General features: G+C 44.8%; 5 protein-coding genes and 2 non-coding genes across 11 annotated transcripts; 4 read left to right on the forward strand and 3 right to left on the reverse strand.

Moving 5' to 3' along the window:
* The first annotated feature begins 6931 nt into the window (after window positions 1–6931).
* On the forward strand, window positions 6932–16584 carry CCT6A (chaperonin containing TCP1 subunit 6A). The gene is made up of 14 exons (XM_036824449.1): window positions 6932–7191; window positions 7649–7712; window positions 9139–9273; window positions 10135–10308; window positions 10853–10956; window positions 11575–11685; window positions 11917–12076; window positions 12164–12246; window positions 12912–13008; window positions 13324–13471; window positions 13894–14027; window positions 14582–14684; window positions 15863–15935; window positions 16189–16584. The coding sequence occupies exons 1-14, from the start codon at window positions 7055–7057 to the stop codon at window positions 16259–16261; spliced, it is 1596 nt and encodes a 531-aa protein (XP_036680344.1). The 5' UTR covers window positions 6932–7054; the 3' UTR covers window positions 16262–16584.
* Window positions 9869–10002, forward strand: LOC118882113. Its single transcript, XR_005016668.1, has one exon. It is a non-coding gene; the product is annotated as a small nucleolar RNA SNORA22 (small nucleolar RNA).
* Window positions 13520–13659, forward strand: LOC118882109. The gene has a single exon (XR_005016664.1). It is a non-coding gene; the product is annotated as a small nucleolar RNA SNORA15 (small nucleolar RNA).
* Window positions 16585–16713: 129 nt separating the features above from the next.
* Window positions 16714–30974, forward strand: SUMF2 (sulfatase modifying factor 2). 4 transcript variants are annotated; one of them, XM_036824454.1, is made up of 10 exons: window positions 16714–17801; window positions 20629–20785; window positions 23928–24042; window positions 24476–24520; window positions 24763–24795; window positions 24886–25036; window positions 25898–25953; window positions 28461–28545; window positions 28726–28870; window positions 30129–30974. In XM_036824454.1, the coding sequence occupies exons 1-10, from the start codon at window positions 17657–17659 to the stop codon at window positions 30211–30213; spliced, it is 1017 nt and encodes a 338-aa protein (XP_036680349.1). In that variant the 5' UTR covers window positions 16714–17656; the 3' UTR covers window positions 30214–30974. The 4 variants fall into 4 exon arrangements, with proteins under 4 accessions (XP_036680349.1, XP_036680347.1, XP_036680348.1 ...); XM_036824452.1 differs by having other exon boundaries at window positions 24763–25036; XM_036824453.1 differs by having other exon boundaries at window positions 24763–25036; window positions 28536–28545.
* PHKG1 (phosphorylase kinase catalytic subunit gamma 1) lies at window positions 30845–39563 on the reverse strand. 2 transcript variants are annotated; one of them, XM_036824451.1, is made up of 11 exons: window positions 39408–39548; window positions 38494–38742; window positions 37127–37218; window positions 36413–36591; window positions 35925–35979; window positions 33421–33486; window positions 32980–33143; window positions 32507–32597; window positions 32217–32370; window positions 31946–32071; window positions 30845–31583 (listed from the first exon to the last, which is right to left on the reverse strand). In XM_036824451.1, the coding sequence occupies exons 3-11, from the start codon at window positions 37207–37209 to the stop codon at window positions 31338–31340; spliced, it is 1164 nt and encodes a 387-aa protein (XP_036680346.1). In that variant the 5' UTR covers window positions 37210–37218; window positions 38494–38742; window positions 39408–39548; the 3' UTR covers window positions 30845–31337. The 2 variants fall into 2 exon arrangements, with proteins under 2 accessions (XP_036680346.1, XP_036680345.1); XM_036824450.1 differs by lacking the exon at window positions 38494–38742 and having other exon boundaries at window positions 39408–39563.
* A 2310-nt stretch (window positions 39564–41873) lies between these two features.
* CHCHD2 (coiled-coil-helix-coiled-coil-helix domain containing 2) lies at window positions 41874–47617 on the reverse strand. Its single transcript, XM_036827043.1, has 4 exons — window positions 47460–47617; window positions 44992–45241; window positions 43425–43575; window positions 41874–42171 (listed from the first exon to the last, which is right to left on the reverse strand). Exons 1-4 carry the CDS (start codon window positions 47507–47509, stop codon window positions 42161–42163), a joined length of 462 nt encoding a protein of 153 aa, XP_036682938.1. The 5' UTR covers window positions 47510–47617; the 3' UTR covers window positions 41874–42160.
* Window positions 47618–53002: 5385 nt separating this feature from the next.
* NUPR2 (nuclear protein 2, transcriptional regulator) lies at window positions 53003–54797 on the reverse strand. Its single transcript, XM_036826786.1, has 4 exons — window positions 54758–54797; window positions 54641–54699; window positions 53485–54103; window positions 53003–53218 (listed from the first exon to the last, which is right to left on the reverse strand). The coding sequence occupies exons 1-3, from the start codon at window positions 54795–54797 to the stop codon at window positions 53555–53557; spliced, it is 648 nt and encodes a 215-aa protein (XP_036682681.1). The 3' UTR covers window positions 53003–53218; window positions 53485–53554.
* Window positions 54798–67524: the final 12727 nt, after the last annotated feature.

Raw genomic sequence — 67524 nt, forward strand, 5'->3', positions numbered from 1 at the left:
AAAGCAAATCCATATCCAGAGTGTCTATTCCAATAACAAAATGTTGCCCCTTCCATGACAGACGTATGGTGCAGTGTAATCAACCTACCACCACGTAGCCGGCTGATCACCCCAGGGAATGGTGTCGTATCAGGGATTGAGTGTCATATCACTCAACCTCAGTGCTCAGATTGAGCACTCAGCGGTGGGGGTAGTCAAGTTAGCCTCGGTGAATGGAAGTCCATGTTGCTGATCCCATGCATAACCTCCATCCCTGCCCCCAGGGCCACTTTTTTCATAACTTCACTGGGCAATGACAGGGGTGGCTGGGAAAAGAGGCCAACTGGTATCCACAGAATACGTTATACTAGCCACTTACGAAAATCTTCCTCTGCTGAGGTCACCCTTTGGTGAGCATTCACATGGGACACAAATATCTTCACGTTGTTCACCCATTCAGAGAGGTCAATCCATGTATCTCTTTCCAAGACTTCCTTGTCATCAATTTTCTAATCATGTTTCTTTCAAGTCCCTGACCATCCAAAGCATTGGCCATAGCCCATGAACTGGCATATAATCACTCATCAGGCCTTTTCTCTTTCTAAGCAAAATGAAAAACCAGTTGCATTGCTTGAAGTTCTGCCCACTGGGAGGATTTCCCTTTACCATTATCCTTCAGGAATGTCCCAGAAAGGAGCTATAGTACTACAGCTGTCCACTTTTAGGTGGAGCCTGCATGTCCTGCAGAACCATCAGTAAACCAGGCCCAAGTTTTCTCATCCTCCGTCAACTGATCACAGGGAACTTCCTATGAGGCCACAGGTGCAGGCTGAGAGAGAGAAGGTAAGATAGCATGAGTTGGGATCATGGACATTTAGGCCACTTCTTCATGTAACTTACTTGTGCCTCCAGGGCCTACTGAGACTTTAGTTACAGTTTCAGAAGCAAAAAGGGGTGAGTCCTGAAGAGAATCACCAGTATTTTGCAAGGCAACCGCCTCAGGGGAGGCCATAACAGTTTCATAGCGCAACGTAGCATAAATCTCCACAGACAGGGTTAGAGAGGCTGCTTCTACTGGCAAAGACGATTCAACAGAATGTAGGGGCTCAATCTCCCCAGCTTCATCAGGGTATTCTCACACATCCCACTCCAAATTTCAGATCCCATTCCTTCCTCATAATGCCCTCACTTCTCAATTTGCATTGTAATTCAGCCACTCACATGATAAGATTTCAGCAATCTCAGCCCTGTGGCTATAGGAGCTAAAAGTCTCTTTCAGGATAGACAGAGAAGCTTTCAGGTGATTTATATATTGCTTAAGCTGGGAATTTGAATCCCTGATCTCATCCTTTTCTTCCCCCACTTTGTCCAGTGACATCAGAAGCAACCAGCCAACCTCATTATATTCATTAGTTTGACAAAGATGTTCGAAGGCATCATATATATGGTTACCCAGGTCCTTGCCTCTTGTGTTTGATTAGGAGCATCCAATTGGGATATTTTGCATATTTCTATTTTCATAACATGCCATGAACTATACCATTACTACTACTCTCTTTATTATTAGAAACAGAATCATTAGTCTTTAAATCTAATATTAGAGAGCCAATTCCAAAAACCCCAGAACCAATTCAGAAAATTCATCCTTAATATTCTGCCCCTTTAGAAGCCTTATCAGCACCATAATCTGTATTAGTCAAGATTCTCCTGAGAAACAGAACCAACAGAATGTGTATCTAGATATCTATCTATACATATCAATCTAGATATATAGATATACAGCCTCACAGCGTATCTACTGTTAAAGTGAAGACATGTAGGGCATCATCCACGTTAAAATGAGAGACAGATTGATTTACCTTAAGGAATTGGCTCACATGATCATAAAGGGTTGGTAACCCAAAGGCTGTCTGTAGCAGAATTTATTCTTGCTAGGGGGAGATATGCCTTTGCTCTATTAAGGCCTTTGGCTGGTTGGAGGAGGCCCACCCGTTATTGTAGGATACTCTACTTTACAATAGAGTAAATTTAATGTTTAAATTTTAAATCCACCAATTTAAATGTTAATCTTATCCAAAAAAAAACACCTTCACAGAAATGTCCAGAGTAATGTTTGACCTAGTATCTGGGCACCATGGCCCAGCCACATTGACACATAAAATTAACTATCACAAATGGTCACCTCTGAGCGATGAGATTATGAATTTATTTTAAATTTATTTGCTTCTGCTACTTTTTCCAAAATGATTATGTATTATTTTTGTAATAAGAAAATCAAATATATTTTTTCAATAGTTAAGAAAAAGATTTGCTTTAGGAAGTCTTCTCTAAATAGCATGCACTGAGATTATACATACCATAACAGGCCTTTAGTATATTGTATATATTATGTATGTTATTGTGTGTTTGTCTCTCTACACTGGGAAGTCTTTGAAGGGGCCTTCTCTTTTCATGTGTATATTTACTCCAAGCACAGTACTCGGCAACACAGTAGACACTCAGAGAATGAATGGCCAACAACAGAAGAAACATTATCCAAAATCAATATAGTTACCTCACCTCCCCATACAAAACCTGCCCCTTTTCTGGAATCTCCTTGACCTCTTCAGACTCCTAGACTAGAAATTGTAACTATGTAGCACATGTTTCGAAATTCAGTCAATTTTTTTTTTTACAGTATTGAAAAAATACAGTTTTTTATTGTTTGAACTCAAATCACCACCCAGCACTTTAAGCCTACCCTAAGTCGCACCTACAAATAACAGTTATTGTACAAGCAAACTGCTAATTCAGCAGGTAAGCAAGTTTATGTGAGAAATGCCTCTAGCCCCTGGCCTTTTGCTATCTCCACTTCCACTGCATAAATTTGAATATTCCACCTGTTAAAACATGTATTTTACTTAAAAAGTAATAAAAAAAAGAGATTTTTAAAAACTAGATTAATTCTATTATTTATTTAAAAAGAAAAACAAATATGCAAAATAGCCAGAAATTTTCTGAAAAAAGGTTGATGAAGAGGATCTGGCCTTACCAAATTTTGAAACATACTGTAAAACTATAGTAAATAAAACAATATGGTGTTGAAACTTACAACAGTATGGAACTGAATATAGTTCAAAGTAGATCCAGATACATCTGGGAATGTAGTATATGTTAATAATTACATTACACATTAACGGTGGAAAACATTAACTATTCTGGAAGAAAAATTAAATTGGATTCTGTGTGAGTTTTTCCCAAGCACCAATTCTCAGAAACCAACTATCTGATTCTCTACCACCAACTGGGTGTCCAGCAACTCAATCCTGACACTATCTGGAGTTAGGGCAACCCCCACAGTTAAGGGTTCAGACCCACAGGAATGCCTCCTCAGACACTAGTTGCAAGTCCCAGGTCCCTAAGCTACCCACACTTCTGTCCAACTTGGCTACAGATTCGGGGGTTCCCACAAAATCCCCTCCTTAGGGGAAACTGAAAAATTTTGAGACTGACCCACAACTCAGGAAATCACCTGACTTAGGTTTAATAGCTTATTAGAAAGGATACAACTCAGGCACACCCAAATGGAAGAGGTGCACAGGACAAGGTACTGGGGGAGTGATGCAGAGCTACCATGCCCTCTGGATGTACCACCCTGCCAGGACATCAATGGGTTCACTCACACTGATTGTTCAAGCATTTTTATAACCCATCTCCAGCCCCGCTCCACTCTCCAGAGGTTGGGGGCACGGGGCTGAGACTTCCCATCCTCTAATCACATGTTTGGTCTTCCTAGTGACCAGCCCCCACCCTGAGGCTATCTAGGGTCCCTACCTTGACTCACCTCAATAGCACAGACTCAGGTATATTCTAAAGGGGACTGTAATGGATAACAAAAGACCCTCCTATCTCTCAGAAAACAAATGGTTTTAGTTCTGTTCCAGGAACCACGGACAAAGACCAAATATATATTTTTATTATATCACAGATTATCTCATTCCTTACCAAAATAAAATAAATTCCAAATGAATCAAAGATTAAAATGAAGCACAGAACCTTAAAAATACAAAAGAAAACATGGGAGAAATTTAAAAATATTTTTTGTGTGTAAAGCTTGTTTTACACAGTATAGCACAAAATTCAAACACACATAAAAGAAAAAAGATACAACTGACTACCTGAAAAAAATTTAATGTTAATTGGAAAAAAAGGCATAAGTACGAAATATAAATAACACTGGGACAAATTAATTGCAACACAGAAAACACAAAGAGCTCCTGCAAATCCATAAGAAACCAAATAGGAAAACAGAAGACGTAAATAGTTCACAGAAAAAAACCTACAAATGGCTCTTACATATAAGATATATGCTCAGCCTCACCCTCAACAAACAAAACTATAAGGGAGTTCCCTGGTGGACCAGTGGTTAGGACTCGACGCTTTCACTGGTGGGGGAACTAAGATCCTGCAAGCTGCACGGTGCAGCCAAAAAAAAAAACCTAAAACTTTCAGATACCATTTTTCACCTATAAAACTGGCAAAGATAGAAACAAAATGTTCAACATTTTGAGGATATCCTTCCTGTCCTTTATATATATAAATATTTAATATATATATATATGCATTTTTTTGGCGGTGCCATGCGGGATCTTAGTTCCCCGATCAGGGATCGAACCCGTGCCCCCTGCAATGGAAGTGCAGTCTTAACCACTGGACTGCAAGGGAAGTCCCCTAAATATTTAATATTTTTATGAAATCATATGTGCATATACATGATTTCATAAAAATAAGACACTGGACATACTTTGTATATTTCATATTTTCATGTATATAATTCTGCATCCCGCTTTTATGGATAGATAAATTGGGGGGGCTGCAAAAATTATGAATTTTTTTAATATAGTCAATGTTAATTTTTTTTTAAATATTTATTTGGCTGCGCCAGGTCTTAGTTGCGGCACACAGGATCTTTTAGCTGCAGCACGTTGGATCTAGTTCCCTGACCAGGGATGGAACTCGGGCCCCCTGAACTGGGAGTGCGGAGCCTTAGCCACTGGACCACCAGGGAAGTCCCCAGTGTTAATATTTTGATGCATATCCTCTGTCCTTTTGTGTATAGATGCATGGGGAATGGTTAAAAAACTGAGAACATATTATACATGCTATTTAAAACATTATTTTCCCCCTTATTTATGTTATTAAAAATGTTTCATCACCTTCTGCATGGACTTTTCAACCCCTTTCTTTCTGATTGCCTTATTCTCAGTCTTCTCCCTTAGTTCATCCTCCATTCCACCTCCAGTGGTATCTTCATCACTAGTTCTTTGGGTGGGTTCTCACTGCTGGCAGGCTTAGGCCCAGACTTCTTAATAAGCAAACCAGGCCCTAACAGTCAGGACGAGCTACTTCACCAGATCTGTCTCTTGCAAACTTTATCCACCCACCTTCCGCTGGGCATGCCAGGCCCTTCCACTGTCGCTCTGTCTGATATCACTCTCCTAAGCCCTCTTCTCCTGCAAAGTATCTATGTATCATTCAAAACTTACCTCCTCCAAGAAGCCTTCCCTGATACTCCTTGTTAATACCTTTGTGCTCAGAGCACTGCATTCATCCCTTAAATAAAACATCCTATACTTTACTGTCATTTGTTTACAAGTTTATCTCCCTAACTAGGCTACCTGCTTCTTGAGGATTAAGGATCTCCAGAACTAATCATGCATCTCCTTCTACTGTGTAACTCAAACTTAGATGCTTTTGTGATTCTCAAATACACAAAGCCACTTAAAAGCATTTTATACCACGGTAGTCGCTAGGAGAAGACTGGGAACAACCTAAATGTTAACCAGTAGGTGACTGGCTAATCAGGTCATTCTTATAAAGAATATCATGCAGCTGTTAATAAGAATGAGGAAGACGTATTTGTATTGATATGCGACAATCTCCAAGACACTTTAAGTGTAACACACCCAACAGTGCGTATTATAAATTGCCATTTTGTGGGGGGGAAATTTCTTATATTTATATACGTATTTATTTAGAAATTCAGAGAGCATCTCGGGAATTCACACTATCTGAAGGAAACTTATGTAGCTAAAGGTACATGCCAGGAGGAAATTGAACTAGAGGAGGGAGGAAGACCTTTCACCATATACCCTTTGGCACCTTCTGAATTCTGAACAGTTTTAGTCATTACCTAAAAAATAAAATACAAAACATTAGCGAATACCTGGTATCCAGGCAGGGGGGCGTGAATGGATACTAGAAAACACTTGTGGACATCTTTCAGAATAAAGGAGTCCTCTCAAAGGCTGGACACCACTGCTCAACGAAGTTTGAGTTTTCAAAACTGCCTTGAGGGCCTGAAGCCTCAGCACTTGTGTCGTGTGCCCGAAGGGTGGACTGACTCTTGCTTTCCTCAATTGCCATCGCACCAATCAGGTAGCTTTCTAAAGGCTTCTAGCACTTTCCAACCTCGCATTATATCTCTTCGTCTTCCTTACGCCTAAAACACCTAGGATACTGGGCGAGGGGTCCTTATCAAGATCCACTTTGTAACCCCCACAGCACCTAGAACACCGTCCAGCACACAGTACACAGTCAAGAAAACTAGTGACCGGTATTGAAAGCAGCATGGCGAGAAAAAGGGAAAACGGGCTCGAGTGGGGAGGGAGGAGGCCCACCCTACACCCTGCGGCCGGAGACGTCCGGGAAGAGCAGCCGCCTCTGCCCTCACGCCCTGACGCACGCGGCCAACAAGCCCGCTCCGCCTACGCCCTCAGGTCCGGGGTCAGCAAAACCGGGCGCTGGGCAGTTCACGAGGGCCCCGCGAGCCCTGGTTGCCGGGGGAACACGCTCCTCCCGAGCGCAATGGGCGCCGCGGCCAAAGCGAGGGGCGGGGCTACGTGCGGCCGCGACCCCCAATGAGCGGCACCGGCCGACCCGAGGCCCAATGGCGGCGGCGCGCGGGCACGCTGGAGGCGGGCCCGGCGCACCCGACTTTTCCAGAAAGACCCGGATAGCGCCCTCCCGGCCACGCTGAACCGGCTCTGGGCCTTCCGGACGCCGGGTTCCCCCATTTTCTTTTGCTGGGTCAGCTATGGCGGCCGTGAAGACCCTGAATCCCAAGGCTGAGGTGGCCCGAGCCCAGGCGGCGTTGGCGGTCAACATCAGCGCGGCCCGGGGGCTGCAGGACGTGCTGAGGACCAACTTGGGGCCTAAGGGCACCATGAAGATGTAAGGCGCGGCTGGCGGGGAGGGCTGGGCGGGCACCGCGCACCTCGCGCTGTCGCGGGCCTGCGCCGGCGACCGAGGCCTGGAGCCCGCCGCCTTCGGGCCTCTGCGCTCGCCGCGGTGGCCTTTCTTCCCCGCATTGTCCCGGGTCGGTCCTATTTCTTGCCCTGGCTGTTTCCTTGGTGGTCGATTACGTCTCCGCCGAGAACAAAGCTGCTCGCGTGCGCGGCGCGGCCTCCCCCCCCCCGCCCCCCACGGCGCGCTTGGGACCTAAGAGACCCTGAGGACTGTTCCCCAGACGGGGGGGGGTGGGCATTGCACCATTCCTGTTACCGGAAGCAGAGAACCAACCCTTGGCCCCAGCTCTTGAGGATCTGGGTAAAGCCCAATTTTTATGGGCCTCTTAATTTGGTCTCCATTGAAAAAGTCACACTGTGATTCATTTCTGCCCATTGAACAGGCTTGTTTCTGGTGCTGGAGACATCAAGCTCACTAAAGATGGAAATGTGCTGCTTCATGAAATGGTGAGAGGCTGCTAGACTAGGTCCAAAATGTCTTGGTTTTGCATAGTACATTTGATTTGTAGGAAGACTTTTACTATTCGTTTACAAAGTAGGAGAAAATCATTTTCATTCTTCTCAACAGGTAGTTTTCCAGATAACGGAAGAAGTAGAAAAAATGTAATCAGTACTGTTGTTGACAGTACAGTACAGTGAGGAGCCTTGGAGTCTAATGAACTTCCTTTTGAATCCCCTACCCTTGCCATTTAAGGTCTTCGTTAAAGGGTTTTAATTACTAAAATTCTAATAAAAACTGAGAGCAGTTGACATAATCAGGGAGGCAAAATGCAACAGGATGGTTATACTTTTTCAAACAGCACCTCTTCTGTTGTATCACACTTCACCACCAATTGGAGGAGAAATAAAACTACCATTTTTAAAGTCCCAGTGACTAAGAATCTGAGGTTACTGAGAGGAGCAGTCATTTTACTCATCCCTAAGTTTCCAAAACCTAACAGTTCAAATCTAGAAAAGGAAATGACTTGCCTATGTTTGAGTTTAGAGTGAAATTTAGGGTTTTGATAATAGTGTATCATGCCTTCAACGTTCCAGGTGTTTGTAATATCTTCAGTAAAGAATAGCTAACCTAGAAGGTGTAGTTTTTGTTTGGTGGCTTAAGTGGTGGCCTGTGCTAGCAGAGAACAATAGAGTCATAGTTAGTTTAAACTTGATGTCAGAAAAGCCGTCTCTACATGACTTTTTAAATTTTCCCTAATTGAATGAGATAGTCTGCTTAGATTCTTAAAACTGTGGGTGTCCCCCAAATACATAAAAGACTGGACAACTGTACAGGATTAAAGGAGTATAAGAAGACAAAAGCAGTGCAGGAGCCGTGTTGGAGCCTTTGTAATTAAGAATCTGTGGTGACAAACATAATGAATATTCTGTTCTCCAAAACCTTTCCAGAGTGACTTAGCATCCATGATGATCTTTGCTAAAGAGGCTAAGTTTTTCTTTTCTCTTTTTTTTTTTTTTTCATTTTAATTATTTGTTCAGTGCCAAGTAAACTGGGCAGCTAGGCTTTCATTTAAAAGGCACTTGGTTTATTCTCACAAGAATCTTAAATTTGTCATAAAGAGGCATGCATGGAACATGGATTTGAAATTATTGCTCTTACTTGTTAGTTCTATCACCTTGAGTTAACCTTAACTGGGTCTCACATTTCCTCATCAGTAAAGTGGAGATAATCTGAGAAGGAAACAAATTTATATATGAAGGTGTTTCTGTCATCATAAACTGATAGCTAATGGTGAGTTTTTAATCAGAGTAATATGTAGCTGTACACTTGGGCATTTTGTGCAGATAGATTAGCCCTTCACACATTTTAAGGTATATTTGGACTGTTTTCATTTTTAAGTTGTTCCACAAATTTTTTTTTCTCTACCTGCAGCAAATTCAACACCCAACAGCCTCCTTAATAGCCAAAGTAGCAACAGCCCAGGATGACATAACTGGTGATGGTACCACTTCCAATGTCCTAATTATTGGAGAGCTCCTGAAGCAGGCGGATCTCTACATTTCTGAAGTATACATGATTCTCGTGTTTCTGTGATATTTTATTGTGTATAGGAAATAATCTTAGTTTTACTTATAAAAACTGATATGCTAGTAGTAACTGAGGCCATATAATAGAATGTAAAGAGCATGGGGTTAAATATGGGAACAAGGGTCTGTATCCTACTCTGACACAAATTTACTATGATCCTGGATGAGTTGAAGAATCTTCCTTGGCCTGAAAGGTGTTTTTTATCAAGTTGCATTGCATATACAGTTTTTATATGCCTATAACAGATTAATAATTGTGATCTAGAAATGGAATATTCAGGATTAGGCATATTTTTAAGGAAAAAGCTAACAAAAACCTTGAATTTAAATAAGAATACTACAACTTTTTTAGCCCTCAGTAGTTCCAAGGTTAAAGCAAACCTCAGTGAATACTAATCTGATGTTAGGAAGAATTTCCTGGGAAGAGAGAGAAAGCAGACTCTTAGTCTCCCTGTTTATTTTATTAGTAAATGGTGTGAATTAATTTCATATCACCTATAGGAAAGATATAATGGTCCTACTGACTGCCAATTGTTATGACACAGTTTTGAGTTTTGGGCGTTATCCCTTGTGGTTTGCACAGTGAACACCCAAGTGTGCTTTATAGTTCCCTTGGCTTTGACTCTGTGCTAGAGCAATGTCTGTTCTTTTCCTCTGCATTGAAAGGACTATTTATCCTTTTAAATGTATTCAGAAAGTCAGCACATTATATTAATTGTGTTTAAGGGTATGAATGATCCAGAATATCCCTTCATAAATTTGCTTTATCGTGAACTATAGTTGCATCTAACTGAAGGTCTCTGTTGTTAGTGGCGGTTTTGTAATTGTGTGTTTATTACAGGGTCTTCATCCCAGAATAATTACAGAAGGATTTGAAGCTGCAAAGGAAAAGGCACTTCAGTTTTTGGAACAAGTCAAAGTAAGCAAAGAGATGGACAGGGAAACACTTATAGATGTGGCCAGAACATCTCTACGTACTAAAGTTCATGCTGAACTTGCTGATGTCTTAACAGAGGTATGTGTTAAATTTTGTATGTGTCTGGTACATTACACCTATACTGAAAACCCCTGGCAAGTGGAAACATCAGTATTCTTGCTAATTCCAGTTATAGAATGCCATCTGAAGTCTTCACAGTACCATCCTGTGTGGAGTAAGTAGGTTCATTTTTGTGGCAGTGATAACCTGATCTGTGGCCCTAAAAATAGAAAAATAAGTAAAGTGAGAAAATCGTAATAGCATACCTGGCCAGGTTATGAAGGTATAATCAGAGCTTTCAGTAAATGGAGTTTCTAAAATGGAGATTTCCTTATTAAAAAGCTACTAATAGTAGAGATGTCAGTGATTCTGTAGGTAATTACAAATTGAGGTTTCAGAAATGTAGATGACTTCAGCCCTTTACAAATAATGCATTCTATTAGCGTGTAAAAAAAGACTTAGATCAGTTCAGAGATTTTTAAAGACGAGAAGCTGTCTGCTTTAAACTTTTCTGAAGAATAAACAACATAAGTGTCTCAACTTCTGCTAGTCAAATTCATTGAATGGTTATACTCTGTTGCAGGCTGTAGTGGACTCCATTTTAGCCATTAAAAAACAAGATGAACCTATTGACCTCTTCATGGTTGAGATCATGGAGATGAAACATAAATCTGAAACCGATACAAGGTAGGTGGTAGAATACTATGAAATAAAAAGAGTGTTTACAAACTTGGAGGAGTTTATACAATACATATATTTTGCCTGTTTTTTTTTTTTGTCTTTGAATTAACATATATTGCCTAGATGAGTATTTCATTTACTCAGTAGTATCAGTATTTCCTCTTGAAATGAAGTTAATGGTATAATGTATTTTTACATAGAATGATTCTGGAAAGTCAACTACATCAGTCATTTGGCATTTATTGAACCGAGCATGTGGGAGACTTCAGGGAATTTTAAAGAAAATTATTTCAAAGACCTAGTTTGAAAGCATTTTTTAAAGGAGGTGATCACAGTTTAATAGCCTACCAAACTTGTGACTATTTCTCTGCGGAACCTTCTGCACAAGACAGGGTTGTTACTTTCATTTGAATGGCTTGTTTTTTGTCATGTTCTGGAATTCTGCTTTTTCACAATTGAACCTTCCTTGGTATTACCCAAAAGTCCTGTTCAAATAGCTCAAGAAATAAAGCTGATTGTGTGAAAATTATCAATACTGTCTCAATTCAGTGTTTTAGTTTTGTTAGCATATGTTACACCCCATCTGGAAATCAATAAGAATATATTTTTTATGTGTTGTAACAGCTTGATCAGAGGTCTTGTTTTGGACCATGGGGCACGGCATCCTGATATGAAAAAGAGAGTAGAAGATGCATACATCCTCACATGCAACGTGTCATTAGAATATGAAAAAACGTGAGTTTATATATAGCTCCTTAAAAATGGAAGAGAGGTGGAAGAGCTTGATATTTGGGGCAAGTCACTTTTTTGTGAGACTCAGTTTCCCTGCTGTACGGACAATAATGCCTCAATGGGGTTTCAGAAAATTACAGGAAATAGCCTCTGAAAACGTACCAGGGGTGGAATTGGAGCTCGGTGACTATTTGCTAAATATTTCCTCCCCTTTCTGTAACTTCCTTTTTTTAGAGAAGTGAATTCTGGCTTTTTTTACAAGAGTGCAGAGGAGAGAGAGAAACTAGTGAAAGCTGAAAGAAAATTCATTGAAGACAGAGTTAAGAAAATAATAGACCTGAAAAAGAAGGTCTGTGGTGATTCAGATAAAGGATTTGTTGTTATTAATCAAAAGGTGAGAAATTTTGTTTTATAAACTAGTGTGTATCTATTTTTATTTTAAAGGTAAAATATTGAAACTTATTTTTTGTTGTTGTTACAGGGAATTGACCCCTTTTCCTTAGATGCTCTTGCAAAAGAAGGCATAGTAGCTCTGCGCAGAGCTAAAAGGAGAAATATGGAAAGGTACGGATAGCAGATTATCTGTGTGACATGAATTTCACTTATTTTGCAAGTTAACTTAGATTATTCCTTTTTTCCCTCTTCTTATTTTTGTGATTTTCTTATTTTTTATTGCGATAAAATATACATAATATAAAATTTATCATTTTACCTGTGTTTTCCAGGATCACATTTCTTTTTAAGGATAATATTCCATTGTATGGGTATACCACATTTAGTTTCGTTTATTCATTTATCTGTCAGTGGACGTTTATTTGGGTTTCTACCTTGGCTGTTGTGAATAGTGCTGCTATGATTGTTGATATACTTGTTTTATTTTTAAATGATGACCTATACAGTACATATTTTTCCATGTCAAGAGACAGCATCAAGGGTTTCAGAGGAATACTTTCTTCCAAAGACCTCACCATGATGAAGAGCTCTGTGCACCTTTAGATTTCATATCAGAGGAGTATTTGCTGACTTAGGAGTGGTTTTAATGGAGAGTTAGGAGAAAAGACCAGTTTTCAGCTAGTTGGTGGTGAATGGAAAGGCTTAAGCTAAAATATATTTTAGAATATGATTTTCACATGTAATTCTGAAAAAGACTGCTTTCTAAAAATATTAATCTCTAAACATAACTAATAAAATTCCTTCTGCATCTCCCTTAAAACACTTGAATATTTCAGGCTGACTCTTGCTTGTGGTGGGGTAGCCCTAAATTCTCTTGATGACCTAAATCCTGATTGTTTGGGACATGCAGGACTTGTCTATGAATATACATTGGTAAGTGTATTTTCTTTCCAAAATAATACTACTTTTTGGCTCATGAATTCTTCAGTAGTTAAAAATTCATTCAAACTTTGGATGATATTTTTGCCTTGTTAATATACATTTTGATGATTTATATGTAGTAATGATAAGCCATTGATGGGAAAATCACATTTCTTTTATGTGACTTTTTAAAAGAAATTATTTGCTTTAATGTGATCAGTGCTGTGCCCTATTAATATGCTACTTATTCCTTCATAAGGCCCTCTCATCTGGTCATTCATTGCATAACCGTATCCTGGTTTTTGAAAATACTGTCTCTTCACACAGGGAGAAGAGAAGTTCACCTTCATTGAGAACTGTAACAATCCTCGCTCGGTCACATTATTGATCAAAGGACCAAATAAGCACACACTTACTCAGATCAAAGATGCAATAAGAGATGGCTTGAGGGCTGTTAAAAATGCTATTGATGATGGTAAGATGGTCACTGTATTTAAATTGTATTCTTTTGCTAGTCTAAAAGGCATGGCTGAATACTGTGTTCTTTTTATCAGTAGTTTACACAGCCAGACACCATGCAAAAGTAAAGTTTTACCTTTAAAATGGCTATGATGGTATGCTAATTTTTTTCATGGCATGCTGTTGTTAAAAGGGGATACAAATAAATGAACTAATACTAAGCTTTCAGGATTTTCCATGTGCTAGTTAAATCATTCTGCTGTTTGATATGTTGCCTGTATTGCTTTCAAATGTAATATTAAAATTGCTGTGGTTATACTGAATTCTCAAATTAATGGATTTCCTGTGTGTGTTTTAATTTATATATTTTCTTAAAATTGCCTCTGCAGTTTTATTTTCTTTGTAGCTTAGCATTTCTCTCTTCCTCCCACCCAACAGGCTGTGTAGTTCCAGGTGCTGGTGCAGTGGAAGTGGCAATGGCAGAAGCCCTGATTAAATACAAGCCCAGTGTAAAGGGCAGGGCCCAACTTGGAGTTCAAGCATTTGCTGATGCATTGCTCATTATTCCCAAGGTGTGAATGCTTTAACTGTTTTCTAAACTACACCAAAATGATTCATCTGATGAAAACTTTTTGCTAATGTGGGTTTTTTCATAATGTGGATTTTGAATAAATAGGGTTCATCAGTTTTCACCCTAACACTAGAACAGGTATTTCTCATTATCTAGATGTATTGGTTCCTCTGGAGGGGAGGCTTGAATATCTGATGTTTCAGATGGCAAGAGATAGCTGTTTTAAGAGGGTTTGCAGTGTAGGGGTACAAGCTTGCTTTTTGTTTTTGTTTTAAACTAAGGTTAATACTGTGATTTTTCTATTGTATGCTTATTTAGGGTACAGTTTATGACCAGTGTATTGCCGGGCTTGGGGTGGATTAGTGAGTTTGCTGGTAATGTATATCTAGTCATTCTCTGAAGTGAACATAAATACCAGTCTGTTTTCACTTACTAAAGGTTTGGTTTTTTTGTTTTGTTTTTTTTTAACTATTAATTGGAAATACTGTTCATTTATTACAGACTTGACTATCTGTTATTAGGTCCTGTCTTTTAAATAAATTTTGTTTCCTTTAGGTTCTTGCTCAGAACTCTGGTTTTGACCTTCAGGAAACACTAGTTAAAGTTAAAGCAGAACATTCAGAATCAGGTCAACTTGTGGGTGTAGACTTGAACACAGGTAAGGAGGATGTGACTATTTGTAGGGGGTGAACTAGATACTATAGGTGAGGTAAGACCAGGAAGGATAAAAAAAATGGGAGAGAGAAGAATCTTAGAGTTGCTTTTGCTGTTTCACACCAGTGCTATCCAGGATCTCTGGGTTCTAAAGTATGATACAAAAATGTAATGACTAGATACAGAAATAAAGGGAATCGAGGAGACATTTGAATAATTTAGAAGAGTACGGATTTGTTGATATTGCTGAGTTGTGGTAGGTGGTTTGGTTAATGTTGAAGGGTTTCATGTTGAGCTTGCTTTACTGTTTTTTATCAGGGACTTTGATTAAAATGATACATTTCATGATCATACTCATGGGTGAAAAAAGGCTGAGGATAGCAAAAAATGCTGGAAGAGGGAACCAAATCTAATAAAATGAGTAAAGCCCTGATCTTAGGCCAGTGTAATCCAAATTATACAAGTACAAAGTGGAAGAGAGATAACTGAGATACATCTGTGCAGTATGTGTAAGACCTATTGTGAACAGCATCATTTACATTCAAGTTAATATAAAAGGTTTCTTTAAATTAACTTTTACTGTAGTATAGTTGATTTACAATGTTGTGTTAGTTTCTGCTGTACGGCAAAGTGAATCAGTTATACATATACATATATCCACTCTTAGATTCTATTCCCGTATAGGTCATTACAGAGTATTGAGTAGAGTTCCCTGTGCTATACAGTAGGTTATTATCTATTTTATATATATATATTAGTGTGTATATGTCAATCCCAGTCTCCCAATTAAGTTAATTTAAAAGGTTTCTGGAATGAGGGTAGTGATAAGCCTGTTTTGCCAGATTATAGTTCAGGTGCTATACTTTAATATGGACAAATAGGAACGTCTCCAGAAATACAGAGATGTTCAAATATTTGATAACCAAATAGAGCATTCCTATCACTGGAAGCATTCTAAGTAGAGGTCAGCCGCTCATCAAAGCTGCTGTGCACAGGAGTCATGGTCTGGAGTACAACATTGGGCTAACTGAGGAACTTCGGGTTATCATAGATAATACTGGAGGAAATGAGTGACCATTGATGAGTAAAGCAGCACAAAATACCCTTTTTAGTTCTTTCAGACAGTATTCTGATCTTATGACCTGCTCTATATGATTTTAAGAATACTGGGTTACTTTTCAGGTGAGCCAATGGTAGCAGCAGAAGTAGGCGTATGGGATAACTACTGTGTAAAGAAACAGCTTCTTCATTCCTGGTAAGTTTGGGAAAGCCAAAATTATAACATTTGGGGAATATTCATACTCTTTAAAATTGGTATGTTTTGTTTAATTTTCTTTCCGTAAGAAAAGGTAATCAGTCAAAAGTAGCAACTAAGTGAGCCTTCTATGTATGGAAAGGAAAGGGGAAACTTGACTGGATATAATTTGTGCAATTTAGTTGGAGATTGAGTTGAATTAGAGTTCATACCTCAAACCTGAGTAGTCTGATTTTTTTTCCCCCCTTTTCAGCACTGTGATTGCCACCAACATTCTCCTGGTTGATGAGATCATGAGAGCTGGAATGTCTTCTCTAAAAGGTTGAATTGAAGCTTCCCTTGTATCATCTGAATCGTGAAGATTCTACAGAGTGATCCTAAGAATATAGCTATGGAATTTTTGTCCAAGCTTCAGATGATTTTCAAAGGATTTTCTTTTCCCATATAAAAAAAGGAGAGAACACTGGCATCTGTTCAGATTCTGAAGTTCTGAAATTATAATTACAGTATTTTTTAAATTGCACTGTAGTGTACACATACAGGCCATACTTACCAATAAACAGGATGTTTTGCTTTAGCTTCAGTGATATAAAAATACATGTTAGATAAGCATATATTATCTACTGTATTAAATATTCCTTGAAAAACATTTTAATGGTTTAATAATTCTTCTAATGAATGTATTTTAATTTATCTCCAATAGTTCCCTGTCATTAAGCATTTAAGTTTTCAATTTTTATGCTAGTTATAAATAAGACGTAAGTAACTTAAGGTTTTGAAAGCATTCCTGCTTCCTTAGTATAAATCCTTTTGAGCAGGGGTCCCCCACCACCCCTGGGCAGAGGACCAGTACTGTTCAGCGGCCTGTTAGGAACCAGGCCGCACAGCAGGTGAGCAGGGAGCAAGCAAGCAAAGCTTCATTTGCTGCTCCCCATTGCTTGCATGACTGCCTGAACCATCCCCCGCCCCCCTCGAAAAACTGTCTTCCACAAAACCAGTCCTGGTGCCAAAAAGTTTGGGGATGGCTGCTTTTGAGTAAAAAAAACTATTGGATAAATTGGACTTTTCATGCTTTTGAAGTAGCTTTGCTAAACTGCTTCCCAGAAATGTTACGTTGTAGTGAGTAGAAAGATGGAACTAGAGCTGCAAGTCTAAAGTGGCAAAATAGGAAAGGCAGAGGTTAAATACATGGCTGAAGGCGTGGTGACTAGGACCAGGTGAGGTAAGAGATTTTCAGGCAAGACGGTATTTTTGCTCCTCGGAACCTTGCTTAGGCTGATATCCCTCCCAAACCCTCTAGTGTCCTATTTTTTTCACCCAAATTACTGTTCTCTTCTACATATTGCCACAAAATACATATATTGTGGCAATATATTTGAAGACCTTGAAAGGGAAGTTGTGTGTTGCTCAGCTTTGCGTTTTGAGGACTTCGCAGTTGCCTACAGTGAGCGTACAATAAATTGGAAGTTGAAACCTTTTCTGTGATCTTGCGATGGTACTCCAGGGCACAAAAGGGAAGGAAATCAGTCCGTCCAAATGTTCACAAGCTAAAGAAGGGGCTTCTGGAATGGCAGGGTCTCTCGACCCCAACGCTGAGAAAATTGCCTTCTCTTAATTACTTGGCCGGGCAACCCTGGAGCTTCTGCCCCAGGACTAATTTCTAGGTGGGGCCGCGTAGAGGAGCAGTGCGCACGCGTGCGCAGGGCACGGCCGCCGACGTGATGCGCGCGGAGCGCGTGCGCAGCAGACCCGCACGGTGGCGCGTCTCCTCGTGGGGCTTCCGGGGTCGTGTTCTCGGCATGGCCACCTCGCTGTCGCCGCTGCTGACTCTGCTGTCGCTCCTCTCCGGCCCGTGGCTCGAACTAGGTCAGTGTGCTGGCCTGCCCGACTGCCCCTGGCGCCATTCGTCCCTGGAGGCAGGAGAAAAGGGGTGGGGCGCTCGGCCCCGGCGGGGAAAGAGTCGATGGCCGGTCTGCCCGCTTCCTGCGCGATCTTGCAGCGGCCGGAGGTGCCTCCCAGAGGCGGCCAACTTGGCGAGGTGTATCTCACTTCTTTTTTACTTTTAACTTATTATTCTGGAATCTTTTGAGCATAAAAAAAGAATAAAACGATCCTCTCCCGTCCACCACGTACCCGTTGCCTAGTTTAAACGGTTGCCAATTTATGGCTTTAATCTTGCTTCTTTGGGACCCTTCCCCTGGGAAATTCATTTTGGAGTGAATTGAGGCACGATACAATTTTATTCCTCAATATTTAACTTGAATAGCCAAAAAGACAAGAAGTCACGAAAAAAAAAGTATCACTTTCCCACCTAAAAAATTAACCGTATTCCTTAACACCATTAAACATCCAGTTAGTGTTCAAGTTCACCTACTGTAAATGTTTTAAAATTATAGTTTATTTGTTGAATTAGTGTTAAAATAAAATTCATATATTGCTATTGTGTGTGTGTGTGTTTTGTTTTGTTTTGGCTGTGTTGGGTATTCATTGCTGCGCGTGGGCTTTAGTTGCCGCGAGCCGGGGGCTACTCTCTTCGTTGTGGTGTGCCGGCTTTTCATTGCGGTGGCTTCTCTTGTTGCGGGGCATGGGCTCTAGACTTGTGGCCTTCAGTAGTTGTGGCACGCAGGCTCAGTAGCTGTGGCTCAAGGGCTGTAGAGCACAGGTTCAGTAGTTGTGGCACACGGGCTTAGTTGCTACGCGGCATGTGAGATCTTGCTAGACCAGGCATCGAACCTGTCCCTACTGCATTGGCAGGCAGATTCTTAACCACTGCGCCACCAGGGAAGTCCCTGTATGTTGTTTCTTAATTCCCTTTTAATCTGAGAATTTCCTGCTTTCTCTATTCCAACCCTCACCCCCCTTAAAGTGGACGAAATCATGTGTGAGTGTGTCAGAATGAGAATGAGAAAAGGGCCAAAGATGGGATACTGGGGAACATGAAAAGATGTGGACTCTGCCTTTAGGGAAATTATAGTACTTAGACACCGTTAGGTAGAAACATAACGAAATAGTACGTCAAGCCAGAGAAGTGTGACCTTTTGGAAATAGCACTAACCTGGAAGTAAGGAGACCTTGGTTTCTCCTGTTAACTAGCTGTTTAAGTCATTTCCCTTTGGGTTTTGGTTTCCTCCTGTCATATGAGGAGGTTGAAATAAAGATCCTTTTAATTCTATGATTTTTGGAGGTATCCAAACAGCAAGTGTAAAGCAGTTCATTCAGTCATTTGATGATAATTATTGTGCACTTGTGCTAGGTACCAGGGATACACTGGCAAAACAGATGTAGTTCTTTTCTTTCTGGAGCATATGATATAATGGTGAAAATATTACGAATTGATAAGAGTTCAAACAAGTGAAAAGGAAGAGTCAGAGAAACAACATGAGCAGTAGTATGGGTAGAAAGTTGATAGATGTATTTCAGAGTATAGTGTCTAGATTTATCTCGCTGGGACAAAAGGTTGTGCAGAAGAATAGAGAGGTAAGGAAAGGAGATAAACATTTGTTGAAAACCTACCAGGACTTCCTTGGTGGTCCAGTGGTTAAGACTCTGTGCTCCCGGCCACTTCCCTGGTGGCGCAGTGGTTAAGAATCCACCTGCCAATGCAGGGGACACGGGTTCGAGCCCTGGTCTGGGAAGATCCCACATGCCGCGGAGCAACTAAGCCCGTGTGCCACAACTACTGAGCCTGCGTTCTGGAGCCTGTGAGCCACAACTACTGAGCTTGTGTGCTGCAGCTATTGAAGCCCGTGCACCTAGAGCCCGTGCTCCGCAATGAGAGAAGCCACTGCAATAAGAAGCCTGCGCACCACAACAAAGAGTAGCCCCTGCTGACCGCAACTAGAGAAAGCCCGCGCACAGCAACGAAGACCCAACCCAGCCAAAAAAAAAAAAAAAAAAAAAAAAAAAAAAAAAAAAAAAAGACTGTGCTCCCAATGCAGGGGGCCTGGGTTGGGTTCGATCCTTGGTCAGGGAACTAGATCCCACATGTATGCTGCAACTAAGAGTTTGCATGCCGTGACTAAGACCTGGCGCAACCAAATAAAATTAATTAAAAAAAAAAAGAAAGAAAACCTACCATGCACTAAACATTTCACACATTATTTTAATACAGCCATGCATTTCAGTTAGATATTATCCCCATTTTACAGATGAAGAAATTGAAATCCAGACTAAGTAATTTGCCCAAAGTCACCCAGCAAATTAAGTGACAGAACAAGAACTTAAAGCCAAATTTAAAAAAAAAAATACATTTATTTATTTATTTAATTTTGGCTGCGTTGGGTTTTCGTTGCTGCATGCAGGCGTTCTCTAGTTGCAGTGAGCAGGAGTTACTCTTCGTTGTGGTGTGCGGGCTTCTCATTGAGGTAGCTTCTCTTGTTGTGGAACACGGGCTCTAGATGTGCGGGCTTCAGTAGTTGTGGTGCAAGGGTTCAGTAGTTGTGGCTTGCGGGCTCAGTAGTTGTGGCACAGGGGCTTAGTTGCTCTGCGGCATGTGGGATCTTCCCAGACCAGGGCTCGAACCCGTGTCCCCTGCAATGGCAGGCGGATTCTTAACCACTTCGCCACCAGGGAAGTCCTAAAGCCAAATTTTTTAAGCCTCCATTGTTTTTTTCATTATAGCATTATGAGTTTTACATATGATCCAAATATTGCCACTTCTTTTATATATATTCGACTCTTTTTTTCTCTGCAGGGAATGGGCAGATGACCAACATGGTCCAGCTACCAGGTGGGAGATTCCAGATGGGGACAAATTCACCAGATGGCAGAGATGGTGAAGGACCTGTCCGGGAGGTGACGGTAAAACCCTTTGCCATCGACATATTTCCTGTCACCAACAAAGACTTCAGGTACATCCAGTGTTCTTCCAGGAGAAGTAAAGGCTATTCTAATCTTCATAATATTTAAAAGGAGATTAGCTTGTTCACTACCACATATCATCTTTGCAATGGTACAGTGAGATAAGTGTTGTCTACATTTTTAAGATGAAGAATCTGAAGTCCAGGGACTTCCCTGGTGGCGCAGTGTTGAAGAATCTGCCTGCCAATGCAGGGGACACGGGTTCGAGCCCTGGCCCGGGAAGATCCCACATGCCGTGGAGCAACTAAGCCCGTGCGCCACAACTACTGAGCCTGCACTCTAGAGCCCACAAGCCACAACTACTGAACCCTTGCGCCACAACTACTGAAGCCCGCACACCTAGAGCCCATGCTCCACAACAAGAGAAGCCACCTCAATGAGAAGCCCGCACACCACAATGAAGAGTAGCCCCCGCTCACCGCAACTAGAGAAAGCCCGCGTGCAGCAACGAAGACCCAACGCAGCCAAGATTTAAAAAAAAAAAAAAAAAAAGTATCTGAAGTCCAAAGTTTCTGTTAGTGGCAGAGCTGGGCCTGGAACTCAGATCCTCTGACTCTTGAGCCAGTGGATTGTCCAGTGCACTGGGCATAGCGCTGAGAAATATGGGCAGAAGTCAGACACTGAACAGAAACCTCTGCAACGGGAGAAGGAATTGGGAGAAGGGTCATAGTAGCTGAGAGTCCCTTAAATTCCCTTTACATTTACTTAGGGAAATGGCGTTGTTTCCAGAATCAAACATTTTGGTTCCAGCTTAATCTAAGAAGCCATGTTGAGCTGCGTCAGTGTCTCCAAGGTGATATGTTTTGGGTGGGCCAAAGCAGAAAATGATCCAGGACATATGTATAACTTACCTTCAAATGGTAGAGGAGGGAGTATATAGAGAGGAGAGGGAAAGGAAGAGGAGGGGATGGGAAGACAATAAAGCAAATGTGAGAAATGACTTAAATGTTACATTTGTGGACTTAAAACTTTTCAGGATAAGAAGTTTTGGGGAGAATTTGATTCAGGAGACACAGGCTGAAATCAGCATAAGGATTGTCAGTATACTCTCAGGCCTTTTGACTCTCTGGTTCCACCTCTAAGGATTTGTCTTGAAGAATTAAAAGTTGTCCGAAAACATTTAGCCAAAAAACATTTAGCTATTGATACAACGCTAATACATTTACAATGTCATCTGGTAAACAAATGTTAACGATTTTAGAATCACTTAAACATATTGTATCAATATAACAGACTACTTAGCAGCCCTCAAAAATCCTGTTGTCAAAAAGAGATAGTTCTGAAGTGTTAAATGAAGAAAGTAGGTTACAAAATACTAAATAGGGAATGATCCCATTTTTTAAAACTATATGTATAGAATGTGTATGCATTAAAAAAGACCTGGAAGTTGCAACATGGCATTAGGTGACGGATTCTGCTCATGTTTTTGTGACTTCCAAATGAAAATAATTACAGGAAGCACCTTCTGAAAGCAATTTAAAAATCCTTGGTTGTGGGGTGAAGAGGGAGAGAATATGGACAGGTATATCTTAGTTGGTGTGATAATGGATGATTTTAGTTTTTTTCTTTTTACCTACCTCTATTTCCTTGTTTTTCTATAATATGATGTTATATATGCTTTTAAAAAATATTTTTAAACAGGAAAGTTATTAAAATCAAAGGAGAAATCACTTCTGATCAGGCTTGCACCGCATCATGACAACCAGAAATAGCTAGCTAGGTAGATGCATTCTTTTTTTTTTTTTTAATTTTATTTTATTTATTTATTTTTGGCTGTGTTGGGTCTTCGTTGCTGCGTGTGGACTTTCTCTAGTTGCAGCGAGCGGGAGCTACTGTTCATTGCGTAGGCTTCTCATTGCGGTGGCTTCTCTTGTTGCGGAGCACAGGCTCCAGACGTGCAGGCTCAGTAGTTGTGGCGCACGGGCTTAGTTGCTCCGCGGCACGTGGGATCTTCCTGGACCAGGGCTCGAACCCGTGTCCCCTGCATTGGCAGGTGGATTCTTAACCACTGTGCCACCAGGGAAGCCCTAGATGCATTCTTTTATATTTTAAATTGACCTTTTATATTACGGAAATATAATGTCACCTCCAGTAAGCCCCTAAACTTTTCTTAGAACCCATAATCTGTCTTTGCCTCTCTGGTAAAAGAGTCTCAAACCGTTCAGGTGGTCAGTGGTCGGTAAATAGCTATTGCTACCAAATCTCATCTCCTCCTCCATTCTCAGTGCCCCTTTGATGGGTGAACAACGTCTTCTCATATCAGAGGTCTGGCACAGATGGAGTACTCTTAGCCCAGTGAAAACAATCCATCTTACCCTGGAAATCTGCTTGCTGAAATTTGCTCAGCCATACCAAACTATATGAAAATCCATTCTAAAATCTCGGCAAGTCATTTTTGTTTGACTCAATCTCCCTCATCTGTTAGAGGGAGATAATAACCCCTGTTCTGCCTCCCTCCTGTGATTGTTGTGACATTAGGTATGTGACGAAGACCTTTCCGAAGAGAGACCCATTCCCACCCTTGAATCTTCTCAGCAGCTTTATTCATTATCTCCAAAAACTGGAGGTAACCCAGATGACCTGCAACTGGTGAATGGATAAACAAAATATGGTCTATACATCCAATGAAATACTACTCAGCAATGAAAGGCAGAAAAAAAAAAAAAAAAAAAAGGAACAGGGATGAATCTTGGAAGCAGTATGCTAAGTGAAAGAAGCCAGACCCCAAAAACTACATACTGTGTCATTCAATTTATGTGAATTTATATTCTGGGAAAGGCAAAACTATAGAGACAAACAACAGATCAGTGGTTGCAGAGGCATAGGGGAATTTTAGGGGGTGGTTGATGGAACTGCTCTGTATCTTGATTGTGATAGTGACTACGTGCTTTGTCAAAACTCACAAAACTATACACCAAAAAGAGTGAATTCTCCTGTTTGTGAACTGCACACACAGCAACAGATTTTAAAAGAAAATCTGCTCAGGCTCTCAGGTTAATTCCTTGTAGTTCATGAAAATTCTGTGATGTGTGACTAATAGGATAAGGGTGTATGAGGTGTTCTGGAGCAGGAGAGGGTGAGGGTGGAGCACAGAACCCTATTAGCTAAACCATATGAAACATCTCTTTTCAGGGAGTTTGTCAGGGAGAAAAAGTACCAGACAGAGGCTGAGGTGTTTGGGTGGAGCTTTGTCTTTGAGGACCTTGTCTCTGATGAGCTTAGAAACAAAGCAACCCAGAAAATGCAGGTAAGAGAACCTAGGTTTGCCACTGAGGGGATGGGAGTGGGACCTAGACAGAGGATCCTGTGGGATCTGGGGTCCCCTGGGCCACAGTAGAGAATCAAACCTGAGAACCAGAGGCAGGGAGGAAGCAAGAGAGACCCACCCTGGAAGAGTCAGATGAACACACACTCCCAGGAAGTTCACCCTGTGCTGGTTTCTATATATAGAGACTCTGTAAAGATGCAGATACACACAGGGTTCAGGATAGTCCCTGGACCAGAAAGAGAACCCCTTGAGAAGCCTCCCTCCAATACAGGTGGTGAGATTTTGGACACAGCCTCACTTGGACCACCTGAGTCTCAGCCTGAAGTCTCTGCTTTGCCTCCTGGGTGTCAGCCAGGAAGGTGCCCTCGCTGGGTCAGAGCATCTTTTCAGTCGTGTTCCTTCCTTTTTGCAGTCTCTTCTCTGGTGGCTTCCAGTGGAAAGAGCATTCTGGAGGCAGGTAAGGGTTGGTTCCTCTACTTTGTTTTCTACCCCTGTTGACTCTTGGGAGGCCTGGCTTCCCTAGACCCTTGCCCATCTAGAAATACTGAGTTTAAAAGGATGACAGAGAAATTTCAGGGAAGCAGCCAAGCCACCCTGTTTTCTCTGCCCTAATCCTTTTACCCCTGGCCCATCCCATTTCTCCCTTTCGTCTCATGTTTAGTCCTTCTTTCTGACTCTGGACCTCTCCTCACTCACCAGGCTCTCTCTTCCCACTTCCTTGCTCCATCTGTGGTAAAAGCTGAACTCAGGCACCCTAAGCCTAGCCTTCCTCAGACTTCCACGAGCTCCCAGAAGCTTGTCTCACTTCATCCTGGCTATCAGCCTGCAGGTCCCGGCTCTGGCATCCGAGAGAAACTGGAGCTCCCAGTGGTACACGTGAGCTGGAATGATGCCCGTGCCTACTGTGCTTGGCGGGGGAAACGGCTGCCCATTGAGGAAGAGTGGGAGTTTGCTGCCCGAGGGGGCTTGAAGGGTATAGAGATGCTAAGCGATTTCCCTTTTTTCTTTCTCCCCATCCTGCCTTGCATGGGGGGCTTTAAAGGGCGGGACAGGTTTGTGCTCCCTAGAGCAGTGCTGCTTACACTGTGTAGCGATGGACCAGTTGTTGGTGGTGTTATTTCTAATCCGTCTCAGACCAATACTTCCATAAAATAGCATAAAAATTAATAACTGGAAAATGGAATGAAAAAACCAGACATATATTTTTTTAATTGTTGCAGAGTCTACAGACATGTTCCATTTCAATAAGTATAATCAGAACAACATAGCATAGGGAAAAAGAAAAGGATTACCTACACTGTATACCTTTTCCATAGCTGTATAGGGATTAATATAACATTGCTATTTGCTTATAACTTTGTTAGTTTGCAATCCTAGCTAAACAAAGTTAGAGTGAAATAGCAATTTCCCATATTCAACACCTCTACACAGTCTTTGAATGAACACTGGCTATACCAATAGTCAAAGTTATGAATGTGATAAATGAGGTTGCTTGTTCATTTATCCAGTCTAAGTCTAACGAACATGTTTCTCAATGCTTACTGTCAGTTTCTGTACTTATCCCAGCATGAGCTGGTAACAGATAGTTTGCAGAATGGCATTGGTCAGAACCACACCTAGAATTGTCCTGTCCTGGAGCAAATCAGAAGCCAGGGCCTCCGAGTGCAATACTGTGAGTGGAAGGGAGGGGTGTGGGAAGTAAAAGTAAGTAATCTTACTCTTCTGTTCTCATCACTTCCTCACTTCCTTTCGGTTGCCTCGCTCTTTCTGCCTTTCCCTTCTTCCCCAACTCCTCACCTCTCCCTCCTCCGCTGTCTCCTTGCCCTCCTGGCAGGTCAGGTTTACCCCTGGGGAAACGAGTTCCAGCCAAACCGCACCAACCTGTGGCAGGTAAGACACACGTTCCTCACTCCTGTCCCTTCTCAGAGTGTTGATTGAGACCTGCTGTGGGCTAGACACTGTGTTAGGCTGTGGGACTCAGAGGCCTTCGTGTTCTAATGGAACTGAAAGCTGGTAAAGGGGTAAAGCAGAAGACAACGTGGTGGGGCTGTATAGTGAAGATGTGCAGCGTGTGCTGGGGGGTGTGCTGGGAGTGTGCTCTCTTGTGCTGCAAGAGCAGGGCGTGACTTCACAGTGAACATGCCATTTGAGCTGATTGAGCCGGAGTTTGCCACGAGAAGAGTGGAGGAAACAACATGCCTGTCAGCAGTGGATTAGGAAAGGGTGCTGTGTGTTCAGAGACATGCCAGACTCGGAGAGGCTAGCGCACAGGGAAACAGGAGGTATCGGAGATGAAGTAGGCAGTGGATTGGAGGCAGATTATGAAGGACCAGGGGTGCCAAGATGTGGTTTTAGATTTTACCCTCCAGGCAGTGGGGAGCCGACAGAGGTCTTGAAACAGGGGAGCGACAACATCGTTTTGATTTGGGGGATGCTGATTGTTGAAAATTTGTGTGGGATCAAATGAAGTAGAGCTGCAGGAGGTCTCTGAATCCAAGGCTGCGGCCATGGCCCGGGCATGTGAACACTTGCATGAAGTGGAAGTGAAATCGAGAGGAAGCCAGGTGGGAGACGCCGGCCTGAGAGGAGAGACAGGGTTTGGTACTTTGCCAAACATGGAGGAGTGGAAGAGAGAAGGACTCAAGCATGAATCCAAGCTTGGGCAAGAGGGTGCTGGTGTGACCATTATCCAGAATAGATAATATGCATGTTGGGGGTCAGAGGGATAGAACTTGGTCAGTTTAGGATCAGCCTAGCTTAAGCTGCCTTTGGGTCATGGATATGCTCAGTAAGAGGTTGAAAGTATGAGTTTGGAGCTTAGGACAGAGGTATGGGTCAGAGCAACTGGTTTGGAGTCAACAGCATACACTGTAGGCAGGAATGACATCCCCCAGGGGGACTCTGCAGCATGAGGGGAACCCAGCACCAGCATTTTAGGGTGAAGCCTTGAAAAGGGCCTGAGGGGTAGACTGACCTTTTAGATGATCTTGGGATCAGAGCTTTGCAAAAAGTCTTATCTGACTTATTCACCATGGGATCTTTGATAAATTAAACTGTTTTGAGTCTCAGTTGCTAGTTTTTTTTTGTTTGTTTGCTTTGGCTGTGTTGGGTCTTCGTTGCGGCGCGTGGGCTTCTCATTGCGGTGGCTTCTCTTGTTGTGGCACATGGGCTCTAGGAGTGCAGGCTTCAGTAGTTGTGGCACACGGGCTCAGTAGTTGTGGCTTGCGGGCTCTAGAGCGCAGGCTCAGTAGTTGTGGCGCATGGGCTTAGTTGCTCTGCGGCATGTGGGATCTTCCCGGACCAGGACTCGAACCCGTGTCCCCTGCATTGCCAGGTGGATTCTTAACCACTACACCACCAGGGAAGTCCCAGTTGCTAGCTTTTTTTTTTAATTCACGTTCTTTTATTTATTTATTTATTTATTTATTTATTTATTTATTTATGACTGTGTTGAGTCTTCGTTTCTGTGCGAGGGCTTTCTCTAGTTGCGGCAAGTGGGGACCACTCTTCATCGCGGTGCGTGGGCCTCTCACCATCGCGGCCTCTCTTGTTGCGGAGCACAGGCTCCAGACGCGCAGGCTCAGTAATTGTGGCTCACGGGCCCAGTTGCTCCGTGGCATGTGGGATCTTCCCAGACCAGGGCTCGAACCCGTGTCCCCTGCATTGGCAGGCAGACTCTCAACCACTGCGCCACCAGGGAAGCCCCAGTTGCTAGCTTTTTAAAGGGAGAGAATACTTGCCTCACAACCTGGTCAGCATTAAAGACATAGATGTAGCAGCCCTAGCACATGGTTGGCGATGAGTAAATTGTAGCCCCTTCATCTTCCCTTTCATAAGATCAGCCTCCATAGAGCAGGGGCAGCTGAACTCCAATTTCAATGAGAAGCAGAATGAACAAGCTGAACAAATTGCATCAGCAAATACAGGTTACTTTTCCAGAATTTTGGCGGTAAAAAGTAGGAGGTGAGGAAGGCAGGGTCAGAGCAGATGAGGGAGAGTTAAGCCTGTTGGTGGTAGAAGGGAAAGCGATGGTACAGGGGAGCACAGGATGAGCATCCTGGTTCCTGAGGAGACGGGTGCAGGTCATGGAGGAGGGGAGGCAGAGCCTTTCTTCTCAAGGCACATGGGGAGGAAGTCGAGAAAGTGGGAGTGGGGCAGGCTGGTGTGGACACAGGGGAAACGACACACTTCCTAATCCAGCCAGGAGGTCATGGTGGAGGACATGAAGCAGCTGGTTTGGGAGCTCAGGGTGGGAACCTCGGGTCACCGCCCCGTGCCCTTCCCCTACCCCGGAGGATACCGCAAGATGGCCTTGGTTTAAACTCCTCTGGGCAGGTGGGAGCAGCTGCCTTGGGACGGAATGGTAAATCTTTTAGCCTAAATTTCTCCCCCCTCAGGGAAGGTTCCCCAAGGGCGACAAGGCTGAGGATGGCTTCCACGGAGTCTCCCCGGTGAACGCTTTCCCCCCACAGAACAACTACGGTAAAATTGCTCGTCGGGTTGCTGTCAGCGTTCACAGCTTGGTTGGTGGGACGGTCCTGCCTGAAAGATGAGGCGGAGAGAAGCAGCACCGGGAAGCATTAGCTCCCCAGGGCCATCGATGGCCAGGAGGGGCGGGGGTGGTGCTCCCCAGCCTGGGCCAGACCTGCCGCTGTGCTTCAGGGCTCTCTGACCTCGTGGGCAACGTGTGGGAGTGGACAGCATCACCATACCAGCCTGCCAACCAGGACATGCGTGTCCTCCGGGGGGCGTCCTGGATCGACACGGCGGACGGCTCTGCCAATCACCGGGCCCGGGTCACCACCAGGTGAGGGGCTCGGTAGCTGGGGGCTGAGGGTCTGGGTCCTGGTCTCCCAGAGCACAGGTGGCACCAGATCTGGCATGGCCGCCGCTGCCGTGCCTCCCCCTCCACTGGGGGCTGTGGGTACAGAAGAGGAAGCAAGCCACACTTGCCATGAAAAGCCAAGAGCCCGGGACTGCTGGTGCCTTTTCCTGCCAGCAGTCAGCACCAAGGCAGACTCTGTGTCCAGCATCTTAATTATGTGGTTTCCCCTCTTGTCCTCAGAGCTAGGCTTGCAGAGAGAGGGAAGTGGAATGGCCACATCGATAGGTCATGGCCAGGGGCCATGGAAATATTGACTCTTCCAACGAGTGTGCACATGAAAAGTCATTTTCTACAGCCATTTTGTTTTACAATCAAGAAAAAATAGGCTCAGGAAGGTCCTGGAACCTGCTCATTTCACACAGATGGCTAGTGGTGGCACCTGAATGGTAGAGTCCCCGGCTCCCGAGTCCCCTTCTAGGACTTTCTACTTTGTTCATCTGTAGATTTATTTTGGTTAATCTCCCTGCAACTCCTCCTGCTCCTGGGTTCTGTAAGGACTGTAGAGAAGCCACTGTTCCTGTGGCCTCAGGGTATCAGGTTTGCAGGCGTTTGATACATTGAGCCCCCTGGATTTTCCTCACCTTTTTCTTTAGGACAAAGTAGTGGAGAAAGTATTGGCCTGGGGACCAGGAAACTGGGTTTGCCACTGATTCTGTTGTGCCACTGAAGCAGTGGTTGGCCTTGGGCAAGACATTTAAATCTTTCTAGTGTCTGACTCTGGGTCTGTGAGATGGTGAACAAAACCCTCCTTCCAGAGCAGTAAGGGAAATGGCAAATGAAGGAATACATGTGAAACTTCTTTGGAAAGTGTGAGGTACTGATTGGTGCTATGATAGTCTCACTTCTTGCCGACAGGTTTTCTTCGGCTGAGTTATTCTAAACTACCGACAGTCAAAGTTATTACTTGTGGCCTTTCCTTCCTTCCAGTTCAGTCTCAGGACCACCCTCACTTCCTCCACTCTGTCCCAAGGTCCCTTCTTACCCCTTTCCCCCAGGAATGGCACACCCTCAGGCCCTACCCTCACACTAGGTTCCTTTCCAGACTGTGTATGCCCCCCCCACCAGTCCTCAGGCGCCCCAGACCACAGCAGGCCCTGGGAGCTGGAGCAGGAGAGTTGGGTAAGGCCCTGGGTCCCTTTCTCAACAAATGTCCGTTGTCTCTCCCCTTCTCTGGTGGCAGGATGGGCAACACTCCAGATTCAGCCTCAGACAACCTAGGCTTCCGCTGCGCTTCCAGTGTAGGCCGACCACCTGGGGAGCTGTGAGCACCCACACAGAGACGAGAGGAGTCCCCCGTGGCACCCGTGGCACTCCCTGGCCACATGCCAAACACAGCCAAACTCGGGACTGCGTCCATCCCCTCCCCCATCCTCTGCGGCAGGCACCTCTCCCCCGGGCAGGAAAGGACCCTGACCTCCGCGGAGGGGCGCCACTGTCTCTTGGAGAAGGGGCCCAACTTACTGATTGTGCCCAGGAGCCGGATGTTTCTCTTAGAGGTCAAATATTGACCGTATGGGGGCCACATACTCAAAAGAGTTGGGGCACAGTGCTCTGAAAGGCAGTTTGTGAAAAAATTTTAAATCTGCTCCCTCCTCCTTTCTCGCTGTCTGACCCGGGGACCTGACATTGTTTGCTCAAGGCAGAATTTCCCCAGGTCTCCTTGTTTTCCCAGCAAGTTGCTGTAGAAGGAAAATGATTCCTTCATTTGCTTTATTTGTGGGGTTTCACGCACCTCCAAGGGAACCTAGTTTCCACCGTATGTGAAATGCAGTTCTGTGGGCTCTTTAAAGCACAATGTCAGTCTTAAAAGGGTCTAGGAGAACGACGGATTTACCAGGCGCAACTGCGTATCATGGGAGGCACAGAGTGAATAATACTCCACAAAGACAAACAGCAGAAGCTTCCCTTTCTATTAATAGTTATGTAAGGGCTGCCCTATGCCTCTAAAAACATGGCCCCAGAGAAGAACCTGCTCCCGTGGTGTCACTGGACTTTGTGAGGTCAGTAAAATCTCCTGTGATTGCGATTCTCAGACTGTTCTCTTTCATCCTCACCCTGGGACCCTAAAGGCGGTGCACCGAGTGTCAGTAACTGTGGGCCTCCCGTGAGGACAAGCGGACATGGTGGTATAGCTGGGCCATGGAGAGGCAGCGTGCTCCTGGTTCTGGGCCACAGCTGGTCCCCCACCCCGTGGGCCTGGCTCCAACTGCACTGACCACCGCGTGACGCCTCCAAGACGGGAGAGTGGCCCCAGCGCCTGGGGTCCGGGCCGGGGCCAAGTGCCCCCTCTGGACAGAGGCCTGCACACGCTCTCACTCCTGTGCCCTCCATATCAGTGGCTTCTCCTCCCGGCCTGACCCCCGTCCCACCTGCCCTGCCGGCCTGCCCGTCAGTAGCCCTCCTCAGCCAGGGACAGGAGCACAGCCTTGGGTGTGTTCTCGAAGAGCGCCGCCCGGTTCTGCTGCTGCCCCTTCTTCACCCAGTGGCCATAGATCCGGAAAGCGTAGGCGTCGATGAGTCGCCGCAGGGGCCGGAGGGCATAGGGGTCTCGGATGACGATCTCCCGGGTCACGGGCTTCACCCGGCGGTACTGGTAGTAGATCCGCACGGAAGCCAGCACCGTCAGGGCGATCACCTGCGGAGGGCCTGGCCTGAGAGCTGGACCCGCCCCGCGGCCTGTTTCCTTCCCAGTCCGTGACGGCAGGCCCTGAGCTTGTTTGCCACGAAGGCTTGTGTGGTTTCCGCTGGGCCTGTCCTAGCGTTCCTGCCCCCCACCCCCGATACCCCCATTCCCACCCGACCAGCAGGCGCAGGGCTTAAGGCTGTCGGAGCCAGAAGTTGAGCTGCAACCATCACAGGGCTGGGCGGGAGGAGAAGGGTGGGTGCTCTGGAAACCCTGTGGGCGTAAGGAGTCCCCAAGAAGGGCACCGGGAGCTCGGACTTAAGGGGCCTGCGGCACCTGCCCCGGGCCCCTGAGTGGCAGGCGAGCTTAAGTACCTTGAACTTCCCCCGGGGGCTGAAGTGACGCACTTCCTCCACCGTGTACTGCTGGAAGAAGGGATGCGCTAAGGCCTCTTCTGCCGAACAGCGGCCTTTGGGGCTCACCACCAAGAAGCGGGAGACCTGAGAGAACGAGACAGAACGGAAGACGTCTGTGGGGGGTCCCTCCTGGCAGGGCCTCCATCCCGTGGCATGCACGGTACACTCCCCTCTCCCCACTGTACTTGCCCCTCGCCTGACCCCCGAGCCAGGAGGCCTTTCCTCTCACCAAGTCCTTCACAGTGTCCGAGTAATCATCCCATTCTGGTGAGCCAAACTGGTAGCTGCCACTCATGATCATCCTCAACATCAGCATCTGCTTGCGGTGCCAGAAGGGTGGGGAGCCGGCCAGCAGGGTGTACATGATGACCCCTGTGCTCCACCTGGCACCGGGCGGCGGGGAGGAAGGCAGGAGGGCCAGCTGGAGCTCCCACCGCGCCCTCCTCCCCAGCCAGGTGCTCCCGGCCGTGGGGGCATCCCTGTCCCTCCGGGTCACCTCCCTCCCCCCAACACACTCACATGTCCACCTCCTTCCCATAGCCAGGGTGATCATCATCCATGGAGCACTCAATGATCTCAGGGGCCAGGTAACTGGGCGTCCCACAGACCTCTGCAGGGACAGTTTCCATCAGAACAGGTCAGCAGAGGCACTTGGAAGAGGAAAGCCCAAAGAGACAATGGAGAAGGAACCAAAGTGGTGGCTGGGCTGGGACTCTCTGAACACAGGCCTGGCCCAGGGCCAAGGGCAGGGCCAGGGTGCTGGGTCCTGTGGCCACCCGATGGGGGACCGTCAGTGGCCTGGTCACTTCTAGCTATCCTGGCCTGGAATGCAGGCAGTGGGAACTTGGCTCAGCCCAGTCCGGGGAAGAAACACCCAGCCCTGAAATGGTAGGATTTTTATTCTGGGGGGGAAACCCAGGCAACCTCTGTTCCTAGGAAAGCTGAGGAGAGAGCCTGAGCCCCTGACATGGGCCAAGGCCATGTTACCGGACCTCGCAGCTTCTCTTCTGGCTCCAGCTGGCAGGAAAAGCCAAAGTCTGTGAGCTTGATGTTCATGTCATCATCCAAGAGGATGTTCTCAGGTTTCAGATCCCGATGCACGATGTTGAGTTTGTGCAAGGTGAAGATCACCTCTAGCAGGGCTCTCATGATCTTTCTGGGGTGGGACAGGAACAGGTTACTTTCATCTGCTACTCTGCAGGGTCAGGTAACAGGCAGGGACACCAAAGCCCGTAAGCCAGCTGGACTGCAAGTGAGGGAGGACTCAAGACAGGCCAGGCCTACCTTGGCTGAGTCAAGGAGGAAAGGAGGCCACCAAAGCCAGCGGAGCACACTGCCCACCCAGACGGGCGCATGCCACGCCTCCTCCAAGACCGCGGTGCCTAAGCAAGGGACTCAGGCCGGAAGTAGGGAGAGGGGCAAGTGGACCCCACCTGGTTTCCTTCTCACTCAGGGTGACCTTCTCAGTGAGGTAATCAAAGAGCTCCCCTCTCTTCATCCTGTGGGGACAGAGGGTTTGTAGCTGGATGTGCCCCAAGGCTACCCCCTCCTTACCCTGCTCCCAGAAAACTGTTTCCCACCCTAACACCTCCAGGGGCAAAGTGGGCTGCTCCCCACAAAGGACCAAGGTCTGTGGGGAGGAGCTAGGGAAGTGAGTGGAGAGGCTGTCTCGGAAGGTTGAAAGAAGAACGAGACTGGGGGCTGGGGGATGGCACCAGTGCGAAGGTCCCCCCGTGTGTGGGAGTGACAGCATGGACTGGGATCCCTCAGGGTCAAAGTCAGGGTTGGGAGCGGGGAGAGGGAACTTGAGCCACTGGCACAAGGCCCCAGACCCACATCAGAAGGACAGGAGTATCCTGGTTTTCCCCAGGAACAAACAGAAGCAACAGTAGTGATGGAAGAGCAGTTTTACCTATTTTAGGATTTCTTAGGATTAAGAATTGCGGTTCCATTTTCTCACTTGGGATGATCTAGAAAGAGGTTTCTGCTAGAATCATCTAGTTATACCCTGAAGGGCAATTTGGGGCAGCATTAAAAATAGCTTCCCCAAGCAACTTCTTCAAAGGTTAGAGACATTTGAGCTGCCCCCAAGGACTCTACAGGACAGTGCCACCGAACAGAGTTGAGACAGCTAGAGCTGGGCAAGTCTGGAGGGGTCCTAGGAAAGTTAAATAGGAAAGGTGCATCCTGCCTGCTCCTCCAGGAAAAGCAGAGCCCAAGGGAAGAATTCTGGCCAGTATCTGAGGGAGGCAAGAAAATCCTTGAACTTAACTGGTGGGGCGGGGAGTTGAGTTCTGTTTGAGGAGCAACCCAGAAATTACAGAAGTGAGCCTTGTTTCATACACGATTGGTACTGTGTCCCTAAAAGGCAGTGTGTGCCTCCAGTTTTGATCACTTTAATTCCATTTTAAACACGCCAGGAGAACTCACTAATAGCAGCAGCAGCAAAAAGATTTACCAGTCAACAACACTGGGACCCTGCAAGGTCCATCAGCAGGCTCCTGCCTTCCTGGAGCTGGTGGTTGAATTGTACACACAGGCCAAGTTAAATTGTGTCTCCAAGAAAAACTTAACACTGCACATGTTCAGTATGACTACACAACGAAGTGTTCCAGCAATACAAAATCTGCTTGAATAATCTTCTCAAGTAAAGCTAGTCCTTAAATTAGCAGTTATGTATGGAGAAGTCAAGACAGCCCTCCAACAATGATTCGTGCAACAGAGGTGTGTGTCCTTTAGTGAGGACTCAGTGGAGTGGGGGCATGGGAGCTGGAGAGTTCCCTTCCTTGGGAACCTTTTCCAGTAAAAACGGCAAGAAGTCTGAGTGCACGGTTCACAGAACACTTTGTGTTGTTCGAATTTGATGCTTGGAGCCTGGTGAGATGGACAGTATCGTTTTTCCTTTCCTGAGAAAACAGAGGCTCTCACAGCTAAAAGGCCCGCTGGTCCCTGGGGGCAGAGGGCCCTGTGACAAGGAGCTCATCTCAATAGGCCTGTTGGTGCACAAACATGGTGACATGTTGCTGTTGATGCTGCTGCTGACGACAACGATGATGACGTCAATCTTTGAACCACATCCCAAATACAATCTCCACCACTGTCTCCCTGCTGGGCCTCTTGCCCCCATATTGCTGGCCTCCTCCTTTCCACTCTTGCCTCCTTACAGTCAGTGGGATCCTTTATAAAAGTAAGTCAGATCACATCACCCTCCTGCCCTTGGCCCTCCAAAAATTCTTACCTCCAAAACGCCTGCATAATCTGCTTTTTGGTACTGACTGACCTTGCATCCTGCCATCGCCACAGGCTTGCTCCACTCCCCCATCCTGACTTCCTTGCCGAGCCTCAAACATGCCAAGCCCACCCCTGCCGGGCCCCTGCTCTGGCCGTTCCCTCTGCTAGAGGCTCCTTCTCCAGGTCTTGGCTCAGATCCCTCCCTCCCTTCATCCAGGTCTCTGCTCAGGTCACCTCCTGGAGAGCATTCCCTGCCCACTCCCTCTGACCCCTGCTCAGCTTTACATATATGTGTAACTCTGTGTGTGTTTTATGACTTGATTGCTTTCTGTTCACGCCCTGTGAAAATTAGTGCATGAAGTAGGATTGCGTATCCTCAACGTCTAGAGTAAGTATTGAATGACCACCATGGTCATCATCATGGTAGTTCATAATTATTAGCATTTACATTGTGCCAGTCACTGTGCCATTATTACTCCTGCAACACCGATGGGAAAGCTGATACTGACAGAAATCATCCAGCCCATAAGTGATGGGCCCAGGATCTAAAACCTGGCAGCCTGACTCCAGGGGCTGATCTGCCTAAAGCGCCTGTGGCCTTATTTGGCATCCACGGTGTCAGGGGCTGGCTGCTCGTCTCCAGGAAGCCCTGGGTGGGGGACTACAATAGAAGCCTCTCCAATAGGCCCCAGGCCTGGGTACTTACAGATCAAACACCAAGAAGAAGAAAGTGTTGGTCTCATAAGTGTCCTTCAGCTGTACTGAAATGGAAATGGCTCACTCGTCTCAGGCAACAGAGGAACCCAGGCGGGGGCAGTGGAGGCGCGAGGGGAAGGGGACTAAGGCCGCTGTGGCCGGACTCAGAAGCTGGAAGGGGTATCGCGATGGTGTTCAAAGGAGGCGCACCAGGGGAGGGGGCACCCAGGGACTTCACACTCCCATTCCCGCACCTGCACCCAGCCCTGCCTGTCACCCCTTCTGTGGGGCTGGAAGAGGAGGCTTAGAGCTGACTCCCGGGAGCAGAGAGGGTGGAGCCGGGAGCCTCAAGCCTCTGGGCACTGGGCTTTCAGGGCCTCGGGGTGCAGGAGACACTGGTGGTTCTGGCTAGCTGCACTGGGGCCACACTCCCTGGCTTGGGTAATCAGAGCAGACCCATGGCAGGGCACCGCGCCGCGGCTCGGGGCCGTCACTCACTGATGTTGGGGTGTCCTGAGACCTTGTGCAGGATGTCCACCTCCTTCTGCGTGGCCTCTCGCAGCTCCTGCACCTCCTCGGAGCTGAAGCTGCCTCCACCCGTGACGTCGATGATCTTCACGGCGTACTCCTGGCGTGTGGGCTTGTGGATGCAGCGCCTGACAACGCTGCTTATTCCCCTGGGGGTGCAGAGGACAGATCATCCCCGGGGCCCCTCAGCCCAGGGGGAGGCCCAGATCCAGGCCGCAGCAGAGATGTCCTGCCTTGTCCCCCAGCTCCCTGTGAGCTTTGGGGGATGGTAGGATGAAGAAGGCACAGAGAGGGCGATTTGCCTGGAGCCCAAGAGGAGGAAGCCTGCTCTGGGGCCTCCTAGCTCCTAGTTCAGTGCTCTTTCTCGGCACGGAGGAAGAAGCTCTCTCAGCTCTCTTATGGCCCTCTCAGGGCCATAAGCTTCTCTCTGACACCTGATTCCTGACCCTGGCCCCAAACTGGGGGAGCTCCTTGCTGGGAGAGGTCTCTAATCTGGGTGCTCTTATACCCGCTTCCTCCATCCTGGTGCAGGAGGGCAGGACCCCGAACTGAGAGATTCTCCAAGTGGACAGTGCTTTCGGGATGGAAATGGGGTCAGTGCTCAGGGTCAAGCAGGGATGGATCCCGCCCGCAGTGCTGGCCGGAGCCCAGGACAGAACTTCATGGGGAAGGTCCGGGCCTTACCTGCCCAGGATCTCCTTGGGCTCGTAGTTCTCATAGAAACCCTGTGCGGAACGGGAGTCCGGCAGTGCCTTGTCCTGGGTCATGTTCAGCTCCTTAAAGAGGGGAACAGAAAGAAGCGGTCAGCCTTCCTGACCTGGGGGATGTGCTCTTTGAGGGCTGAAACCGTTTCTCCCTTTTTTTTTTTTGGCTGCACCGCACAGCATGCGGGATCTTAGTTCCTTCCTCTGGTAACCAGGAACCCAGAGGAACCAGGGATCGAACCCGTGCCCCCTGCGCTGGAAGTGCGGAGTCTTAACCGCTGGACCGCCAGGGAAGTCCCTCTCCCTCATCTTCGTATTTCCTGGCATAGGTCTGGCCTCTTGTGAATATTCAAAATAAATGTTTATGTATTTTTAAAAAAGCTTTGGAAAGAGCCCAACTTGCTTCTGCCCACTGGCTGTAAACTCTCGTGACCCCAGGTGACCATGTGGCTCCTGGCATGTTCTCGTTGTTAGTTGTTGCTCCCCGATAGGAGCAATTGATGGGCAGCCAGACCCAAGCTCAGGCTCGAGGCAGGAATCGGGCCACCAGGCTGCAAGGTTAGTTCTGACAGGGCCAGCACACGCTTGGTTTTAGAAAGCACCACCGAGAAATTCTGCAAAGGACAAATTAAAGTGCTCTTTCCTCTTTGAGGCGACGAGGCTGGTCCTGCTTTTCCTCGGCCTGCTCTCTGCACTTCTGGAAAAGGTGAGAAGCTTCATGGTTTCATTTTCAAATAGGCTGCTCCCATAACCTCTCCTTATCTCCCCCACTTGTAACTGTCCTACCCAGAAAACACCCCTCCTCCTGGGACAGCCTTGCTGTGCTTCCCATTGCTGCTTCCTCACCCGTTCCGCCCTTAGTTTTTGTGATCACTGTCCCCCCTTGACCCTTCCTTCCTTCCTTCTGTCCTCCCTCCCTCCCTCCCTCCTTCCTTCCTTCCTTTCATACTCGGAGAAGTACTGTGCCAGGTGCTCTGATGCAGAGTTTGATGGGTGAGTCCTGGTCCCAGCCTCTGGTATCACTTGTTGTCTCACCTCTATCCCACCGTGATCATCTCTAGATCATCCCAACCATCCCTCCCCACTGTGCCCAGTGCAGGTGTGTCGCAGGTGCTGCTCCGTAGATGTAAGTCAATGGCTGGAGGTGTCCCTTTGGTCCAGGTTCCTGCCAGCAGGATGGTCATGTCCTCAGAATGCCCTGTGTCCTACCTAACAATGGCCAATGAGCCCTGAGTGGTCCTGCTGCAGTGTGGGGCAGAACAGAGCCAGGACACTCAGGCTTAGACCCAGAGGAGATGGCCGGCTTTGCTTCAGGAACATAGAGGCCACTGGGTATGGAACTCCTACCTCACACCGAGGACTTGAGGAATGGAGAAAATTCTGTACCAACAGGAAGAGGGGCAGATAGAAAATGGGCACGAGCTGCCTCTCAGCAGGGCCAAAGATGCCTCCGGTCCCATTTCCACCGCCCTTTCTGGGTCCAAGAAGGTCTGGCCTGTCCAAGAGGCCAATTTGCTGACCAGCCAAGCAGCAGCCCTGGCTGCCTCGGGACAGGCCGGCTGTTCTAGGAAGGCTGGCGTCCCCACTGCTGGGTGCCTGGTTACCAGAGGAAGGATGAGAATAACAACAGTGTCCTCTGCCAGCAGCAGGCTCTGGAGCTGCCTCTGCTCCACCCCCGTCAGCAACCCCAGCTGAGCACCGCAGTGTCTGTTCCCCACAAAAACTAGCCCAGTCCCTGGTAAGCCCTTTAAAGTTCCCACGAGGGGCATCTGTTCCCCCTCCTCCCCCCACCTCCCAAAGCTGGGCAAGGAAAGGTCTCTCCTTCCTGCAGCCCTCCCTGCACAGACGGTGTATGTGGACCCAGCCCGGGATGTCGTCCCATCAGGGCCCGTTCCCTGGCACAACCGGCCCCACTGAGCCCCAGCAGCACTCCTGTCTCCTGGGGTGGGCGGTGGAGGTCTATCTTGCCTCATCCCCTTACTCTAGGCCTAACCTGGGGCCAACTTTGCGCCTCTGTCCACTGCCCCCGCCTGCATTCCCCATGCCTTACCAAAGATGCCTTTGGAAAGGGTCCCCAAACGGGAGTAGGTAGCCTGGTCCTTTTTGGAACATGACATCCCTCCCTGAAACTTAGAGAATCAGTGCTGCCACTCTTCTGGGCCCATGTGCCTTCAGAAGCAGGGAGAGGTGGGTCTAATGGATGTGGGGGGTTCTGTCTTCTCTACGTCACAGCCTCTCCCGCTCCCCACCCAGCTACTCACCTCTATGTCCTCGCAGGCCCTGGAATGAACGTGACAGGAATCCCAAAGGTCCAGGAGCCCCCTGGGGGCAGGGGACAACAGAGAGCTGAAGCGTGTCCCGAGCAGACGCTTGTGGCCAGAACAGGATATCTTGCTGCTCTTCCTTCAGGCTTTGCTACTTGAGGACGGAAGCCTGATGTGCCAAAAATAAATCCCAGCTGCAAAGCTGGGGTGCAGGCCAAGGCTCAGCAGGGGTGACCTCTGGTGGAGGGTGAGGGAAGCTCCGGTGGCCTAGGAGCAGGCAGGACAGCACAAGGTGACCCATCTTCCCTCTGGAGCTCACTCAACCTCCAGGCTTAGAGGAGATAAAGCCAGCTCGCTGGGAACACGCTGGCTTCTCTGGGAGCCATTCCTGTGTGTGCTGAGAGCAGAGCCCTGGAGACACCCCAGCACACTGGCGTGCCCACCCTGCAGCCCTGGCTGCTACAGGGACCCGCTCAGCTACGGTTTGTGTGGCTGCCTGACCCAATGCAGACCTCAAAGGCTAGGGAACATTCCCTTCAGGACTCCATCTCTGATCTGCCTCCATTTCATCCTTAACTTCAGCCTGCAGTTTCTAATGAATGAGAGGAGTTCCATGTGCCAGGAAAAGCACATGGGCTCTTACCGTGTGTGGCTTTAGGCTCTTTGGGTGAGGGTCCTCATCGGTGTGAGTCTAGCTTAAGAGGCTGACAGAGTTGGAAATAATGTACGAAACATGCTGGCACACAAGTAGACACTTTTTAAATGCTCACCCTCATTCTAAAGCTACCTGTTCTTCAAACCCCTAGTTCTTCTAATATACCAAACAAAGAAAGGGGTAATACACTGCTTCATACAGGTGCTGAGCCCACAAAAACCCATTTAATGAGCATTTTACAATGCGCTTCATATGCACTCTCACCGGGCCCCCAAAATTCTGGTATTAAGCCAATTTTAGAGAGAATGTGACTTGCTCGATGAGGTGAGTAGGAGGGCCTAGGTGAACCTCAGATGTAGGCCCACGTGCTCTTTCCATTGTAGCACGCTCGCCATCTCTTCCACTCTGGGGATATACTTTGCTGAACTGCTATACAGAAAGAGTTGTAAATGACTCTGTCCCTATCCTTAAAAGCCTCCAGCTTATCGAGATGCAACATCTGGTTCCAAAGATGAAAACACTGAATTCTCCTTTTACTTACTGTCAATAAGCCTTTTTCCCCGATTCTAAGCTGCAGACGCCTGCTGGCTTACACTTTCAATACATAATAAAAATCCCTTCTGACTTTAGGACAAAAGGCCAATACACCTGGTGGATTATCCCCTGTGACCTTCTCTATGTAGCCATGGCTCCCACCAGGGGCAGGCCAGGTCAGCCAGACTCTTGCATTTTATTGTCAGTGGTTCATTTTCCTTTGATTCAGTGATTCAACCACATTTGGGTACCCACCATACAGCATCACACCTTGGACGTAAGGGGCATTAACACTATGAACTCAGAGGTCCTGAGCCTTTAGGAAAATGGGCAAACAAGCCCACTGATGAACCCAGGAGGGAATATGCTGAGGGACTGGCCAGTAGTGAATTGTCTGTGGTCATTTTGGTCCTTGGGCAAGGTAGTCTTGGCCTCTTTCAGGAAGTGAGTGATTAGGTACAGAATGGGGCACTCTAAGAACACCGCTGAGGACAAGGAGGTAACAACTGAATAATTCACTTACTCAACAGCACTTCACTCACCTTGCAGTTAACAGGAAAAAAAAATCAGATAATGGAAACTCTGAAAGGTATATTTGAAAGTAGGAAAACTGCAGAGCATAATGGAGACTGGAGGTCAACTCCCAGAAGTAAATGAAATTTTGAGCTCTTTGTGAGGGATGGAGCTGGGTTCATTTAAAAAAAAAAAAAAAGATGCACCCCAAATTGAGTCCAACATGGACTTAAGACAGCTTGGAGAGGGCAACTTGAGTCTTTCAGGAAGAGGAAGCTACAATGCCTTAAGCAGAATAAAAACATCTGCAGGGAAACTGCCTGTATTGAGAATGAATTTTCATCTCCAACCAATTGGATAACCTAGGTTAACAATGCCATGTAGTGCTGACCTGGCCACAGGGAGCCCACACGTGTAATGGGTCTGCTCCCACATTTCCTTTATCATTCACCTGATTAGAACAGTTAGTATTTTAGTTTCGTTACTGCTCAGTTTACTGAACATTGGCTCCAAAGGCCTGTACCACCTGGAATCTTTTTAATGAGCAGCACGTTCGCTAGGGAGCTACTCCTTATATAACTATTTCTCTACCAAAGCTCCTCAGGAAGCTCTGCCAGATCCTCCAGGTGGCCACTACTTTAACATCCAGAGACTAGACTAGATACACTTAAAGACATGTAGAGACAACTGTGTTCTGCAAAATGCATTCTGTTCAGCATGTGTATACCATGTGTGATTTATAACCTTATACTTGAGACACATTTGGAAATAAAATCACTTTATTCTAATTAATTCACAAACAAAAGCATGTTTAAGAGGCCACACAAACATCCGCCTAGCCCCAAACTCAATATCATCTCAGTGAGCTTCCATATGGTGAGAATACCCTCTTCCACTGCAATCCTGAAGCACAAAAGCTATTAATGATTGAGGAGCGGTTTAACTGGTGGCTTCACACTTTATATCCTCACTATCAATTATATTTTTAATGCTAAATCAACGTGGTCATGAGAGATGATTTTCCATGCCTTCAACTGGAACTTCTTGATTAAGCTAACCCTGCAAACAGAAAAGGTTTGTTAGAAGAGCACTAGCTACGTATTCTCAACAAAACAGAAGTCCTCCAAATTATGAAAGCAGGGATGAAGCCCAAGGTTATTAGTTTCCTTCATAAGCTGTTTAAGGCATCCTGCAACCAATAAAACCTCAACTCTACACTTTGAAGCAGAAGCATAATTACTCTGGTATTAGACGTAGCTTCATCAAAGACTTCTGATAAACTTGGCCATGCAATCTCTTAATTCCACAGTTCGACCACCTATAAAGATTAACTTCTCCCCTATTTCCTACATAAATGAAGGTGGGGAACTTTGAGAACCACTGGCCCAGACCAGGGTTTTAAAACGTTTTTCTGTAAAGAATCAGGTAAATACTTTTGGCTTTGTGGGCCATATAGTCTCTGTCACAACTGCTCAACTCTTCCTTTGCCATGGAAAGCAGTCATACACAATACCTAAATGAATAGGAGATGGCTGTGTTTCAATAAAATTATTTACAGAAACAGGTGTCAGGATGGCTTTGGTAAATGGACCACAGGTGGTCAACCTCTGGCCTAGACCAATTCAGTATAAGAGGCCTGAAAAATGACTCTGTATATATTAAATATACTCTGTGACTCCATGAGAATCAACTATAGATTTATCCACAAAAACCCTTTCTAAGTTTCTAAATAAAATCTGCACAACTATAAAATAAATAAATAAATAAATAAATAAAAATGCAGGCGGGAAAATGAAAATAATCATTTTTAATAGATGGTGAATTCTTAGGTTGATAGGAGGAAATCACACAAAAACAAGTTGACTGCCAACATTCCAGAGAACCTAAATCTCAAAGTCCCACTGAGGGATTTAATAAACCTGCCTCTCTCAAATGAGGTGCGCAGAATGACAAGGCTCTATCAGATCTTGTGCTCATTCCTGGACTTTGGTGAAATCAGCACTAAGGCTATGCAATAACCACAATAAGATCTTGGCACACTAATCTATACCTGCCTAAGGAAGAATCAGAGTCACAACGTAACTGAATCTGATTCTTCCTTAAGCAGGTAAAAGCCTAAGATAATGACTATAAAACTCTGGACCAGCTCCTTGTTAGAAGAGTTATATTTTTAGAGTAATTTAAACAATATCTCCTCTAATTTGTCAGTTTAATTTATCAAACACAGACTCCCTAAGTTTTATAAGGTCCAGGGGTACCATTCAGTGAATTAAGCAGATGCAAGTTCAACCATGGATTGATGTATCACCTACCGTTCGCCAATCTGCACTGTTTCAGCACCTCACTGAAACCTTCACAAAGCTTAAGGTCACCCTGGTTCTGGGCACACTCCAAAAACTGTTTCACCTCAAAAGAGCATGGGCCATTCTGCTGCTGCTGTGCCAGCTGGGTTCCCTGAGGCTCCTGCAAAGGCATAACATTCAGGACTGTTAAGAAGGAAATCAGGGACTTCCCTGGTGGCGCAGTGGTTAAGAATCTGCATGCCAATGCAGGGGACACGGGTTCGAGCCCTGGTCTGGGAAGATCCCACATGCCGCGGAGCAACTAATCCCATGCGCCACAACTACTGAGCCTGCACTCTAGAGCCCACGAGCCACAACTACTGAAGCCCGTGCGCCTAGAGCCCATGCTCTGCAACAAGAGAAGCCACCACAATGAGAAGCCCGCACACTGCAACGAAGAGTAGCCCCCGCTCGCCACAACTAGAAAGCCCGTGCTCTGCAACGAGAAGCCACTGTAATGAAAAGCAGAGTAGCCCCCGCCCAAAGCCTGCGCACAAGGAAGAGTTGCCCCCACACAAGGAAGAGTAGCCCCCACTTGCCGCAACTAGAGAAAGCCCACATGCAGCAACGAAGACCCAATGCAGCCAATAAATAAATAAATAAATAAAAATAAAAAAAAAAAAAAGGAAATCAGACTTAATACCTGAACAAAGAGCAACAGCCACTCTGTGAGGTTAACTGGGGGAACAGAACTAGAACCAGATGCAAATTAAAGTTTCTATCTAATAACATGGACAGTGAAAAAAATTAAAGGCAGAAGGAAATGAGCTTTAACAAAAATCCCAGTTGTAATCAGAAAGATTCATGAACAAAGATGCAAATAAAGTGGTTATCTGGGCATCTAAAGACCAGTGGTTCAGTGATGTTTCATGGAGGAAAAAATGGGCCTACTGTAGAAAAATAGATGGATGAGAGTTTTAAGTACAACAGAAATACAATAGAGTACACACCCACGCTCCTTAGAGGAGAAAATTCACATATCTCAGAAAGAAGGGCAGTGGCAAATATCAGGCAAGAGATGAGAGAGCACAGAGCCATTAAAAAGATTTCTGAACACTTAACGAAGATTGAGACTGAATTAGTTAAGCGTGACCAGGACAAACAAAACAAAACATATATATGTGTGTATATATATATATACACATTCATTCATTCACTCATTCATTTATTTATGCCAGGCCACACGGCTTCTGGGGTCTTAGTTCCCCAACCAGGGATTGAACCCCGGGCCCATGACAGTGAAAGTGGCAAGTCTTAACCACTGGACCACCAGGGAATTCCCCAAAATACTTAAAATAAGGGGAATGTGGCTGTTTGACAGTGCATCAGGTTGAACTGCCACAATTCTACTCCTTGAGAAGAAACACCATTTGTCCAGGACTCTCTGACGCTGGCCTAAGGTACTAACGCAACTGCTGCCAAATATGGATAAACCATTCTCCACATGTGGAGACAGTCCCAATACATAAGGCACTTACAACTAACTAGGTTTTCTCATAAAATACACCACCGAAGAGAATGCTGCCCCAAATCTTACCTGGTAAGTGATGTCAGGCCTTGAGGGCTCAGCATTACTTCCTCCACCGAAGCCACCAGTGATGGCATGACCCAGAGTGTGGCCGACGGCAGAACCCACAGCCACGCCGGCTGCAGTGGTTGCCATCTGGGCCATCAGACCTGGCTGCCGGGGAGCAGCAGCAGGGGAGCCAACAGCAGATGGTGGAGCCACTGCTGGTGGCTGAGCTGCGGGCGCTGGCCTGGGCGCAGTTCTCATCTGAGGTGCCCGGCTGTGAAAGAAAGGAACAGAAAGTATGAAGTTCCCACTCCCAACCAAGTTTGGAAACTGTCAATTTTTTTTTTTTTTAATAAATCCAACGGGATATTAAGTCAATGCTATATTCTTTTTTAAAAAAATAATATTTATTTATTTGGCTGTGTGGGTCTTAGTTGCAGCACGCGGGATTTTCTTTGCGGCATGTGGAATCTTTAGTTGCGGCATGAGGAATCTTTAGTTGCGGCATGAGGGATCTAATTCCCTGACCAGGGACCGAACCCAGGCCCCCTGCATTGGGAGCGTGGAGTCTTAACCACTGGACCATCAGGGAAGTCCCAGGAAATTGTCAACTTAAATAAACAAACAAACAAATGAAAATCCCTTGTATATTAAAATAACCTCAGGATTTCATTTTAAATTATTAAACGCAAATACTACATACATACAAGAAAACCTTACAGAACACAATTCCCTGAACTATTTACATCATTTTCTCTTTAACCTTTTACGGTTGTAATCACCAAGTATTACCTTTTCTTCCCTGCTTTTTTCTAACCATTTCCATGTATTCACAAAGTCTATAGTATCTTTAGAGAACAGTTATTCCAATACGTCATAAAAATCAATATAACTGTTAATGAGACAAAAGCCTCTACCTTCGTGGAGCTGACATCCTATTGAGGGGTCAAATAAATGTTAAGAAAAAAATATTGAGAGAGAGGGCAGCATGTTGTGGGATGCTGCAATTTTAGGACAGTCAAGGGAGGTCTCACTGAGCTGGTAACAATTGAATGAACACAGAAAGATAGTCATATGGGGAAATAAACTAGTCCAATTCCTTCATTTTACAGATTAGAAAACTGAAGCCCAGTAAGCGGAAGTGACTTGCCTGAACTGTTATACCTAAACTGATTTCAACTATTTCCCATCTGTAGAACATTTGGATGTCTTCAAAATTTCACTAATATGTCCAATGTTGCTCCAAAAATCTTTCACACAGATTATACAAACTCTGCATTTTTAGATTGTTTCCTTGGGCGCTCTTCCCTCAAATGATGCTAGGTCAAAAGTTTATGACTTCACTTCCTATCAGGTGGTATCTGGTCTAACTTTACAAAAATGTGGTTTCCTCTCCTTTGGATAGCAGCGTCTTTCCATTAAGTGAACTCCTTCCCTACGCTCCTAGCACGCAGTCTGAACACAATTCACCTTAGTCTAGAGAAGCAACGTGGTACTCTGCTAAATGTCCTGAATTTGTCACTGGAAAACTCAGGTCTGAGACCTGGCTTCTCTACTTATTGGTGGCATGACCCTGGACAAGTCACTTATTCTGAGTCTCTAGTTTCCTTATTCCTGTAAAACAGGAAAACATCTACCTCTGAGGCTATCAGGAGGTGCAATTGGCAGTACATTTTACAAGTATTTTATGAACTAGAAAACGTCATGTACACGTGAGGCCTTAGTGACTGTGTCCCCTACTGGGCTGAGCCCTTAGAATGCTCACTGCTCCTGGAAGGTTCTCAAAGATTATTTACTGAACTGAAATACGATCATTTATCCTGATTATACTACCTTACACTTTTTTTTTCTTGCTATTTTTAAAAACATTTATTTATTTAATTTACTTATTTTTGGCTACATTGGGTCTCCGTTGCTGCGCGTGGGCTTTCTCTAGTTGCCGCGAGGGGGGGCTACTCTGCATTGTGGTGCGCGGGCTTCTCATTGCGATGGCTTCTCTTGTGGAGCATGGGCTCTAGGCACAAGGGCTTCAGTGGTTGTGGCGTGCGGGCTTCAGAAGTTGTGGCGCACAGGCCCAGTAGCTCCGCGGCACATGGGATCCTCCCGGACCAGGGCTCGAACCCGCGTCCCCTGCACTGGCAGGCGGATTCTTAACCACTGCGCCACCAGGGAAGCTCTTCTTGCTATTTTTGACGTTTCAGCCAAATTACACTTAGGAATATCCATTTCTTTCTAGAAGTGGCCTGTTTTAACTTAAAATGGACTCGAAGTATTTTAAGTAATAATTCATGGACATTCCAAATTAGCAAGTTTGCCACTAACGGGAAAACTAGCCAAAGCCCTACAACCAGCTTGCGGCGACCGGAGGCGGGCCCACGCCGCCCCAGCCTTCGGACTCCCCCGTCCCCCGCCGCCCCGCCGCCCCGAGGCCCAGCGCAACCTCCCTCTGCGTCACGGCGCCGGCAGGGCCCCAAACCTCGCGGTGGCCTCACCTGGCCGGAGGGGCTACGCGGGAAGTGCGGCTTCGGCTTCCACGAGGCATCTTAAATGCGTGGCGAAGCGGAGTCCTCAAGCGCGAGACTCGGAGGAGACCCTGGCTGCTTCTGCGACGAGCGAGAGCGGAAGTCGGGAGGCGGGGCTAGACTCAGCGCGCGGCCAATCAGAGCACAGGCAGAGGCTTTCCTTTCGCCGACGTCTCCGCGGGTCTGAAGGTCACAGGAAGAGCAGGACGTCACGGCGGCGCCTTGTCGTGCACGGTTGACGTCAGGAGCTCGGCGCCAGGACTGTTTAGAAAACCGGAAGTGGCCGTGTTGTTGTGCAGACCTTGTCCTCCGAGCCTAGCGCGAGTCACAACCGCGAGCTGTTTGCTTCCTAGGGCCCAAGGACCGTCGCTACTACCTTCAAACGTTTGCCTTATTAACATGGTAGGTCAGCTCCAATCTTGAGAGAGTGAGTCAGAGCTCTGGCGTGATTGTCGCTGGACCTTGGGCCAGTTACTTAACCTTTCTCACCATTAAGTTACTCATTTGGGTAAATATTTTTTGAGGCACAATGTGGGCACATAATAAGACGGAAAACTTTAGGGATCGACAGAGCTGAGTTGGTTCTACTTGTATTTTGTCCGTGGATCCAGTCAACAAAAGTTAAATTCAGACAGTAATAATGCCTTACATTTATGTATTTCATACATTTCAAACCCCTTTCATATATTATAGAATTTGTGCCCGTAATTGGTAGGGTATTCGTTCACTGATAATTAAGTCAGATGTTCTGAATGATCTCCAAGTGCTAGCTAGATTCTGGAGATAGAGCAGGAAATAAGACTACCTCCAAGGAGTTTAAATTCAGGGAGGCAAGAGACAAACACCTACATAAATTAGATGGTGGTGATATGAAGCGAAAGCAGGGTAAGGGTGGTAGGGAGTTAGGGGTTGGAGAGGACATGAGTCTTTGAAGAGGAAGTATTTGAATGGAGTCCTTGAGGAAGTGCGGAAGCAAGCCTTGTGTTTATCAAGGGTACGAGCATTCCTGGCAAAGGGAATGGCAATTGCAAAGGCCCCAAGGATCTGTGCTTCAGTGATACTTGGTGTGAAATGCTCTTTTTTTTTTTTAAATTAATTAATTAATTTATTTTTGGTTGTGTTGGGTCTTCGTTTCCGTGAGGGCTTTCTCTAGTTGCGGCAAGCGGGGGCCACTCTTCATCGCGGTGCGCGGGCCTCTCACTATCGTGGCCTCTCTTGTTGCGGAGCACAGGCTCCAGACGCGCAGGCTCAGTAGTTGTGGCTCATGGGCCTAGTTGCTCCGCAGCATGTGGGATCTTCCCGCACCAGGGCTCGAACTCGTGTCCCCTGCATTAGCAGGCGGATTCTCAACCACTGCGCCACCAGGGAAGCCCTGAAATGCTTTTAACAGTACATTTTAGCGCCTCTGCAGTGGGGACAAGTTAACTAGTGGCATTTCATGGGGGGCTTCATGGGAAAGTCCTTGGGGGTGGGGTGGGATTTATGGAGGAGAGAAAGCAGAGGTAGAACCTCCATTTCTGCTTGGATGCCAATCAGAAATTTCCCCCTTCCACCAGAGGTAGCAGAGTTTAACACAGCCTTTCCAGCCAACAGCAGAATGTTTGTGGAACTGAGGGGTAAATAATGCAAAAAACTTTTGTGAAAAACAAAGTTTTATTTTCACAGAACTTTTTAAAGAAATGAAAGGTTTAAAAATGATAAGCCTTTGTATTCGCCTTTGGATAATTCATAAAAAGAGATGGGAGAAAGAAACCTTATTTATAAAGGACATTCTGGCACCAGAAGAGCTTAGAGTGAGCAGAGCTTTGGACAGACAGGCATGCAGACCAGAACAGAGACAATTTTAATCATACTTAGCTAAGTCATTAATTCCTAAATTGAAGAGAGAAAATTAGATGTTTGTACAAGGTTATTTTGTGATAGTAAAAGATTAAACAATCTAAATTCCTGTCAGCAGAATACAGGTTAAAAAAAAATTATGGCACATTCACACAATATGCAGCTATAAAAAAGAAAGACGTTTTTCTGTGTATTGATATGAAATGATTTCCAAGATAAACTGTCAAGAGAAAAAAAGCCAGGGGCAGAATTGAGTATAGGGTGCTATTTGTGAAATGGAGAGAAAAGCCCATAGTGTACATGCATAAAATATCTTTAGCTGATAACACTAGTTGCCTTCAGGCAGTGGCACAGGGGTGAGACTTTTACTGGTAACATTTTCTATCTCTTGGATTTTGAAACAGTTAATGTATTACCTCTATTCAAAAGACAAGAACATGTAAAAAGTTAAAATGAATAGCAAAAAAGTGGGAATTGAAAATAAATAGAATTCTGCTACCTATCATTTGCAGTTTGGTGGGTTAGGTGTGCTGAAGTTCACACTTTAGTAAAATTTATATAACAACTTATTCCGTAGTGATCTCAGTCATTCTCAACAAATGCAATTACAGTGATCAAAATTTGAACAACGAACTCTTGCAGGCATTGTTACAGATATTTGCTACAGATATTTCGCTGAATGGACTTCTGATGATTGCAGTAAAAATTCTACTGAAATTAGGTGGTAAATATCAGAAGTTTTAAAACTGTGCAAACTCTGTTCCAGAAATTCCATGTCTAAGAATCTGAGAAAGTCATGAATGTGAAAGAAATTAGCCATAAGGATGTTGATTTAACAAAATGTATAAAATAGGGAAAATGTGAAATAACCTAAGTGTCCTGCAATATACAATTAGTTAAATAAGTTATAATACATACATACAATGAAATGCTATGCAGCCATTCAAAATGTTGTGAAAGAATATCTGAAGTGAGAAGTATCTTCACAAAATACCAAGTGAAAGAGCAGGTTACAAAGTAGTATACATAGTATGTTTGTATTTTGAGAAAGTTCTTTTATATTTTAAAGGCTGTAATTATATACATCCCAGTAGTGATGTTATCCATTGGATAGTGATTTCTTTCTTCCTTTTTTTTTTTTTTTTTTTTGGCTTGTCTGTATTTTCCAATTTGTCTACAGTGAACACACAATAATTAAACCTACATTGGTGGTTTAAAATATGTCCTCAAATTCCTTGACACTCCCTTCAAAAGGTGGAGCCTAATTCCTCTCCAGCCTCCTGAAAGACCCTGAGTTAGAATCATTCAGCTAAGCCACTCCCAAATTCTTGACCCACAGAAACTGAGATAGTAATTTGTTACACAGCAATAGGTAACTAATACACATAACTTCTACAGTGACCATATTTAAATTTTAAAAGCTCTAGTATCTAAAATGAGCAAAATCTAGTTAGAACATCTTACAGTGTTGCTTTAACATAGCTGATGTCTGTCTGGGTATGCTGTACTTTACAGCAGGAATTGTGTAGGAACTGAGATGTTTAAGACATTAAGGTCCATACACTGTAAATGTAGTTTTTTCTTTGGACAACTAAGACATAGTTATATGAATATAGTGCCTTGCACATATCATACAAAAAAGAATGAATGAATGAATTAAACTGTTGATCTAAAAGTACAGAATACTATAAAACAAATGGTTAAGTGGTGTTTATATGAAGTTCTAAAGGATTTTAAAGGAATGGACATTCAGTGTGGATGAAGGCTTCAGGGAGAAAGTGGCACTTGGTGCCACTTTCACTTAGGTGAAATTAGTTTTAGAAAAATTAAAATTGTAAAGGGCGCACTGAGTAGCACAGCACAGATTCAAAGGAAGAAGCAGAATTGAATATGGTGAATTTAGAGGACAGAAGACGTGTGTCACGAACCAGTGTGTTTTTGGAAGTTGTGAGAAACAAACTTAAGAAAATCCAATAGATGGGGACTTGCCTGGTGGTCCAGTGTCTTCCAATGCAGGGGACGCGAGTTCCATCCCTGGTCAGGGAACTAAGATCCCACATGCTGCGGGGCAACTAAGCCCGCGTGGCACAACTAGAGAGAGAAAACCCACACGCCACAACTAGAGAGAAGCCTGCGCGCTGCAACGAAAGATCCCGTGTGCCGCAGTGAAGATCCCATGTACCACAGCTAAGACGCAACGCAGTCAAAAAAAAAAAAAAAAATCCAATAGATGATTTGCAGCATAATATAAGGCATCTAAGCTTTTTGGCCTGCAAAGTTAGAGCAGCACTGAGGGTCTTTATATTATTAAAATGGTCTTCTGAAGATTAATCTGGACATGTCTGAGATATAGCAGAGGGAGACTAGGGGTAAGGAAAAAAATCCTGAAGGCTAAGACAGTGGTAATGGGAACATTATTACTAATTATTTGAGTGCCTGTTGTATACCAGGCACTGAGAGCTTTACGTGCATTATTTCATTTATGCCTCACAAGAACTCTTGAAATAGGTACTGTATCATCCCTATTTTATAGGTAAGGAAACAGATGCTTAGAGTTTAAGCAACTTGCCCAAGTCCATACAGGTGTTTGACTCCAAAGCGAAGACTCCTACCATACCACACTGCCTGAATGTTGGAGACATTTTAAAAGAATTAGTGAAGTGAGTGAAAGAATTTAAGACTTCCCTGGCAGTCCAGTGGTTAAGACTCCGCACTCCCAATGCAGGGGGCAAGGGTTCCATCCCTGGTTGGGGTACTAAGATCTTGCATGCTGCATGGTGCGGCCAAAAAAAAAAAAAAAAAAAGACTTCGTGACTAGAGAGGAAGAAGAGAGAAGAGGGATCATGTTCTGTAAACTTAAAAATAATTACCATTTATTGAGTACCGGTTATGTGCCAAGCCCTTAAGGGTGTCAGACATTTTATATATTTTATCTATAATCCTGTTTGGCGAAGTAACCCAATATTATTCCCATTTTACAAATGCAAAACCTGAAGCGTGGTGGAACTTGAAAGTAGCTACCACTCAGAAGTTTGCTGAATGTCAGATTGATGAACACCCATAGCTAGGATTAAAATTCAAGTTGCTCCTTCCAGAACACCACCCTTCTCCCCCAACAAAGGACTCACCGCTGGGCGCAGAGACCTGACTGAATGCAGAGTGAAGAGAAAGAAAAGGGACCCTGCCATACTCTGCATAATTTTTAAACTATAACCCTAGTTCTTGGACATGGAGTTTGTGGGTGGTTCTGAACCACAGAAGGGTGTCTACAGTTGAGGAAAACTGTGATGCTGGGAAGAGTGAATGTTTCTGAGTATCGGTTACGCCACGTTTTCTAATTAGCTGTATGACCTCTGGAAAGTTACTTGAGTTCTGTGCCTCAGAATCCCGTCCGTAAAATGGAGATAGCATTCGCTTTAAAGGATTGCTGTGGGGTCAGCAGCGCAGAGAACCTAGCATACAGCATTACAATTTAAAATATTCCTATTCTGGCAAATAAATATTAAGCCTGCACAGTAGTATATGACACTTGGGTTGAAATCTTGACAAATTCCTATCTTTGTTCTGCCCACATTCATCTTTGCGACCCCTTCTTTGCAGATAAGAACTCAAATATTTGTGGACTTGAAACAAGTTACCACAGCAACTTAAAAAAAAACAAAACACCAGAAGAGTTAAAATGCCATTCTTGCTGCTCTTTTAATTAAAAACCCTAAACAGGCATACCCACTTGGATGTTACTTAATTAACAATCAGTAAGGAAAAGATACTGAACTTAAGCGATGTCGAAAAGAAGTTCTGTTGAGCAACATGGACTGTTCCCCTTAGGACCACAGTTACAGCTGGAGTCAGAGAAAATACTTTTATCAGGTCCTTCGGGTATGGGTATCCTGTTGAAAACCAGACAAAAACATAAATCAGTTATTCTCTTTAGTCCGTGCATAAAAACTGGAAGTAAATCCCTTACTTGTATTTTTAGAAAGATGTTTTCTGCGTTTCCCAGCCCCTTCTACCCAACTAAAAAATTCCAAAAGGTAGAATTTTAACTGCCGCCGGGAGATAGGCTGGGAGTTTAGGGGGCCCAGCTAATAACTCGCTACGCAGGGCAGCCTCAGGAGGTGGCGACTGTGCCGCGTTCGAGTCGCAGGGGGCGGACCGGAGCGTTACCAGGGCGCTCGCGCGGTTGCCCTGGGCCCCGGCCCGTGGCTGCCCGCACGCACCAGCGCTCAGGCGAGACGGGTGCGCGGCCGGGGCTGCAGCTGGCGCTGGCGACGCTTGCGCTGGCCGTTGAGGAGCTTCTGCGCGATCCTGCGCTCGTGGCCGCCGGGCACCCGCCAGTTGGTGCGCAGTTCCCGCTCGCGCCGCGTCCGGCCCTTGCTGCGCCCGGCCCCGCAGGCCGGGAAGTCGCGCAGGTAGTAGTAATCCGGACAGTCATAGAGCTCCTCCTCGGAGCCAACCAGCGGCCACGCTTCGGGTGGCGGCGGCTGGGCCTGACCCTGGACACCGGGAAAGGCCGGGTCCCTCGCGCCTGGCCTCCTGGTCGCCCGCGCGCGCCCCCGCGCGCGCGAGTTTCTGGAACCCCCCCCCCACCCACCCACCCAGCGCTTCGATTGGCTCCGCCGAAGGTGGCGGGGCCTAGGGCCGACGTCACAGAGCCGGGAAGGTACTCCGCGCGAGGCCTCTGCGATCTGGCACCTGGAACCGTGATCCCCTCCTCCATCCCGGCCTGTGCGCCGCCGGAGCGAGAAGGGTATTTGGCAAAATTCGACCAAACACTTGTTTATGTCGGTCAAAAATGGGAAATTATCCAAGTATCAAGTGTGAGGGAGCTGTGCATTCCTCTGGCGGACTTTTATCAGCATTGAACATTTTGTTAGGCTATTTGATGACAGGAGTAAGTGCTCAATAAATGATGCAAAGTGAAAAATGAGCTTCTGAAGTAATATCTCTGGTATCCCAGTAATATATTTTTAAAACATGTCTGGAGTGAAAGGAAATGCGCTGGAATGCTAAAAGTATTTCTGGCTGGTAGGGACATACACACATTAGTTCTTTTTCCTTTCCACAGTCCACGTGTTTGATAAGGGGTACGAATTAACTGTATTAAGCGAGCGAGCGATTAAGAAGGAAAAGTCACCCTGCCTGGTGCAAGGCCGGGAACCGCGTGCAATTTCGGATTATCAGCAGGTGCCCAAGCCCTGCGGCCAGGGGACGCTAAAATTGTGGTAGCTTGATGCGCCGGCAGTTTTGGGGTGAGGGCCGAGAGTTGGTAGCGGCCGCGCGGGGGAACCAGCGCGAGCCCAGCGTCCCACCGGCCAGCCTCGGGTGCGCCCGGCCCCGCGGGCGTTGGGGGAAGGATGCTCCCCGAGAGCTGCAGAGGCGAGAGGAATCAGGCCGAGTGCCCTGCGCTCAGAAAAGGCCAGGCCTACCTCCTCGCCGAGGGCAGCTGCACAGCTGAGCAGGAGTCATTAACACCCTCCGGCACCCGAGGCTCTGCGGTGACTCCCCGGTCTAATTACCTAATTACTGTCTCCGTAAACGCTGCTCTCAGGGAGTTATTGCGACGAATGCCTTTGTTTTGGTTTGGTTTAACTAGCGCAGATAATTCTCTTCCCACGAAAATTGCATCTATATTTGATCTTGCTGAGTTTCTGTCTGTGACCAAGTTGCCAATTTGAGTTTTTTTCCTGCTCTCTGAAGTATCCCTGGTGGGGCGTGGCCTACATATCACGCTCCGAGGGCAATTTTGTTAGTTCCTTAAATGAGCAAATCCCAAGAGAGAGTTTTTAATAAAACGCAGAGAGGATTTTCTCTTCCACCCACGTGTCTTACACCTGCTACTGGGAAAGAGAGAAACTAATATTTATCCCTCTACCACTCTCCCGCACATCATCTCTTTTTAAAACTCTCTTTAGAATTTGTTATGAAAATATTCAGACCTTCTCAGAAGTGAAAATAGAACAAAGAACTCCCGTATCCCATCACACGGATTCAACAATTATCAAGATCCTGTCAGGTTTGCTCTACGCCTTTCTGTTTTGCTCTGCTGCAGACCTTATGTCATTTTACTCCTATATATCTCAATATACAGCTCTAAAAAACTAGACTTTTTTCTTACATAACCTCAATGCCATTTCCATACTTGACAAAGTCAACTTGGCCCTGTTATCATCTAAAACCCAGTCCAGAATCAAATTTCTCTGATTGTCTAAAAGACAATAGAAAACATACAACTCAGAATACATACAGAATCTACACATGAAATTTTCTTGTATGGTGTTTAAGTCTCTTATAATCTAGGGTGGGCCCCTGCCCTTTTTCATTTTTCCGTGTCATGACTTGCTGCAAAAACTGGGTCAGTTGTCCTGTAAAATGCCCCACTTTGTGGATTTTTCTGTTTCCTTGTCGTGTCATTTAACTTCTTCCTCTCTCTCCCATATCGTGTAAATGGAGGTTGGCTCTAGAGGCTAGGAGGTGATGTGTGTTGGTATCACACCAGGAGACCCGCAATAGCTCATGGTCCCAATTTTAGTGATCAATAGGCTCAGGTGGTGACAGCCTGCCCCTGCAATTGTATAGTTCCACATTAAGCTTTTATCTAATAGTTTCAACCATAGTTCATTGCTTTATTTGCTGTTGTGTTCATTTGCTATTATCTCATTAGGGGCTGTGAAATGGTAATTTTCTAATTCAATCCTTTCTTCCACATTTATTAGCTAGGATTCTTTCCCTCATGAATTTAGACTCTTTGGTTACCCTGATATACCTTTTTTCTTCCAGTTTTATTGGTATATAGTTGATATACAGCACTGTATAAGGTGTACAGCAAAATGATTTGACTTAATACGTCATGAAATGATGACCACAGTAAGTTTAGTGAATATCCATCATCTCATATAGATACAAAATTGAATAGAAAAACATTTTTTTCCTTGTGATGAGAACTCAGGATTTGCTCTGTTAACTTTTGTATATCACATACAGCAGTGTTAATTATATTTATCATGTTGTATGTTACATCTCTAGTACTTACTTGTCTTACACCTGGAAGTTTGTATCTTTTGACTACCTTCATCCAATTCCCCCTCTCCCCCATACCACTCTCCCACACATTACCACTAGACCTGTCCTACAAGAAATGCTACAGGGATTCCTTCAGGTTGAAATGAAAGGATGCGAGACAGTAACTTGTAGCCAGATATAGGCATAAAGATCCCTGTTAAAGGTAAATACATGGGCACATATAAAACCTATTGTTGGGGCTTCCCTGGTGGCGCAGTTGTTGAGAATCCACCTGCCAATACAGGGGACATGGGTTCGATCCCTGGTCCGGGAAGATCCCACATGCTGCGGAGCCACTAAGCTCGTGCGCCACAACTACTGAGCCTGTGCTCTAGAGCCTGTGAGCCACAACTACTGAGCCCGCGTGCTGCAACTAGTGAAGCCCGTGCGCCTAGAGCCGGTGCTCCACAACGAGAGAAGCCACCACAATGAGAAATCTGCGCACTGCAACGAAGAGTAGCCCCCGCTCGCTGCAACTAGAGAAAGCCCACGCACAGCAACGAAGACCCAACACAGCCAAAAATAAATAAATAAAACCTATTGTTATAAACTTTTTTGTAACCCCACTTTTAATTTTTCACAGGATTTAAGAGACAAATGCTACAGTAATCAAAACATGTAGTACTGGAATAAGGCAGACATATACACCAATGGAACAGAATAGAGAACCCAGAAGTAAGCTCTTGCATATATGATCAATGCTTTTCAACATATGGTTCTGGGTAAACTGGATATCCATTTGCGAAAGAATGAAATTGGACCTTTACCTTACATCCAATACAAAAATTAGCTCAAAGTGAATCAAAGACCTAAACGTAAGCTCTAAATCTATAAAACTCTTAGAAGCAAACGTAGTGGAAAAGCTTTATGACATTGGATTTGGCAGTGATTTCTTGGATATGACACCAAAAGCACAGACAACAAAAGAAAAAATAGATAAATTAGACTTCATCAAACTTGAAAACTTTTGTGCTTCAAAGAACACTATGAAGAGAGTGAAAAAGCAACTTACGGAATGAAAGAAAGTATTTGCAAATCATTCATCTGATAAGGGTTTAGTATCCAGAATATATAAAGAACTCCTACAGCTCAACAACAACCAAAAAACAACCCAGCTTAAAAATGGGTAACAGACTTGAATATACATTTCTCCTTTCCTAACCTTCCTTGCCATATTGATTTTTAGCCCTCTGTGGTACTCCAGCAGCTATGATAAACAATATGGGGTCTGTGCCAGTTACCAATTTATTGCCTTTTGGCTCCAAATTCACCCTTCATTGCTTGCTGTGCAAAAATTGGAGCTGGACCATTTAAGTATTTTTTTCTTTGCCAGTTGGCACAATGTTAGTCTTTGTCAGGTGAGGGGCTCCGGAGAGTAATTGCAGGAGGAAGGGGTTTCCCTTCTCATTCTGAGGTACTCTTTCAGCAGGCTCCTGCAGCATGCATGCGTTCCTTAGTGCTCAGCTCCTGCAGTGCAGATGGCTTCCCCAGCACCAGGGTTCTGCAGCTCATGTAGCTCTTCCAGAGCCCCGCTCCTGCAGTGACAGTGGCCAGCACCACCCAGCCAGTCGTTTTCCCCTGAATCCTCCCATCCTTGGTTGGCTTTGTGTCAGGATGCCTCCACTGAGATACCTCTCCAAGAATGACTTTCCTTGACACCCTAGAAGGTAGGTTTCTGGCAAGTTCTGGAGGGCAAATTTCCAGCAACTACCATTGCTGTGTAAAGCTCAGCTTCTCTGTACACCAGTCCCAAATCTCAGACACAGAGTTTTGGGTAAAGTAGAAAAGGATAGCTTTATTACTTTGCCAGGCAAAGGGGGACTCCTGCCTGGAAAAACTATGTGTCCCAACCCGGGAGGATTTGATGAGGGGTTTTACAACAGTGGTTCAAAGGTGGGGTCTCAGACAAGATTAGGGTGTGTTCGAGGCTTGCACTCCCTTGATCTCTTCTCAGGTGGTGGGTCTCCTGATCTTGATGAGCTTCTCTGGTCCCTTTCATCTCGCCTCAGCTGGTTTCCTGGCTGCTCCTCCCTTGATTAGCAACAGTTTGAATCTGCCCTTTGGAACTCAGGGAAGGTCATGGAGACTAGAGTCTTGCCTATAAGAAACAGGGGACAAAAGGGCCTCTATACCTGGGAGCCTCACAGGGCCTCACTCGGTTTCACTGTTGGCCCAGCATTGAGCGACTTCTGTGCCATCCAGTTACCCACAGCTGTGTAACTCTCCAGCAAGGTCTGGATCTCAGCCCTCGTCCTCCACCTCAGCTTAGGGGGTGATGGATGCACCTTATATATGCCAATCCTATATTCTCCAGAGTTCTCTTTACTTTTTGGCTAGGAGCCAATCCCACTTTACTCAAATCCCCTATTATAGTTAACACTTATATGTATTAAAATTTCGCTGTTCAAATTGCTGTGTGGCTTCCATCTCGCAATTTGACCCTGAGTGATACGGGGTCTCTGCCCAACACAGCAAGGAAGAAGGATGCCCAGTCTCTCACCATTATACAGTATGGTGTGCTAAACCAGTAGTGGGACAGAGTATTGGGGGTAGTGGGTAAGAAGATACCTAGAGGGTCCATGAAGACTGAGAGAATTAAGCTGAAAGGATGAGGAGGGGATCAGGGCACTCCAAGTTCATCATTAACACCTCCTCTTGTCTTTCTTCCCACCATCACTAAATCTCTGAGTTATATCAATTCTATCTCCCAAGTCTGGTCCATGCTTTCCACCCCACTGCCACATCTCATGCCAGGACATCATCGTCTCTGGCTGGTTTATTGTGAGGGCCCTCTAATTATCCTCTTTGCTTCCACCCCTTGTTCAGCCTCTTCTCCACAATGAAGCCAGAGAGATTCTTCTAAAAGACAAATGTGAGTCCTTGATTAAAAACTGTTGGTCGCTGCCCATTGCCCCTAGGACAAAATCTGACTCATTTGGCCACAAGGTTTGGAAAGATCTGGCCTCTGCTCACCTTTTCAGTTTCATCTTGTGCCCCCCCTCCCTGTATTCTTACTCTCCAGCCACATGGAATGTTTCCTTAGGAACCTTTATTAGTACTGTTCCCTCTTCCAGGAAACCCTCTCCCTACCACCACCTTCACCCTTTCGCTCTCATCTTTGCTTCCTTAGCTCATCCTTAGCCTCGGCTAAGATATCTACTCCTCGGAGAAGACTTCCCAAACCTATCTTTCTCTGATCTGGCTAGGCGGCCCTTGTGTATATTTCAGTCAAACCCGGTACTTTTCTCATAATGCTTATCACAGTCTGGTAACTGTCTGTTAACATGTATGTCCCCTCACTACCACGACATGAAATTCATACTTCGTGGCAAGAAAAGAAAAATTTAAACATGAAAACTTCTCTCTGCCCTTTGGCCTCCTCTCTCCCCTCTACTGTGCATTGTGTATCTGCATTATGCATCGACCAAACCTCCCCATAGGCAGAAATACCTGCTCAGCCATAAAGAGCAACATTCTCCTAGCACCAACAAGACAACTCCTTAAAAGATAACATTCCTTCCTGATTTTGTAAGGGGTCACGATGACCCACTACTTTGCACTCACAGATCTGGATTGTGTAAACTGTCAATAATGCGTCACTTAATGTACAGCTCCTTGTCTCAAAAAAACTTATATAACTGTGCTTTGACTTCTAATGGGCGGAACAGTTCTTGGAGCTTTCTGAGAGGCTGTTCTCAGGTTATAATCCTCAATTTGGCTTGAATAAAATTTTCCATTTCTTAAATGGACTGATTAATTTTTCGTCAACACTACACTACAAGCTCCGTGAGGACTGAAACTCTTGTTCACCCTTGTTTCCTCAGCATCTATTAATATTATAGTGCATGGTACATATTAGGTGCTCAATAAATGTTGGGGGGAAAAGAATGAACCAGCAAAGATGACAGGGAGAATGTGTGAAAGTATGTCATGTAAGCAGAGTGTAGGGACATGGGTAAGAGTGGCTGGACCTGAAGGGCCCTGTAATTTATACTGAGCAATTTTTACTATAAAATACAAATCAAACACCCCACATTGGCTGCTGGTGATTGAACTGGGCTTCCTGTTCATACATTTGGTTTGACCAGCACAGTTTTAAGAACCTTTGAATGTGTATGCCTTTCAGTTTGCCACAATTCCCGCTGGTCCCCACATTGCATGGGCCTCCTTTCCTCATAGAAGCTGGCTGCCTGCCTCACTGAGATCTGTGTTTGCTATCCCTGCAGATGGATGGGAGGTAATTTAAAGAGGGAGAGGATTTAAAGAGGGGGATTTAAGATATGAGTTCTAGAAAGATAAATCCACCCTCAGTGGCGGTGTGCTTTGAGGATTCCTAGGGAGAAGTGAATTTGTTTCATTCAAAGAGCCCTGGGAATGAAGGTAGGCTCAGAAAATCAGAGGCATCGACCACATTTTGAACAGCTCACGTCTTCAGACTGCTGAGTTGGCCATTGCCGGGCCGAGTCCATACTCTCCTGTTTGCTTTCTGAAATGCAAACTGCCCTGATGAAATCTGAAGTCAGAGCTGCAACATTGACTCAGGAGCCTGCCATATTGCAAGGCCTTATGCCAGGAGCTGTGGGGGGATATAAAATGTCAGGGGAGGCTGGAATATAGCATCTCCTAGGGGAAATGGCAGCCGTGGACAGATAAATTAAAAAAAAAAAAGGCTCCATGCTCCCAATACGGGGACCTGTGTTCGATCCCTGGTCAGGGAACTAGATCCTGCATGCATGCCGCCACTAAAAGATCCCGTGTACAGGGAACTTACTCGGTGCTCTGTGGTGACCTAAATGAGAAGGAAATCCAAAAAAGAGGGGATATATGTATACACATAGCTGATTCACTTTGCTGTACAGTATAAACTAACACAATATTGTAAAGCAACTACAATAACAATTTAAAAAATAAAAAAATTTAAAAATTTAAAAAATAGAAAAATAAAAGATCCTGCATGCTGCAACTAAGACCCAGTGCAGCCAAACAAACAAACAAATAAATAAAATATTTTTAAAAATAAAATTAAATGAAATGAAAAACTTGGACTTCCCTGGTGGTCCAGTGGGTAAGACTCCGTGCTCCCAATGCAGAGGGCCTGGGTTCAATCCCTGGTTGGGGAACTAGATACCACACGCACGCCGCAACTAAGAGTTCATGTGCCACAGCTAAGACCCGGTGCAGCCAAAATAAATTAATAAATAAATAATAAGTAATATAAATAAATAAAATAAAATAACTTTAAAAAACCATGCATTAAATAAATAATAAATTAAAAACTTAAGCTCTGTGAAGGACAGTTAACAAAATGAAAAAACAAGTCACAGACAGGGAGAAAATCTTTGCAAAACACATATTTGATAAAGGAGAAAAACTCTTTTAAACTCAACAATAAGAAAACTAACTTCCTGACTAAAAGTGGGCAAAAGATCTGAACAAACACCTCACCGAAGAAGATATACAGATGGCAAATATGCATGTGAAAACATGCTCAACATCATATGTCATTAGGGAATTGCAAATTAAAACAGTGAGATACTACTACACACCTATTAGAATGGCTGAATTTCAAAGCACTGACAACACCAAACATTGGTGAGGATGTGGAGCAACAGGAACTCTCATTCATGGCTCCTGGGAATGTAAAACTGTACAGTCATTTTGAAAGATAGTATGTCAGTTTCCTACAAAACTAATTGTAATTTTTAAGTTGGAAATCAAATATATAACTTGTTTGAGGTAAATAGTACCACAAACAGATTTTCTTTAAGAGCCAAACAAATCTTTAAAAGCAAGTATCAATATAAGACAAAGCTTCTGGTATAGGATCAGTAGTAAAAAAATAATGATGTATGAGTACTTGGATAATAAACCCACTTAGTAATAGCACAACTTTAGGTATATATTGTGGATTCTCTATAGTTCAGAATTCTGAAATATACAACAACAGGCTGACTGTCCCTAAAGAAAACTATTTTTAAAAAGGCGTAACTTAGGTGTTCTTGTATTTGACCAACTCCATCTAAGTTTAGATGTGTTGAAGGACGTAGGTTAGTGGTTTTCAAAGTGTGAGCAAAGGGGACCCATGAGGTAAAAACCATTTTAACAACACCATTAAAGACATTATCTGCCTATCACTCTTGTTCTCTCATTAGTGTAGAGTGGAATTTTCCAGAGGCTACATGAAGTGTGATATCACAACAGATTGAATGTTGATATGAGAATCCAGCTGTCTTTTATTAATCCAGACATTAAAGAGATATGCAAAAATGTAAAGTGAGTCCACTTTTCTCACTGATGTGCTTTTTTTGTTTTGGAAAGTATAATTATTTTTAAAATATGTCAACCTGTAATGGTTTTTTTAAAAAAAATAAATTTATTTATTTTATTTATCTTTGGCTGCATTGGGTGTTTGTTGCTGCATGCGGGCTTTCTCTAGTTGCGGTGAGCAGGGGCTACTCCTCATTGCAGTGCACGGGCTTCTAATTGCAGTGGCTTCTCTTGTTGTGGAGCACGGGCTCTAGGCGTGTGGGTTTCAGTAGTTGTGGTGCATGGGCTTAGTTGCTCCACAGCATGTGGGATCTTCCCGGGCCAGGGCTCGAACCCATGTACCCCTCATTGGCAGGCAGATTCTTAACCACTGTGCCACCAGGGAAGCCCCTCTGTAATGGTTTTGTTATTATTTTGTAATGAACAAATATTTTTAAATTCTGTCTTAATTTCTAATATGGAAACTTTTAATATATATAACTCATACAAACAAAAAGTCTTAGAGATCTTCATAAAATTTTAAAATGTAAAGGAATGCTGAACCCTCAAAATTTGAGAACCAGTAATTTAGCAAGCCATGTGCACCTTGCTACTTGATGTATTTAAAAAAAATAAGGTATAGGGTAGTGACAGTGAGATAAGGAAGAAAAACATAGGGCTCCCCTGGTGGCACAGTGGTTAAGAATCCACCTGCTAATACAGGGGACACAGGTTCAGGCCCTGGTCCGGAAAGATCCCACATGCCGTGGAGCAACTAAGCCCGTGTACCACAACTACTGAGCCTGCTCTCTAGGGCCCGTGAGCTACAACTACTGAGCCTGCATGCCACAACTACTGAACCCTGTGCTCCTAGAGCCCGTGCTCTGCAACAAGAGAAGCCACCAAAATGAGAAGCCCACGCACCACAATGAAGAGTAGCCCCTGCTCGCCACAACTAGAGAAAGCCCATGCACAGCAACGAAGACCACATGCAGCCAAAAATTAAAATTAAAAGAAAAAAAAAAGAAAAACACAGAGGCGTATGTCCTAATGACTACTCATGCATATTCTTTTGACAACAAGAAAAAAAAGGCAAATAATTTGCACAGGAACTTTAACATATTCTCTACAGTGGTCTCACTTTGCTGACATCATTTATACAAATTCTTCAGTTTTTACTTGACTATTATTATCAATATCTGCTTCTATGATTATTTAATCAGCCTCCTCATGTGTTAACTTTTCTTGAAGATGTTTTATCATGTGATGTAGTTATGTCGCACCAACACAGATAGTGTCATCCTTATTAAACACAAGGAATGTTTCTCTAATTTCTTTTTTATGTTTTTCATTTTTCTTGTCATCATTGTCATAAAGTCCAGAAAGTCAATTGTACTATTTCCATCACCATTTGTTTCATTAATTTATCCTGAAACTTTGCTTCTAGGGAATTTTGCCCAAGAGGCCTCATTACAATCTCCAATTTTTTGATGTTCGTCACCATCCTTGTCAAATAGTGGAAAACTTCTTTCAATTCTGCACTCTGTTTTCCCTTCAGCTGGTCAACCACGCTGCCAGTGCCACTTGTCTTCAAGTGACAGTCACACAAACGTTCAGTTCATTAGCTCCACTCAGACACTCTGAAATACTATTACTTCTTAATGTTTATATGTTTATATTTATACATATTTTAAGTAAAACTTACATGGAAAAAGCTTATGTGTGCATTCGCTATTTTTTTTAATTAATTAATTTATTTTAATTGAAGTATAGTTGATTTACAATGTTGTGTTAGTTTCTGGTGTACTGCAAAGCGATTCCCTCCCCCACCTCATCCTCTCTCTTGGCAACCACAAGTCCATTTTCTATGTCTATGAATCTGTTTCTGTTTCATAAATAAGTTCATTTGTATCATTTTTTTAGATTCCACATATAAGTGATATCATATGGTATTTGTCTTTCTCTTTCTGTTGTTTTTTAAAATATATTTTATTTTATTTTATTTATTTCTTTTCTTTTATTTTTTTGGCTGCATCGGGTCTTCGTTGAGGCGTGCAGGCTTCTCTCTAGTTGTGGTGTATGGGCTCCAGGGCGTGTGGGCTCTGTAGTTTGCGGCACGCGAGCTCTCTTGTTGAGGTGCACAAGCTCAGTAGTTGTGGCTCACGGGCTTAGCTGCCCTCTGGCACGTGGGATCTTAATTCCCTGATCAGGGATCAAACCTGCGTCCCCTGCATTGGAAGACGATTCTTTACCACTGGACCACCAGGGAAGTCCCTTTCTCTTTTTGACTTACTTCACTTAGTATGATAATCTCTAGGTCCATCCATGTTGCTGCAAATGTCAATATTTCATTCTTTTTTATGGCTGAGTACTATTCCAATGTGTGTGTGTGTGTGTGTGTGTGTGTGTGTGTGTGTGTGTGTGTATGTGTATGTATCACATCTTCTTTATCCATTCATCTGTTGATGGACATTTAGATTGCTTCCATGTCTTGGGACTTCCCTGGTGGTCCAGTGGGTAAGACCCCGGGCTTCTAATGCATGGGGCCCAGGTTCAATCCCTGGTCGGGGAACTAGATCCCGCATGCATGCCGCAACTAAGAATCCGCATGCTGCAACTAAGACCCGGGGCAGACAAAATTAAAAAAAAAAAAATAAGTAAATAGATTGCTTCCATGTCTTGGCTATCGTAAATAGTGCTACTATGAACATAAGGGTGCATGTATCTTTTTGAATTATAGTTTTGTCGGGATATATTCCCAGGAGTGGGACTGCTGGATCATATAGCAACTCTATTTTTAGTTTTTTGAGGAACCTCCATACTGTTTTCCATAGTGGCTGCACCAATTTACATTCCCACCAATAGTGTAAGAGGGTTCCCATTCACTGGGTTTTGCAAATTCATTGGTTTATTTGATAAATGCATGTGGCATTGGTAACCACCAAATGAGAAAGAAAAAGTCATTTGTTATAGTCAGGAACTAGTTTTGCACTATCAGGCTTTGGCATTCTCTTGTTTTTTACTGATGAGTACAAGTCTGCTGTATGAATATACCATACTTGGCTTTTCCATTCACCTGTTTGTGGTCATTGGGTTGTTTCCAATCTTTAGCTGTTAAGAATAAAAATGGTATGCATAAAAAGACTTTGTACATGTATATTTTGTGAACATATATTTTCATTACTCTTCTAGAAAATATCTAGGTGTGAAATTGCTGGGTCATATGGTAGGTGACATTTAGCTTTATGAGTAGTTGCCAGATTTTCCAAAGTGTTTTACCATCTTACATTTTCCAACAACGTGTGAATGTTTCAGTTGCTCTTCTTCCTTGCCAACCAGCGTAGGAGTTGTCATTGTTTTCAATGTTAGCCATTCTAGTGGGTAGGAAATGGTACCTTGTGGGTTTAATTTGAATTTCCTTTTCAGAAAACATCGTCCATCATATTAACTGAATGCTGCTCATTTGAATTTTACTGTTTTTAAAATATATTTTATATTTATATTGCTGTACAATTACATTTAATTTTCTAACTTGCTTTGGTTTTATCCTTGTACAAGGAGCTATAAGAATAAGACATTTATTTTATTTTTTAGAATAAGGCATTTATATCTACTTTTCTGTTTGTACATATTTAAGTAGCATCATAATAAAAATAATATAGGTCAACATTTGAGGCTCATAATTTTTCCTTTACAAGATGTAAGTGCATTGCTCAAGTCTGAACCACTAACCCAGCCCACATATTTCTGCCATTCAAGTCTTTGTCCAATTTTCTTCTTTTAAAAATGTATTTTATTTTATTATTATTTTTTTAGAAGTCAGTTTTTTTTAATTTAAATTTTTATTTTTTAAATTTATTTTTGGCTGCGTTGGGTCTTCATTGCTGTGCGCGGGCTTTCTCTAGTTGTGGCGATTGGGGGCTATTCTTCCCTGCGGTGCGCGGGCTTCGCTTTGCGGTGGCTTCTCTTGTTGCGGAGCAGGGGCTCTAGGTGCACGGGCTTCAGTAGTTGCAGCACGTGGGCTCAGTAGTTGTGGCTCGCGGCCCCTAAAGCTCAGGCTCAGCAATTGTGGCTCACGGGCTTAGTTGCTCCGCGGCATGTGGGATCTTCCTGGACCAGGGCTTGAACCCGTGTCCCCTGCATTGGCAGGTGGATTCTTAACCACTGTGCCACCAGGGAAGTCCCAATACTTATTTTTAAATAAAGATGTGAGAATTGTCCTCTACTCCTTAGCTCCACACTCTTATTTTAAAAGATAATTACTGTTAACAATTTGGGGGCTTCCCTGGTGGCGCAGTGGTTAAGAATCCGCCTGCCAATGCAGGGGACATGGGTTTGAGCCCTGGTCCAGGAAGATCCCACATGCCGCAGAGCAACTAAGCCCGTGCGCCACAACTACTGAAGCCCGTGCACCTAGAGCCAGTGCTCTGCAGCAAGAGAAGCCACTGCAATGAGAAGCCTGTGCACCTCAACGAAGAGTAGCCCCCGCTCACCACAACTAGAGAAAGCCCACCTACAGCGATGAAAACCCAACGCAGCCAAAAGTAAATAAATAAAATTAAAAAAAAAAAAGAGGGACATTAAAAAAAAAGTTTGGGGGGGTAGTGGGAGGGAGGTAACTTCATACTTTCCACTTTAATACATCATGGGCACCTATGCTTATATCTACTGATCTACCTTCATCTTTTTCGTGGTCACGTCGTGTTTCATTATATGGATGGATTACAGTTTTCTAACCAGTCCCTGTAGGCTTTTAGATTCCTTCTCACATTTGCTATGAGCTCTTTACATCATTAAAAAATGAAACTATCTCACATTTCCTGGTAACATTTTCCTGTCTAAATTTTCCCCATAAGCCTTTGAATGTTGTTAACTTTTCACACACCAT

The sequence above is a fragment of the Balaenoptera musculus genome, chromosome 15 (genome assembly GCF_009873245.2).
Source record: "Balaenoptera musculus isolate JJ_BM4_2016_0621 chromosome 15, mBalMus1.pri.v3, whole genome shotgun sequence".
In the NCBI taxonomy this organism is placed as follows: domain Eukaryota; kingdom Metazoa; phylum Chordata; class Mammalia; order Artiodactyla; family Balaenopteridae; genus Balaenoptera; species Balaenoptera musculus.

Bases quoted from the DNA above. Each gene is read 5' to 3' on its own strand.
- SUMF2 (XM_036824452.1), top strand. From the start codon at position 17,657: ATGCGCGCGGAGCGCGTGCGCAGCAGACCCGCACGGTGGCGCGTCTCC. The intron at 17,802-20,628 runs GTCAGTGTGCTG...TTTTCTCTGCAG, and splicing joins CGGCCCGTGGCTCGAACTAG to GGAATGGGCAGATGACCAAC. The intron at 28,546-28,725 runs GTAAAATTGCTC...GCTGTGCTTCAG, and splicing joins CCCCCCACAGAACAACTACG to GGCTCTCTGACCTCGTGGGC.
- CCT6A (XM_036824449.1), top strand. From the start codon at position 7,055: ATGGCGGCCGTGAAGACCCTGAATCCCAAGGCTGAGGTGGCCCGAGCC. The intron at 10,957-11,574 runs GTAGGTGGTAGA...GTGTTGTAACAG, and splicing joins AAATCTGAAACCGATACAAG to CTTGATCAGAGGTCTTGTTT. The intron at 15,936-16,188 runs GTAAGTTTGGGA...CCCCCTTTTCAG, and splicing joins AAACAGCTTCTTCATTCCTG to CACTGTGATTGCCACCAACA.
- CHCHD2 (XM_036827043.1), bottom strand. From the start codon at position 47,509: ATGCCTCGTGGAAGCCGAAGCCGCACTTCCCGCGTAGCCCCTCCGGCC. The intron at 45,242-47,459 runs GTGAGGCCACCG...TTTCTTTCACAG, and splicing joins CGCGTAGCCCCTCCGGCCAG to CCGGGCACCTCAGATGAGAA. The intron at 43,576-44,991 runs GTAAGATTTGGG...ATGCCTTTGCAG, and splicing joins GGCCTGACATCACTTACCAG to GAGCCTCAGGGAACCCAGCT.
- PHKG1 (XM_036824450.1), bottom strand. From the start codon at position 37,209: ATGACCCAGGACAAGGCACTGCCGGACTCCCGTTCCGCACAGGGTTTC. The intron at 33,144-33,420 runs GTGGGGTCCACT...GTCCCACCCCAG, and splicing joins CTGAGTGAGAAGGAAACCAG to AAAGATCATGAGAGCCCTGC. The intron at 32,371-32,506 runs GTGAGTGTGTTG...GCCCGGTGCCAG, and splicing joins TATGGGAAGGAGGTGGACAT to GTGGAGCACAGGGGTCATCA.
- NUPR2 (XM_036826786.1), bottom strand. From the start codon at position 54,797: ATGACTCCTGCTCAGCTGTGCAGCTGCCCTCGGCGAGGAG. The intron at 54,700-54,757 runs GTAGGCCTGGCC...TCGCCTCTGCAG, and splicing joins CAGCTGCCCTCGGCGAGGAG to CTCTCGGGGAGCATCCTTCC. The intron at 54,104-54,640 runs GTGGGACGCTGG...GACATAAACAAG, and splicing joins GGCGCACCCGAGGCTGGCCG to TGTTTGGTCGAATTTTGCCA.